Source organism: Humulus lupulus, chromosome 6, assembly GCF_963169125.1.
Source record: "Humulus lupulus chromosome 6, drHumLupu1.1, whole genome shotgun sequence".
Lineage (NCBI taxonomy): Eukaryota > Viridiplantae > Streptophyta > Magnoliopsida > Rosales > Cannabaceae > Humulus > Humulus lupulus.
In genome coordinates, this window is record NC_084798.1 from 10,547,556 (window position 1) to 10,619,644 (window position 72,089).

At 38.0% G+C, this 72,089-nt stretch overlaps 3 protein-coding genes and 2 long non-coding RNA genes across 6 annotated transcripts; 1 reads left to right on the forward strand and 4 right to left on the reverse strand.

Moving 5' to 3' along the window:
• Positions 1–12,600: 12,600 nt before the first annotated feature.
• Positions 12,601–14,696, reverse strand: LOC133783780 (uncharacterized). Of its 2 annotated transcripts, none has more exons than XR_009870955.1 (3): positions 14,431–14,696; positions 13,690–13,817; positions 12,601–12,731 (listed from the first exon to the last, which is right to left on the reverse strand). It is a non-coding gene; the product is annotated as an uncharacterized LOC133783780 (long non-coding RNA). The 2 variants fall into 2 exon arrangements; XR_009870956.1 differs by having other exon boundaries at positions 12,601–12,723; positions 14,431–14,695.
• Positions 14,697–19,886: 5,190 nt separating this feature from the next.
• Positions 19,887–21,292, reverse strand: LOC133783781 (receptor-like protein EIX2). The gene is made up of 2 exons (XM_062223412.1): positions 20,164–21,292; positions 19,887–20,063 (listed from the first exon to the last, which is right to left on the reverse strand). The coding sequence occupies exon 1, from the start codon at positions 21,287–21,289 to the stop codon at positions 20,225–20,227; it is 1,065 nt and encodes a 354-aa protein (XP_062079396.1). The 5' UTR covers positions 21,290–21,292; the 3' UTR covers positions 19,887–20,063; positions 20,164–20,224.
• Positions 21,293–21,306: 14 nt separating this feature from the next.
• LOC133784681 (receptor-like protein EIX2) lies at positions 21,307–23,020 on the reverse strand. Its single transcript, XM_062223968.1, has 2 exons — positions 21,427–23,020; positions 21,307–21,332 (listed from the first exon to the last, which is right to left on the reverse strand). The coding sequence occupies exons 1-2, from the start codon at positions 23,018–23,020 to the stop codon at positions 21,307–21,309; spliced, it is 1,620 nt and encodes a 539-aa protein (XP_062079952.1).
• A 1,581-nt stretch (positions 23,021–24,601) lies between these two features.
• On the reverse strand, positions 24,602–25,554 carry LOC133784682 (uncharacterized). Its single transcript, XM_062223971.1, has 2 exons — positions 25,516–25,554; positions 24,602–25,315 (listed from the first exon to the last, which is right to left on the reverse strand). Exons 1-2 carry the CDS (start codon positions 25,552–25,554, stop codon positions 24,602–24,604), a joined length of 753 nt encoding a protein of 250 aa, XP_062079955.1.
• Positions 25,555–28,412: 2,858 nt separating this feature from the next.
• Positions 28,413–32,183, forward strand: LOC133783782 (uncharacterized). Its single transcript, XR_009870957.1, has 3 exons — positions 28,413–28,507; positions 31,261–31,348; positions 31,885–32,183. It is a non-coding gene; the product is annotated as an uncharacterized LOC133783782 (long non-coding RNA).
• The last annotated feature ends 39,906 nt before the right edge of the window (positions 32,184–72,089 follow it).

Here is a 72,089-nt window from a genome sequence, read left to right on the forward strand (position 1 = left end):
AGGTAACAACCACGGCCCACGAGCTGTGGAAACTTTACGTCGATGGGTCGTCAAATGAAAATGGAGCGGGGGCAGGAGTTATTCTGATCACTCCTGCAGGGAGCAAATTTCACTCTGCATTAAGGTTCGGCTTTAAAGCATCTAATAATGAAGCTGAGTACGAGGCTTTACTGGCGGGACTACGAATAGCAAAGGAACTCAAGGCCAGAGCTATACATTGCTACAACGACTCTCAGCTCGTAGTTAATCAAATCTTGGGAGAGTACCAGGCTCGTGGCACAAAAATGGCAGCTTATCTGGAGAAGGCAAAGTACGCATTGGAGTTTTTTGAGTTTTATGCAATCGAACAGGTTCCCCGAGAACAAAACTCAAATGCAGATGCCTTAGCTCGGCTCGCCACTTCCACTGAAAATAAGGAGCTGAATGTTGTACCCATAGAACATTTGTCAGCACCCAGCATTACTGAGTCAGACAAGGAAGATGTGTGCATGATCGAGACAGAGCCGACCTGGATGAGCCCGATCGTTGAATACCTTGAAAATGGAATTCTTCCAAAAGATCGAAGTCAGGCTTGGAAACTAATGTATCAACTTCCTCGATACACCATCCTGGATGGAAGGCTATACAGAAGAGGGTATTCCATGCCATTGCTCAGATGCGTGACTCCCCCCGAGGCAAAGAAGATTATTAGAGAAGTTCATGAAGGGTTTTGCGGAGATCATACCGGGGGGCATAGCCTATCCAAGAAAATTATACGCCAAGGATATTTCTGGCCAACTATTAAAACGGATTCTTTCGAGTTCGTGAAAAAATGCGACAAGTGCCAGAGATTCGCCACGATACCCCGAGCTCCACCTTCCGAACTAACCATGTTGACGTCCCCATGGCCTTTTGCGGTATGGGGCATCGACCTCATAGGCTCACTCCCTACTGGCAAAGGAGGAGTAAAGTATGTTGTGGTCGCGGTTGATTATTTCACAAAATGGACAGAGGCTGAACCACTAGCGACCATAACTTCAAAGAAGATCCTAGATTTCGTGGTAAAGAACATCATATGCCGATATGGAGTGCCAAGAAAGATTGTGTCTGACAACGGAACTCAGTTTGACTGCGACTTATTTACCAACTTTTGTAACAAGAACGGTATAATCAAGAGCTTTTCGTCAGTGGCTCACCCTCAGGCGAACGGACAGGTCGAAGCCGTTAATAAAACTCTCAAGAGTTCCTTGAAGAAAAAGTTGGAAGAAGCAAAGGGACGGTGGCCTGAGGAATTACCCCAAGTCCTTTGGGGATATAGAACTACAGCTCGGACATCAACTGGACATACCCCATTTTCTCTAGCATACGGCTGCGAGGCAATGTTGCCCATTGAGGTCGAGATTCCAACGATTCGAACTCAGGTTTACGACTAAAGTACCAATCATACTCAGCTCGAAGAAACCTTAGACTTGATCGAAGAAAAAAGAGAAGAGGCTCAGCTGAAAAATGCTGCTTACCAGCAACGGACCACGAGATATTTCAATAAGAGGGTTCGAGACCGAAAGTTCGGAGTGGGAGACCTGATTTTGAGACGAGTATTCTTAGCAACCCGAGATCCAGCAGCAGGAGTACTCGGACCAAACTGGGAAGGACCATACCAGATAGAATCAGTCATCCGCCCTGGCGTATACAAACTTGCAAGATTAGATGGGAGCCTCATACCACGAGCATGGAATGGCGAACACCTTAGACCTTATTATCAATAGTATAGGAAAAGTGTTGCCTGTAACCATGATTTTCTATCCACGTTAGTTTGCTTTTGAATTTCATCAAATAAAATGTCTACTTTGTCTCGCATGTAGTTTATTTTTATTTTTGCAATCTCTCTTAATTTAATAACCTATGGTCACACTCATAGGATATTAAGGGGGCATCATTGGTATACATACCTCCAGCTTAAAAAATAAAAAATATAAAAAGTATTTGGATATAACCAAATACGCGAGCTTAGATAGATCGGACTTAACCGAGCGAGCTTAGATAGTTCGGACTCAACCGAGTTATCAAAAAACATTAAGTATTTGGATATAACCAAGTACGCGGGCTTAGATAGTTCGGACATTACCGAACTACCAAAAACGTTTGGAGTTAACCAGATGTGCAAGCATAACAGGTTTGGAACAAACCAGCCAAATTATCGATCGATGAAAAATGGGAGCCTAAACCCATCACGAAATATGTCAAGATCGAGGCTGGAACATCTTAAAGAAAAATAGTTTCGAACTCATAACCTCGGAGCTAAGATACTAAGGATGAGGAAAAGTGACTAAAAAGATAACCAAATCATTCATATTACATACCATATAAGTACTTTCGAGTTCATGGTTAAAGTAATATCCGACCTTGATAAGTAACGAGGTCGGAAGCGGATAATTCGAATAAACTATGCATGAATGCATCGAATTTCGAGCCTAAATCCAAACTATGTTTGTATGCATAAATAAACATAACCGGTTCATCAATTATAAAAATGTGCAAAATATTTCGAGCCAAGAAATGTAAAGCATGTAAAAGAATAGTTAAAGAAATTGTATCAGCCCCATGGGCATAAATTACAATAATTACAGAAGGGGACGCAGCCCCGATAACTGATCTCCCCGAGGTCAGATTCAGTGAAGAGGAGTCTCCTTGGCCTTCTCAGCATCAGTGGCACCGGACCCCTCAGGACGAATAGCATGACTATCCTCCTGAGCTTCCTCCGAAACGGTGGCCGGAGCAGCCTTTTCCTTCTCGAGCTGCTCAGCCTTCTCTTTCTCAAGCCGTTCAGCCTCTTCCTTCTCGAGCCGAGCATTCCATCGTTCAAGGAACGGCGCCTCGTCGGGACCCAAAAAGCTGGTGTCCAGCTCTTCGTTGTAAGCCCACATCCGGTACATGGCTGAGTCGACCGCCGTTTCCTTCTTTTCTTTGAACTCGGCAGTAAGGCGGGTTTCGATATCCTCCATGAGGTCGAGGGTGACGGCCTTGTCTTCCTCGAGCTTCTTATTGGTCTCCCGAAGCTGGATGTTATCTCTCTTTTGCTCCTCGAGTTCATTTTTCAGCTTCCCAAGCTCCTTGGCCATTTCCTCACGCTCCTTAACCACTGCCTCGAGCTTAATGTTCGCCGTCTTCAGGTCATCATTCGCTCTAAGGTGGAGGTCCCTCTCCTCTTGAGCAAGGGTCCTGCTCGAATGGACCTCGTTATTCAGCTCGTAATTGAGCTGGGCAGTGAAAGCAAGAGCCTGAGAAAAAGGAAGAAACCATCATTAGCCTCGGGACGGTATGAATGTAAGCAAAGGGAATATAGGATACTTACCGCGGCAGTGTGCTCGATACTCTTCTCGTACAGGACAGTGCGGTCCCGAGTGCCAGTTAAACACTGCCACTGAGGAGCCTCGAAATTGCCGTAGCTCTGGCCAATCTGGGACATTACATCCGAGATCAGCGTAGACCCGTGAGGACCGGCGGCATTATCCACCACATACGAATCCATATGGGTGGAAATGGTTAGCTTCTGAGCTCGGGAAGCAGAAGGTCTTTTGACGAGCTGGGCAGAAGGCATTTGACCCGCCACAGGAGGTTGGGATTCGACCACGGCAGCGATACCAGTCTGCGAGGCCGGCGCCACCACAGAGACGACGGCCTGCGAGGGTGGTATCGTCGTGGGGACGTTGGTCTGGCCAGTCGACGCAGCAGCAGAGCTCGAAGCCGGCGGGGGAGGAGGAGGCGTTTTCCTAGATCTCTTGGAGCTTTTCCCAGGCTGACTGGTTGTCAGTCCCCTTGCCCTGGGGCGCTTGCTCCTCTTGGCACCCGCATTGTCGATGAGGGCGTCGAGGTCGGAGTCCATATTGCCTGCACAAGTCATCACAGAGTTAGTAAAAGAAATACAAGTTACTTCAACACTATATATAGAGTGGTGAAAGAAAAAACCTAACTGGAACTTTCCCCCGAGCTTGAGCTAGGGGACCATGAAATTCCCCCGTCTTCAGAAGAGGCGGGGGGAGGGCCTTCCCTATAAGTTGGTGATAACCTCGAAAGGTCCCTATAGTCATTGGTCCCATACTGCACAGCTATCCCATTCCACATCTCGTCCGTGGTATACATAGTGTTGTATTTCCCGAGCCCACTATCAAACCTATGGACACAGTCATCTACCCAACTCCATATGTAGAAGTGGTATCTATCCTGTGGGCACGAGACTAGTCTATTGGGCCTGTGTTTTAATAAAGTGGGGGACCACATTCGCGAAGTAGGAAGGGTTTTACCTCCATCGGAGTCCGAGCTCGAGGCTTCGTCATTGGCCTCATTTCCCGACCGCGGACTTCTCGAGCGAATTGGGAGAGATGCTTTCTTTTCCCTCCTCGGAGGAAGGATGCCTGTGGGCAGAGGCACTTCCTCCCAGCGTTCGTATTTTTTACTGGACCAGTCAGAGGTTGACTGGCCCTGTCCCAACAAGCCACAAGCTCGAAGCTTGTCCTCATGTAGCAGAAATGAGAGAGACCTCCTGCCATAAGGGAGTCGGAGCAGGCTCTCTCTGTGCTCCTTCATTGTCTCGTCGGGGGTGGGACGCTGAAAGTTAGCTGAAAGGCGAGATACACTTCAACTAAACATGGATTCAAGGGCTAAAGATTCGAGCTCAAAAATAGAAAGTAACGAGAATACTTACGAATTCGCCTAAACGAACGATGTCGAGACGGGAACAGACCGTCTGTCCAGAAAAAAGCCCTCTTGAAGTCAGGGGGATGGTTCGGAAGGTCTTCAAAGATTTTTGTCTCTTTGGGATAGCTCGAAAGATAGTAGAAACCATCTCCTCCCCGAGCTCGGGAGGGATTACTCTTCAAGCAAAAGAGATATAAAATCTCTTGGGGTGAATGTCCTGTCCACCCCTGCTCGTGAAACAAGGACCTCAGGGCAGACAGCACCCTGTATGAATTAGTGTTGAGTTGGAATGGAGCCAACCCAACAAAATTGATAAAGTCCCTGAAAAAGGACTTCAGGGGCAGCAAAGCTCCTGCCTTTAGGTGTTCCTGGCTCCAGGCCGCGTATTTCACACTGGAATCGCGGCCCCCAGGAGCGAAGCAGCTCTGTTCATGCCTTGTCGGAGCTCGACACTTCAGTGTGTCCAACGAGCTAAGGCCATGAATGGTCAGGATGTCAGTTATCTGGTCGGAGGTGATAACCGAGCTCTGGTAGAATTCGGCTTCAAACATCTCCCTCCTAGGCTGCGAAGATGAAGGCTCCGCCATTAAGGAAAACTGAAGTTCCCCCGGATGGTATGCTACCGTGACTTTTAACGCGGGGTCGAGGGGAACTGGCCTAGGTCCGGGGTTCGGCTCCGGATAGATGGCTTCTCGAAGAACCCTTCTCTTCTTTTCGATGACCTCGTCTATCTGGCGACGATAGTGGGCTCGAATGTCTTCTTGCTCCCGTGCGATCTCGTATTCTTTAATCCGACGCTGGTTCCGGGCAAAGATCGATTCCGGGCTAGGAGATTTGGGCTCGTAAGGAATTGCTCGTAGTGACCCCCACCGTCTTTCCGGATTCTGTGACATCTAACGAGAAAGAAAAAATGGTGAGGGCCATGCATGCAAGGATCACGAGCTCGACAGAATGAGCTCGGAGATTTAAGGGCAAGAAACTAAGAATTTAGACGCTCGCTAAGGGGTCAGAGCGCGTGTTCCACAGGGAAGAAAAAGAACGTGGATGATTTTTTGAAAATCCCGAAGTTCAAGGGAAAGAAAGGTGGCGGTTAGCCAGGAAAGGGCTTTTTCGAGTTTCGTGTAATTGTCAAGAATAAGGGTTTTTACCCGAAAACTTGGTGTACAAGAAACATAGCCTAAAATTTTCAAAACCCAGAAAGTTGAAACCACATTCAAACGTTGAATCTGGATATAAACCAGAGACGAACTTCCAGAGTGAAAATCCAGAAAGCCTAAAAACCTATCGGTTCAAACCCTCCTATCGCATCATGCTAAGAACGTAAACTAACATACACAGCAAGCACAGTATAAAAGGAACAACAAAAATGGCGTACTTACACAGTAATGGGGAGTGCAGCGAAATCGTCGAGTGGAGAAGAGGTTGCAAGAAAGAACTCACTGACTCGTACAAACCAGGATTCTTTTGTTTCTTCGGCTTGGAAAACATGCAATGAGCATAAACTGTGGTAAGAGGTTTAGGGAGTGTTTCTTTTTTCTGGTCTGTGATGAGCAAATGTGAAGAAGACGAAGAGGGAGTCTTGTATAAATAGGTGGGAAAACTGAATTAATCAGGAGCGTTGATTGAAATCCTCAACAGATCGAATGGAGGGGAGTCGATGATAAGATAGCGCTGAAAAGCTGTCAGACGAACGATCGTGGGCATGTTCCCAAGGTACTCAAGTACCTAAAGTGAGCAATACCCATCTGGCACGTGTCCGTTTTTAAGAGTGTGACGGTATGGTTCCCGAAAAGAGTAGTTCAAAAGTTTCCTTCTCTTAGGATTCGAACAAATACTTTTGAGGGGGCAAAATGTTATACCCAGATTTCGAGCCATAGCAAATATGACCTCAAAAGCTGAGTTCGCATTAAATGGTCTCGTGAGGGTTGGGGTATGCTCTACGATTGTGAATCGGAGCCTGCAAAGTATGATACAGACCTCGATTGTACTGACCTCGAAATGAACTCGATCTCGAAAGATAGCTCTGAGAGCCCCTCATCTTCAGGAACAACTTCGGAGCAGGGGTCTCGAGCTAGATATGCTACCTCGAAAGCGATGTTAGCTCGGGAAATGTCAGTGGCTCGCACAATGACATGAAACCTTAGATGCTGAAGCCTTGGAGATACACTATGATTACTTTGAATATCTACAAGTATTGTAGATATAGGATGTAATCCTCATTTATTGATGTAAATCCCCAAGAATCGTGGGATATTGTTTAGTCAGTTGTGTGTTTCCTGATCTTTGGGAAACGTTTCCTTGTATATCTGATTATTGGCATTTAAGGCCATTTATTTTTATTCACAAAAGAGTAACTACCCAAAATATGTGGGATAGTATTCTGCATCCTTCTCTATAAATAGAGAAGTCATGCACCATTGTAAAGGACCGAATTTCTGATTCTTGAGAGAAAACTCTGGAGAATTCATGCTAAAGAATTGTTCAGAGATAATCTTGAGATTAATAACAGAGACTCGTGGACTAGGCAGATTTAACTGCTGAACCACGTAAAAACCGTGTGTCTGACTCGTTTGTTTGTTTTAGCCATTGTCTTTAATTGTTTACGTGCTCTCTTCTTTTATCTGTTGACGAAAAACGGCGTCAACAATAATTAACCATTCAAACAAGAATCATTTACTCTAATAAAAATTACAAATATAATAAAACACTAAATTCATTGTCAAACAACATATATTTCTTCTTCTTGTCATTGTACTCACCCTCGTCACTGCCTTTCCAAAGTAAGGATTGACTGCCATGAATTTCTTTCTAAAATCATCCCTGAAACATGAAAAATCACATTATAATACACCAAACATGAAAAATTATAACTAGATTTTTATTGTAGTGGACATAAATAAGTTTATTCACAATTGCTACAATTTTCATTTTGATTTAAAAAATATATCCCTTTGAGTGTCCAAAATGTATTAAAATAAATTTGAAAAGAAAATACTAAAAAAACACCCAAAAAAAATTTGGACCCTATACTGCCATATTAAATACAGAATAAGTTAATATATCAAGCATAACATGTAGACTTTAATGGGAATATGTCAAATATCAAGCATTTGAATCAATATAATAATAAAAATTTCAATGGAGGCATAAACCTTTACTTAAGATGCATGCTATCATGTGAAAAGCAAGTACTCTTTGAATATTATTATAATCCAAGTACTCTTTGTATTCCAACGTTGGAAAAAGAAATAGATCTTTGATGTGTGTATGATTACACTGGAAAAAAACTATTGTTTGGTACTGTCCTAAGCATTTTTAGACTAGGCTTCATTTCATTCTACTCTAGCTTGTATCCAAATTATTAGATTCATATTCAACAGATGTGTTCAATTTTTCTGCAGACTGATTTTAATTTTAGCGACAAGTATGATAGGCTCAAATTGATATCAAACAATAGGAGAATTTTAAAAGAGCTGTGAGTTATGAATTTTCAAAATTTGATAAAAATTGATGAGAATTTACCATAGTTTCTGGATAGCCAACTTTGAGTATCCGTTTTACCAAGTAAAAATGCCTAAAATGATTTTATTTTTGGTGTGAGTGTTTTTTACACAGCCTATTATGGTCCTAAATTTTTTTGGACCAGATTAATAAACCAAATAGATTTTATAAAGTCTCAAAATTTGTTAAAAAGATTGACCTATTCCTAGACCTTAAAGTAAGATTTTTGAAAATAAATGTCACTAAGTAAAAATAATTATTTTTGTGTAAAATTTTACAAGAAACTGCTTGATATAGCCAAGGTTAATTCTGTGAAGTTTTAGAATTTTTGGAGATGTAGTTTTCCAATTATAATTTTCAAACTAATCCAGTTATAACTTAGGACTTATAAAGTTTATACTTAGAGAAACATACGAGGACTTTTCTAAATATTTAACTAAGAAAGCTAAAAATTTATATTGGTAATGGTAAAATTTACTTTAGCACACCAAATGATTATTAAGATTAATTAGATATTAAAGGGGTAATATTTTAGTAACTCACTGTTTTATTTAAGAGAACATTTAAAAAGGTCCAATACTATGAAAAACTTGATTGATTCCCATAGTATTGCCACAGACTATGGAAAACTTGATTGATTCTAATTTGCTATCTTGAGAACTAAAGAAAGCATAAAGAGATGATAAATTGTGTAGCTGGGTTTATAGCTATATGATCTAAAATAGCATGATTAAGTAGTTTTAATATAATAACTGTAATCATAAAGATTTATATATGATCTAATGCTTTAATATAGTTGTATGTAGTTGTCTAGTGGATTAATTAGAGAAAATATTATCAACGAAAGTTAAGTATAGTTATTTTCTTCTAATTGTTTCTATATAATCTTTCTAATTTCAGAAAATTAAGGATGGGACTTGAGAAGCTATCTTGCAAGTTATGATTAAACGAGTTTCAAGTATGGTTCATAGTCTCTCTCTTTGTTTCTTCTTGGCTGGTTGTTTATCGAATACATTTTAGTGCCCCCTACTATTTAAAAGGTTCACTTTCATGAAGAATAATAATAGTAGGTTATTTTTTTAGCTTCAGTTATTTTCATGAAGAATGGTTGCCATTGGTATATTTGTTAGCTTCAGTTATTAACTTAAGATGATTGATTTGTTTCTAACGTTTTTTTATGGATCTTATGGACCCTTTAATGATCTTTTAAGCATGTAAAATGTTTTAGTTTGAGTAACAATACAGAGTTTTTGTAGGCTAAATTGCTAGTTGAATCAAATTATTTGTGAAGAAATGTCTATGGTATTGTATTCCACTTTTCTAATCAAGCTTCAGACCTTAACCGTTGCATGCCATTCCAAACAAAAAAACAAGGCAATCTAGTGTGTTTGACATATATTCTTGCTCTGTCAATTGGTGATGACACTATTTAAATATTCCCTTTAAACTTGTTTGAGAATACATTGGCTGGTGTGTGTTTGATTGACTGTACTGCGATTATTAATTATTACAGTTTATATGATTTTTGATAATGAACAACATAATTATTTGCATATTTGTTATGGTTGGTAAGGCACTGCTGTTTTGGCAGGACGTCATATATTCTCTTTCTTTCTATTTTTTTTGGGAAATAAATAGGAGTTGGTTGTTCTAAAATTTGTTTTCTTTGGAATATAATACAGTATATGCTTGTATTCTTATGTAGAGATCTTTCAGGCATGACAGAATCATGGAAGGTCTTAATGTTACTGAAGAAATGTTGAACCCTAACTCAGTGGCGAGGCAGATAAGCGACCAAATTTCGCTTGCAAAAGCATAGCAGTTACTTGATTTTCTAGTACCATGATTCTTAGTCCCACTAAAGATTTATTGGTCTAAATCTATTACTAATTTCTAGTACTTTAGTTTCATTAAGCTTTCAAGAGATTCTAGTGTTGTTTTTAATTTAATAATCAGATTCTAAAATGGTAGCCACTAACTAATTGGGTTTGGATCAAAGACAAGATTTTAGCTTGGGTTGTGGCAATTAAATCTAATCTATACATATGGAAATAATTAAAACAATATGACTAAATGAAAAATTTAATCTATACATATAATGAAAAATCTAATTTATACATATAAAATCTTACCTAACCATCTATCAATACCAAGTCAAAAAATTCAAACAACACACAATAAGTTTTCTTCCTTATATCACCGCAGCACGCAAACAAATTTTCCAGAACCTACTTCTCTAATACACACAAGTTTTCAACCTTCCGTTATCACCGCAACACACAATTTTAATTTCAGAACCTACTTCTCTATGGATGAATATTTAAGATATTCAAACTTCTCTAACATTTTAAAGATATTAATAATAAGAGTTAAAAGAACAAATTCCGTACCTCTTGCAAATTACCTTTGCAATGCTCCTTGCCAATTCGATCCCCAACCTGAAGAATATAATCAATACTTAAAAGATTAATACAAAATTAAAATTTGTCAATAGATATTAAACAAGCATGTATGATAAACTAACAAACTAAACAACATGGCAAGCAAGCTCAAACAACCAAAAATAAAAGTTGGAATATCAAATAAATGTAACAACAGTGGTTTTATCTTATATTCTTTCTTTATTAATCCTTCTTTTAAAAAAGAAACCTTGTGGTCTTCCATGTTTGTTCATATGTAACTTTGATCATTGTTATGAAAATTAACTAGATGAGTAATTTGTCCATGTTGGGACTATTTTATTAGTATTCAAGTTTTATCATTGTGGTTTTACCTGCGAGAATCCAAGTTTAATGAGGAAATTAGGCTCTGCAACATTTCATGGGAGTGTTATTACTGCTACCAATAAGCCTTAGAAAAAACTGATTAGCAGATGTATTAATAACTCGCACACCATTGAGAATCTTATGTTTTGACCCCTGTAATTTTTTATTATTTGAACTCACCCACTTCGTCAAAGTTGATATTGATACCAAAATCTTAAAATAAACTTTAGCAAAGTAGACTCAACATACATATCAGCATATTTAGTCTCACACAAGCTCGTTTTTACAGATGTGATTTCTCTTTTACTTTGCAAAAGATTTATATCCATTTTTTATTGTTTTTGAGACTAGTTTTACAATCATTATCAAAATTATGGAACTTTATAATTAACAATAACAGAGAACTTTTAGTAGAACAACCAAACACTGATATAAGCACAGGAAAAAGAAGAGTTGTATTCTCATTTATACATGGAAATGAAATGAAACATCAATGATATGAGCCATTCATGGTTCAGTGACTTCAGTATGAAACAGTATACTAAATGCAGGTTTCCTACTCTAAGCGATTTCCTACTGTATTAATTTACATGTACTTTAGCTAAACAATAAATTTATTATGTTAAAAAAAATTAAATAAGGCACTCATGAAACAATAATAAAGGCAAATTCAAACACTGCATGGATGGATTGGTATCACACACCTAAATCTAAAAAAGAAAGACTTTTCGACGTTTTAAATTAATAAGTAAATCCCCATAAAGTTGATTTGATTAATTTTGAAAAATCCATGTTTAACTGTAAAGGACACCAAATTCAAAATCAATGTACATTTTACCCAAAAATAATGACAGTATATCTCACAGTGCTTAATCAAATCATAAAATGTATATATAAACATGGTTATTTGTTAGAAGTTACAATTTTATCAATCTTTGATACAGATCTGTGAGAGTAGTGACCACATCAAATATTTCTTTTTTTGAACGAACACATCAAAGATTTCTTAAGCAACCAAGGTTTGAACTTTTACAGGATATTATTACAATGTTCAACATGCATATAAAAAAATTCTAATAACAACTAATTTTCTTACAAGATTATTAGTTTATTAAAGACAAGAAGAGCAAATAAAAATTAAGGTTACTTAAGTTGTTTCTTCATTCATATATGGTCTAATAGAATAAGTAAATATGTAGAAATTTTCATGAGATTATTATTTGATTCATATTTACTTGTAAGAGCAACATGAAAATCTGCTTTCTTTTTCAGAAAGACTGATCAGTGATTCAGTGAAGTATTGAACTTAAACAAATTATTGACCCAATAATAATAAGTAAAGAAACAGATACAAAACAAAACCCATTTTCTGAAACATTATTAATAATTAAAATTCAAAAGTAAGTTTAATTCCACACACCTTACATAAATATGTATAGATCAAATTATATGTAGCTAACAGAAGCAGACAAACTGATAGTGAAAGCACAATGAATACGAAAGAAAGAAAAAAACAAAACTATATATGTTTTATCAAATGGATAAAGAGCACCCCAGTAACAAGCTAATAAAAATTGTTTGTTGTTGAAGCACTAGTATCAAGCTTCATGAAAACAAAATGTTAAAAAATACAGTAAAGGTGCCTAAATTGTGTACCTGAGAATGAGTGAAACAGCTGGTGGGTTTGAGGTATTTCTTAGAATATAAGAGGCTCCTCCATTGATAGAGCAAAGGAGAACTTGGTACAAAGAGAGGGCTGACCTGCAAGAGCAAGCTACGGGACCTGCAAGTCTGAAGAAATGTAGATTAGAAATGCAGAAGAAATGCAGATTAGAAACAAATGTCCGATAAAACAGAGCAACAATCTACACAAAACCCACACTGCAATAACAAAAACAAAAGAATACCCATTTTGAGACTTAATTCACCTCTAAACCAAAAACTGTGAAACTAGAAAACTAAAAACATTCACATATTATTGAAGATTAGAACACTATTAATAATTGCAGAGTAGATATTCAATATATTTATATTAAATGCATTAACATATACTTCATTGAGAATTGTAAAGAACTTCAAACAAACTCAAAAGACTATAAAAGATGAAACTCCTATCGTTATATTGGCTACCTAAAAGACTATTATAAATAGACATCCTTGCATGGGTCTACTCAATCATCATTTAATCAATGGCCAGCAAAATACTTTCAATCATCATTCAATCAATGACCACTCCTTCCATTTGTCCCTTCTACTCAATTCTAAGGCCCTCACATGAAAATTGTTCAAAGCATAACCAGCAATGATTTTGCTATTACAAAAAAAAAAAAAAATGAACCTAACATCTTATACCATGTTTTCCTAAATCTCATTAGAGCATTATTACAAACATATGGTGGGCAGAGGCCAAAACTCTCTCAACTATAACGTGAATCATTTAACTTTACAACAAGCCAAGAAAAATTAATCAAAGATTAATGTACATAAGCTGCCAAATCATTAGAACAAGAGCAAAACTTATACTAAAAATACAAAAAAAAAAAAGAGACTCTAAAAGAAATGAGATAATTGACTATTAAGCTAAACTAAGCTATATTGAAATTGAGAGTAATGAAATTCTCATGGAAAATAAATCAACCAATAGAAGCTGGAAAATCATTCATAGAAGAAATTCAAAGATTCTTTCTCAGATTTGAATCTTTTTTCTAGGGCACAAAAAGAGAGAGATAAGAGAAAGATATGGATAAACCTTGATTGAGTGAAATGCTCAAGAGAATGGAGATGTTGAGGCTGAGATTAGTGTAGAACCATTGGAGCCAAAGCACTTCGTAGGGAAGAACTCCATTGTTGCTCTCTCCTTTGCTCTTTGTTTGTTTTCTGAGAATTTTGAAAACACACTTAAGTTGTTTTCTGAATTTTCTATTTTTTATAACTCAGTTTTTAAAAGTTGTTCACAGAAAACAAAGCCAAACACTACTACTTGTTCTCTGAAAACATTTTTTATTTTTTAGAACAGAAAACTATTTTTAAGTTATGAAGCCAAAGAGGCTCTATGAAACTATCAACTTTCATAACCCCAATGCAAAATATATTTTCCATCATCTAAGTTCTTATCTCTGCTTGATCAGTCCCAAATGAACAAACAAACAAACAATTCCATAAAGGGGGGAGACAGAGAACTGACATAGAAGAAACCCAGTTCAGAATAACTTAAAGTCAAAATTCATCAACTTAAAGTCTAAAACTCACTGAAAACTGCCATAATTTGACAAATGAACAAATTAATAAGAAAATAAAGCTGCCAAAATTTTCATCACCATTAATCAAAACCGAAAAAAAGATATCTAAAAATACAGAGAGAGAGAAAAAAAACCATTTAAACTATCAATCAAAATACGAAGAAATGAATCCAAAACAGAACAATAGCTTGAACAATCTCAGGTATCCATAAACAAATGAACAGAAATTCAACATAATATTAAAAAAAAACCTGTTGCCGAGACCATATGCAACAGTACCGCCGCCGAGACCCTCTGCTACAGTTGTTGGAGCCGAGAGAACCTAGGAGTCGTGCGTGCCTTCTTCTCCGCCTTCGTACGCCTACAGCAGGAACCCACATCGACGACAACACACCAGTCGACTTCACCGTTTGCAGCAGGATCCTTCGTGGTACGCGCGCCTGCCGTGGAGATCGTCGACGCCATCGCTGTCCTGCTGCCGTCGCCCCTGGTTTCAAACCCAGCAGCTGAGACCCTATTCTCTTCTTTGTGTGCTGAAAAATTTCTATGTGGATCCCTAAGTAAAAATCCCCAATTTTAAAAATATTTTAGTGTATTTATCAAATTTTAGTTAATAGTTAAAAGATTTTAGGGCTCACTTTGGGAGTCCTTGATACTTTTTTAGGACACTCAAAGTGAGTCCTTAAAAGTTATCACTCTTAAATATTTTATTCAGGTTTTTAGGATTTCCACATGTTTTTAAGACTCTTATTGCGAGTCCTAAAATGTGATTTTTAAGAACTCTCAATGAGAGTCCTGAAAACTCCAGAGACATTTTTTAGGACTTACATTTAGGTGCGTGTCCTAAAAAAGTGTCCCATAAAGTATATTTTGTAGTAGTGAATTGACCTTCTACTCAAGTTTTGTTTATGGGAGCTGTTCATTGTATGCACAATAATGACTTCACATTGTCCTTTGTTTTTCTTTATGCAGCTTGTTGTGAGATAACTAAATTCAATGTCCCCAAGCCTTGAGTGTTTGTCCTTTATTTTTCTTTATGCTTTATATCAATTGGATATTGCAATTCTCTACATTTGTCCACAAAATTTATTTTACTGCTATAGTTATTGATTTTTTTTGGAATTGTGAATGCTTTTGATGTATTTTCAAGAATGAATGTTCTTGAAACTAAGAACAATGAAATGAAAAGAGCCTTTAAGAGGGAGCATGGAATGGACATGTTCAAATATTGCTGCCAATTTTTTTATATATGTAAATATGAACTAAAAGTACAATTTTTGATGTCATGCGTAGATTTTTGTATGTGGTTAGTTTTTGTATTATGTTTTATATTAATTTTGTACTAAATAATTTATTTAGTTTGTATTTGGTTTATCTATTTTATAAAAATTAATCTTTATATTTTATTAATGTTTTTTTTTTGTAAATATTATAATAAAAAAATAGAATTGATAAAATAATTAAATTAAAAAACTAATAAAATATGAAATAAAATTATTTATTTAAAAAAATCATTTAATTTATTATTAATTTTGCTACCAAATTTAGTAGCAAAAGTATCGAATTTGTAAGTACAAAAAAGTTAATTTGCTACTAATTTTGCGATTGTTTGCTACCAAATTGTGGTAGTAACATAATTTTGCTGGATTGAAAATAAAATTAATTTTAATGACACAAATTGTTTTGCACCCAATTTAAATGCAATTAGCTATTAAATTATAGTAGCAAAAAGGCTCTGATAGTCTCATATAAAGTAGTGTTTTAGCTACTAGATTTAATATTTTTGCTAATAAGAAATTAGTAACAAATAAGAATAATTAGCAACAACATTTTTTTGGTAGAAAAAAACCTTTAGCAGCGGGATTTTAGCTACGATCCTGCTACCAAATCACAATATGCATAACATAAAATTCCAAATAGTAATGCTTTGTATATAATATTAGGATGATATAATATATAATATTAAAATATCATTCCAATATTCCCAGTTATTATTTTGTCCTAGAAAGATACTGAGCATTAGCACATAAAAGAATTTAATATAATATGCTCATCATGAACTTTAATTTGTTACTAAAGTAAAATAAAATAGAATAGCACCCACAATATAAAAATAATAAATCTATAAAGGAATAATTAAATACATCGAAGTGCTCATCCAAAAGTCTAATAAAGGAACACCATTAACACATAATTAATATTTTCCTGTGCAAAAGCTTTGCTAAAAATCATGGTGTTTTATTTTATTGAAATATTATTGTTGACTGACTTTTTGTTAGATGATTTGACCAACAAATTATAATTTTATAAGAGGACCGATTGGTAAATATTATTTAAAAATATATATATGTTTATGTTGATTTTTGTGAAAGAGTAACTAAAAATTTAAAATAATGTACATTATAATTATTGAATAATTCTTATGTACTGGTATCCCTAGCTTTTTATTACATTTTCATAGAAAAAACTAAACTAAATATAATAATTTTGATGTCAATATTTAACTATCTAATATTTGCCCCATATGACATATTTGTAAAAATCAAAACTAAATTTAATAATTTTGTAATTTAAAATTTGACAAATAATTCTGTGATTTTAATTATAAATATATAATCAACTCTACAAATATCGATTAAAGCTTTCATCAATTAATAAATATAATAATTAAATATATTAAAGTAGAAATCATGTATATGAAGACAAATGAATAAAAATATTATCAAGATTATGCTATTAGAATCAAAATATATATTTAGCCTCCTTATTCATATAAAAAAAATTAAAAAGTTTTCTATTTTAATTTCTTCTTAATATTTTTTACGATCTTTATTTTTTATATTAATTTCTTTTTAACCTATCTATGTATCCAAAGTACATAAACATATTGTTTTGAAGTTTGTATTTTATGCGTGTGAAATAATTTTTTTTGAAATCTGTTTTCAAAATTGTAAATTATTTAAAATTTTCTAATTGTGATATTTACTATATTTATAATAAATACTGTTATATAAAAAATTAAGTTAGGATTTCTTCACACGCCAAAAATAATATATATTTACATTAAAGATTAAAATAATATATGTACATATAAATAATATAAAAGAAGAAATTACAACTACTGCAATAACGATTAGAAAATATCATATATATTAAAATTTTAGGGACATGATAAACAGTAAATTGTATACATTAAATTTTGTGAGTTCTATTGTTTATAATTTATTTGATTTTTTTTGAAGTATTGTTAATGGTTTATCAATTACATTATTTTAATTACACAAAAAAATTGAATCCTCACTATATAATTTTGAAAATGAAGAGTTATCAAATGGTTTCTTTCATAATTATTTGTTTTCTTTTTAATGTAGACTTTTTTAGGGGAAGAATAAACTTCACAAAATTTAAATACATGGTAGTTACTTAAATGACATTTTAGTAAATTACTTAGCAAGACAAAGATTGTTTTTTAAAACAGTTTTTTAGGTTGACAGATGACAAAAAATAATTGAGTCATCTCACATTTTTGACAACGACACTATGATTAAAAGGAAATCCCACTAATAATATAACACGATATTTTATGTTTAACAACTTTGTAAGTCTTTCTAATGAAGAAAGATATGAGAAGTTTCTTTGTAGAAATTAGTTTAATCACTGAGTATTTTAGTATTTGATGACGAATTTTTTAGTCACTCATGGTTTGACTGTACAAGTTTTTCCCGTCAAGAAAAATAAAATAAAACGACTTGACTGTTAGAGTAGAAAGTACGCACTCAAATCAATAAAAAAATATTATCATTGATAAACTTTTTTGTGAAGTCTTATTATTAATAAAGGTTGTGATGATAACATATCTGCACTAAATATTGTTACTTTTAAGGTGAAAACACCCACAAAATAAAATAATAGGTCAATCATAAACATAATCAAAGCGCTCATCAAAAGACTTAGAAAGAAACCCCACCAAAAACAAGATTTTGAATCAAAGTAGTGCTCATTAATAGACTTGGAAAGAACCCGATCCCACTAAAAACATGACTTTAATAATTTCTTCTAAACACTGTTAATTAGTCACCGTTTAGGAAAGGCAATGGGTTGTCACAAAGGCAATACTGTATGTTTATGTACATGAAAATATGATACGTTGTGTATACTTCACAATTTTTCTTATTGGGCATTATCTTACTTGTACTCTGTGTTACAGATAAAGACAAGAAAATATGATTATATCAATGAGTCGGACGACTTTGATGAAAGAACTTTAGATATTGGATAAACATCAAAGTACCTAACCACATGTAACATAGATATACGTTCAAAATTTAGCGAAAAATGTTAAAAAATACACTTCCATTAGATGTTCTACTTTATAAATATACATATATAAATATATCTCTTCTATATAAAAAGTGTGTATATAACATGAATTTTTTGTTTTAACAGTTTTTTATTTTTTTCCGTTAATTTTAACAGAATATTCTTATATTTAACAAAATATTCTTATATGTAATTATAGATTGTAAATATAACTTAAACTTAAATAAATAATTAACTAAATAAATTAAAATATAATATTTTTGAGATATTTTACCATGATAATTATTTAAAAATAATAAAACCATATATTTTATAACTTAAATAAAATTTAATTAAACTTAAACTTAATATTATATTAAACATATAATATATAATATTTTGTTATCACTGCCAAATTAAAAAAACTAGAACAAACTTAAACTTAAACAAAAATAAATATATTAATTAATTAAAATATAATATTTTAAAGATATTTTTATGATAATTTAAATAATTAAATCATATTTATTTAAAAATAATAATGACATACATATCATTTTTTTTATCTTATAAATTTATGTGATAGTTTGTTTTTTATCAAGTGATTGGAGCTCTTTTTCATTATCAAATTTACCAAAGGATATTGTGAGATACATTAGAAACTAAAAATAGTTAATGCATGTATACTACTGTCTACGCTATGACTTTTTCTATTTTTATTTTATTTATATTATTAATATATTTTTAAATGTTATTGTATTTTATATATATGTCATGTAGTCATGTAAACATATATCAATGTCAACTATGTACTTAGATGTCATATATGTAGAGATTATTGATATAAATATTTATATATATTATAGAACTATAATTCATTCTATTAAATATATTTTTTTATAAAAAAAATGAACCAGATTTTATTAAAATTATAGATAATGTTTACAACTTTAACACTAAGCAAACGTGCATTGCACGTCACTTCTACCAGCATATATATATATAAATATATATATATACTAGATACAAGCAACGTACAATGCACGTTTACTTAGATTTATTTATAGAATTTATTAAATTTGTATTATTGTCATATAAATTTCAAATAAATAAATTATATTATATATAAAAGAATGACATAAGCATATTAAAAGAAAAATTAAACAAAAATATTGTTTATGTTTTTTTTAAATATATATAATATGTTAATCTTTTTCAATATAAATGATAATTTTTTTAATAAAAATAACATTATGTATTATATTATTATTATTATAATGATATTTTTAAATTTATATTAATATTTAAATAATATTATAATGTAGCATAATGGAAAAACTTCACACTGAGACATATTTATTATTTCAACTCTGTAAGCCACATGTTCAAGAAACTAATATAACTTTTACATTACATTATCGTGTCTATGAAACTTATAATGTAGCATAATGGAAAAACTTCACACTGATACATATTTATTATTTCAACTCTGAACGCTTCAAACCATCTTAAAGCCGCTAGCTCCACCTCATTTGATGTAAGACCAACAGCATTGCCCACGATGAACAAGTTCTTTATTAATACACTAAAACTCCAACAAAAAAATATCAAATCAGAAAAAAAATAATATATACTGAAGGAAAAATAATAAAAAGTTTACAAGGATTGCAATCGAGAATTAATACCTTATTTTCTGTTAGCTAGAAAACCTGCTGTTCACCTTCACTGCTTTGACGAAAAATGGTGTCATCCATGTAGAACCAATTTCACTTTATTTAAGAATTGGAAAAAGGCTAGTTTCCAAGAAATATTGAACAAAAAATAACCAGAAACTCCAGCGAACCCAACTCCAAATCCAGCTCCAAATCCCATTTGAAGCCATGACATGTCAAACCATTCTTTACCACCATTAACAACACTATCACCAATATTAGATGAATGATGTGAGTTACACTCGGAGCATGAGTTTGGTAGAGGATTACCACAAAGCCCAATGTTTCCGATGAATGAAGAAGCATTAAAGCTTAGCAGTTGAGTGGTCGTAGGGATTCTTCCTGAGAATTTGTTATTTGACAAATCCAGGTTGGCCAAAAAAGATAGCTTCTCGAAGCTTGTGGGAATTGTACCTGAAAGATTGTTGTTGGAGAAATCCAGTGCTTGTAGGTTGCTCAACTTACCAATCTCCCTTGGAATCGGTCCATATAAATGGTTCCTTGATAAGTTTAGTTGAACCAATTCAACCAGACTTGTCAGTTCCTCAGGTATTTGACCAGAGAGTTTATTGCTTGACAGATCGATGAGTTTCAATAACTGCAAAGTTTTCTGAAACTGGTAATATCTTCCTTTCCACATAATTGTTGCTTCAGCTATATCATCAAAATTATAGACCATCGTACCAGACCTCCTCTTGATAACATACATATGGGTAAACACCATCTTTTGAGTACTATTATCCATCATATTTGTAAACAAATTTATGCACGAAGGAATATCTCCAGACAGATCATTCATTGAAAGGTCTAAAATTTGAATGGAACGAATGTGACATAAATTTGATGGTATACTTCCATAAAATTTATTTGATTTAAGGACCAGGATGATCAAATTTGTAAGTCCTCCCCCCATCCATGTTGGTATTTCTCCTTCCAACGAATTCTCCGCCAAATCAAGAAACTGAAGATTTGCACAATTCTTCATTGACGAAGGTAAAGCTCCCGAGAAGTTGTTGTGCCTCAGACTTAAATACTGAATTTTATTCAAAAAGCCCATTGAGCTTGGGATCCCTCCAGAAAAATTGTTGTCGTTTAACATGAGAAGCTTCAAAGACTTCAAGTTCCCCCAACAGTCAGGGAGGCTTCCGAATAACAAGTTATTATAAACATTAAGAACTTCTGTTTTGTCAGACACTGCTTGACAAACAAAATCTTTGATAGTAACAAAGCGATTACCAGAGAGATATAACACTTGCACACTAGACAGATAGTGTGGGATTGGGCCATGAATTTGATTATTGCTTAGATATAGAATCATCAGTTTGGAAGCATGGTTGGAAAACCAATCAGGAATAACATCATCAATTTCGGTGTGTGAAATATCAAGAATAGAAATATTTGTTTGGTTTCGAAGCCAACTGGGAAACTGAGGACCTAAGTTGCAGGTATTCAACTTAACGGAGAGTAGGTCGAAGGGTGGAACCCAAGCGGGATCGAATTTCAATGTTAACATGTTCTGAGATAAGTAGAGTTCCTTTAGTTTGGAAAGTTTACGGAAGTGAACTTCAGAGACAAGGCCAGAGAAATCGTTATTAGAGAAATCAAAATCCTCGAGATATTGGAGCTCACCAATACTTTCAGGTATAGTGCCATTGAACTTGTTACCATTGGCAAGCAATACTCTAAGGTCTGACAACACTGAAAGATTGGTCAGTATGGGTCCTTCGAGTTGGTTGTCAAAGATGCTTAAATATTGTAGACGGGTCGGTAATGTATTTGAATCATCAGGAAAAGAACCTCTCAGGTTGTTCCCACTCAGATCCATAATATACAATGAGTTTCTAGCACAACCATTGAGGCTTTCTAAAACATCACCGAGCGTTGTGTTGAATTTGTTGTGTTCCAACTCTAGAAACTTAAGACTGCAAAGATTCCCCAACGATTTTGGAATTCCACCTTCGAATTCATTGGACGACAAATCAATTGCCTTGAGATATCTCATGTTTTCAAAAGAATTTGGCAGAATTCCTTTAATCTCACTATCAGATAGTTCAAGATTAACGAGACTGGTGCTGATATTGAGCAACGAAGGAACTGTTGTGGGGTGTACGGAACTCTTCACAATGAAAAGATCTGTGAGAGAATTAGAGGATGAATTGGAATGCGAAAGAGATGAGATATCTACTTGTGGTAATACACAATTAGACAATGCCAAAAGTGATAGAGAGGAGGCTGTTTTAAATGATTGAAACCAATTTGTGGCTCTGGTCAAATCAGTATTTCCAAGCCCAAAGTGTTGAAGAGAATTGAGATGAGAAAGCCATTCAAGACTATTACCAATCAACTGACCATAACCAGGGGCACCGTAAAGATCGAGGTACTCTAACCTCGTCAGATTCCCAAGTTGGGAAGGAATGATTCCAACAAAGAGATTATATGAAAGGTCGAGATATGTGAGTCTAGACAAAGAGCCAATGAACTCGGGAATGTTAGTAAAATTATTGTTACTAAGATCCAAGTAGCTCAAATGTTGTAACTCAACCAACGAAGAACCAATTTGACCACTCAATATTTGTTCATTAGATTCAGCACGAAGATCAAGAGCAGTAATATGATGAGTTGAGTTATCACACCTGATTCCTCTCCAAGTGCAACAATCTCCGCCGGTGCTTGCCCAGGATGATAGAACGTTGTATTCGTCGACAAGGCCTTGCTTAAAGACTACAAGGGCTTCTCTCTCCTTCTCTATGCATTGTCCATCAACACTGCTGCTCGTACTCCATACATGACACGTGGCTACGACAAACAGAAGAACAAAAACTCTGATCATTGTGATCGTGTTAAGATATTAATTGGTTTAGTGCAAATTTAACTGCCATATAAATATATATAGATATATAATTTGGGGACCACACGATTGACGACTAATTATCTTTGGACGACTCATTATTAGTCTTATTGTAAAGTAAACACCTTTAATTGTGTGGCTAATCTGTTGCGTACAAACTCTGTCCACAAAAGTAAAAGTTACTCCATATATATATATATATATTAAACATTCTCTCATCAACCATCCATGCAAACACGAGACTTTTTTCTTTAAATATGTCTAATACTTATTTATATTCTAATGAAATCATAAGGATATGGGTTTGAATATATAAATAACAATATGGGAAAACAGCTCGATAACTTCCAACTTTTAATATTAATTAATAAAAATAGCTACAAAATTTATTGAATTCATTTTTACCAACTTTCAGAGGTAAACTTACCAAACTATCCTCTTTTTATACACTTCAAAAGCTTATTTCATGGTTTCGGTGAGGATATAACTATAAGTTTGTTAAAAAAAATCTAGTATATATTCAAACATTTTAAAATGTGGCTAAGCAGTTTCTGTAAACTGGGTATGGAGTCTAATTTCCCCTAATAATATTGGCATCGATCCCACATGAATAAGTTACTAATTTTATAACTAGATATCTATTGGTTACTTTTTTTTTTTTGATCAAGGAAATTTTTCTTTCATTAATCACAAACCCATTACAAACACACAACCTCCCTCAAGGAGAAAGCACCAGCAACATTACAAGGAACATATTTTCTTCACAAAGATTCTCTCATTTTCTTTCATTTTCTTTTGAGTAAAGCAACTAACTCTATAAACTATATCTCTTCTTATCATGTCAACTATAACATTCACTCTATATGAGCATCTATTAAAAATACAAGAATTCCTATTTTGCCAAATATAATAAAGTGTTGCTGAAAACACTGCTGCCACAATCGCTGCCTTAACACCATTTCTCATATCTTCAATCCAACGGGTCCAATCATTGAACCGAAGAGGCCAAGCACAGCCAACCCAAGCTTGGATTTGGTGCCCCACCTGCTGAGAGAAATGACAAGTAAAAAATAAATGGTCATGGTTTTCTTCAGTCTAACCACAAACCGGGCAAAGGTAGCTGTCAAGATGCAAGAGCACCCTTTGCAAGTGATCCCGAGTTAGCAAATTGTCATTCACCGCTTGCCAAATTATAAAACGATGGTTTGGCACACTCATCCTATTCCACACAAAATGATGATACTTGACTTGATCTTGGTAGATAATTCTTTTATTGAACATACCAATTTTGAATGTCCCTTGACTGCCAGCATCGTCTATGTCCTTTTGAGTAAAGACATCTCTAATATGGCAAAATTTACGCCAATACCAACTTGAATCGGCCTTAAGTTGATAATGCCAGAAACATTGGACTTTTAAGTAGACAGTATTTATCCACTTTACCCACAAAGACTCTTGTTGGTGACTTATGGCCCAAATATATTTAGCAAGCATAGCCTTGTTCCATTTTGCTCCTTCACCAAAACCCAAACCCCCAAGAGCTTTTGGCAAGCAGACTTTGGACTACGAAGCCAGATGAAAGCTGCTTCTGGTACCATTGTTACCCCACAGAAACCACAAGCAAAGTTTATCAACCTCTTTTACTATACTTTGTGGGAGCAAGAAGATATTCATCCAGTAGTTCCGCAAACCCAATAGGACAGAAGTAATGAGTTGAGTCCTCCCTGCATATGAGAGATGTCTACTAGCCCAAGTGTGAAGCCTTAGCTTAATTTTTTTTAGGATCACATCACAGTCTACCGCTTTCCATTTTGTTGGCCTCATAGGAACCCCAAGGTATTTAAGAGGAAATGTTCCCTCTTCAAACTGCAAAACCTGAAGCAAACTAACCTTGTCTGTATTCGGAACACCTCCAAAGTAAACTTGTGATTTGCTTTGATTAGTCTTCAACCCAGTACTACGGCAGAAGTCCTCAAAAATCTGTTTAACACACTGAACTGAGCCTTTATTGGCTTTACAGAAGATTATTAAATTATCAGCAAAACAAAGGTTTATAATCTTGAGGCTTTTACACAAAGGATGAAACTTGAAATCATGTTGTGTAGCCCCTAGCTGAGGCAACCAGGTGAGATATTCCATAACTAGGACAAACAGTAATGGGGATATAGGGTCTCCTTGACGAAGACCCTTAACACCTGAAAACCCCCCTGTAATTTCCCATTCATCATGAGTACATAAGAAGTGCCCCGGAGACACACCATCACCCAATAAATAAACCTGGTAGGAAATCTCAGACTGATCAATAGCCTCTCCAAAAAGCACCAGCCAACCGTGTCATAGGCTTTGCTTAGGTCTATCTTCAAGGCACACCTCGGGGAAGCATTTCTCCTATTATAATTCTTGATCAAGTCTTGAAAGATTAAAATATTATGAGGTAGAGATCTCCCTTTTATAGAAGCACCTTGATTCTGACTAACCAGATCAGGTAGAACTTCCGAAAGCCTACTACATATCATTTTTTAAATGCATTTATATAAAGTATCACTACTACAAAACAGGGCTTTCCCGACACCCAACCACGACAGTCTACTCTGTTAACTGTTGTAATTGCTTAGCGGGACTCTACGCCGATAGTTAAAAACTATAGGCATAGAGACCAACACTGACATCTAATAACTGTCACCGTTGCTTTTGACTGTCGCTATTGACCCCAACGCCGACAGTTAATTCGAGACCAATGCCGACAGTTAAAATGTATCGCTATTAACCCCAACGCCAACAGTTAATAAAAGGCCAATGCCGACAGTCATAAAATGTCACCAAAATTCAAATAAAAAATATAAAATTATAATTAATGAATAATAAACTAAATTATGTAAATATATATTTATAAAATGATATATTTATTAAAAACTTTTAAAACTAGATTTTTTTGTTTTTAAAATTTTCATATTATTAACTTTTGTATTTATAATAATTTTTATATCAAAACTTAAATTTATTATTCTTTAACATATTTATAAAATTAACTATATTATTCTTTAACATATTTATAAAACTTGTATTAGTTAAAAAAGAGTTGTTTTATTAATTGAAAAAATATTGTAAAAAAATTAATGAATAGTATAATTTTAAAAATAAACTAAATTATGTAAATATATATTTATAAAAATGATGTATTTATTAAAAACTTTTAAAACTAGATTTTTTTGTTTCTAAATTTTTCATATTATTAACTTTTGTATTTATAATAATTTTTATATCAAAACTTAAATTTATTATTCTTTAACATATTTATAAAATTAACTATATTATTCTTTAACATATTTATAAAACTTGTATTAGTTAAAAAAAGAGTTGTTTTATTAATTGAAAAATATTGTAAAAAAATTAATGAATAGTATAATTTTAAAAACAAACTAAATTATGTAAATATATATTTATAAAAATGATGTATTTATTAAAAACTTTTAAAACTAGATTTTTTTGTTTCGAAATTTTTTATATTATTAACTTTTGTATTTATAATAAATTTTATATCAAAACTTAAATTTATTATTCTTTAACATATTTATAAAATTAACTATATTATTCTAACCTATTTATAAAATTTGTATTAGTTAAAAAAAGTTATTTTGTCAATTGGAAAAATATTGTAAAAATTGATACTAAATTATGTATATATATATAAAAAAATGATTTCAGGCACCAAATACAAATTTCGCGCGAAACCAAATAAAAAACCAACAAAAAAAATTTCATTTCCCTCTCTACCTTCTTCTTATTCTTCCTCTCTGTCACACAGAAACCCACTTTCAGACCCATACTCGGACGGAAACCCCAAACTCGAAACCCCAACGGAGAGACCCAAACCCAACGCTTGTCCTCTCCTCTGCAATATCCCTCTCCCTACGCCGAGCGAGCCTCCTCTGCAATCTCTCTCCATACAACTCTCCTCTCCTCTGCAATCCAACTGAAACCAGGCGAACCAGATGCAAACCACGAGCTGATCTCCTAAAGCGGAGCCGAGCCCAGATGCCTCTTCCCTCCCTAAAGTCTTGCCCAGATGCCTCTTCTTCCCTAAAGCCGAGCCGAGATGATCTCCTAGCTTGAACCCAAACCGACGTTCAACTTAACTCCATTCTTGAACCCAAACCCAACGCCGAGGCCATTCACATCTGGTACGTATATATATTGTTTATATATATATATTATGAGTCTCTGTATTTTATGAGCCTGTTCAATCTGTATTTTATGCTTGATCTTCTTCAATTTTTCCGATCCACTGAATCCAACATTGAAAGGGTTAGCTAGCTCAAAACTTTAATCACTTTATAAAGTTAAGTTCTTTTGGGGGTTTTGTAGTGAAGGGTCACTACTACATGTGGAAGAAACTAAATGAAATTCTGAGATTTGGGTTTGGAAATTATGAAATTGTTTAAATTTTAGTCGATTTTCATGATAATTAAAGCTTGAATCTTTGGAAATAAAACTAGAAAATAGTATACTCAAATGGGTTATGAACCATGTTGAAAATGAAAAGAATTTCTGACTCTTTTGATGTTGGGCAGGTGATTTTCGACTTCTGATTTTTGGCACTTTTTGCAGTTTCAGGTTTATTGGCTGGTTCCCTCTTGTGTTTTCTCAATGTAATTTCTCTTCTCTACAAAATTATTGAAATACCATAGCCATTGTTCAATTCATTTTAGTTATATTTAAGTATAAGTTATAGTGATGAACGTAAGTGTACTTGGTACTATATATAGTACATGAATACTCAGACTAGATTCAATCTTTGCAGGGTTGCATTTATATTGTTGATGCATGTAAATTTTATTGGAGAAGTTGTGATAAAGGGATTCACACTGGACAAATGGTTATGCGGCTAGTTGAAGCAGTTGGTAACTTTTCAACAGTTCTTTCCTTATTCTCTCAGTGTGTATGCAATTATGTACTAAAACACACACACACACAAGCACGTAGAGGAATCTGGATATACTAAGATTACCTTGCGAGGGGCCACTAAAGAGGAGTGTATTACCATTATGCGAAAAATGGATACATGTAACAAGTCCGAGTGGTTGTTAAATGGTAATGTTTTAGTTTTCATCAAAAGATAATTTAACAGTTTTTGAGTTTTGAAGCTTGGAAAAATACTGGATATATGTAAGGTCTAATTTAGAATAATGATTTTTTATGTTGTATTATCATATGGGATCTTGCTCTTCCTATTAGATTAGGCTCACTTTTTGGTTCATAGTAATATATAAATTATATGCCACGTTTTGTGAAATGTATCTTCTTTCTGGTTTGTGCTATATAATTAAAGGAAATGCAGTATTATAAAATTAACAAGCAAAATTCAAGCAAACTAGTTGCAGCAAATGACACGATACTAATCAATATACCTCGTTATATCATACTTTTTTTGGTCTTCTTGCTGATTGAACATAAGGCCTGTACCTCGCGGTAGGTATCATCTTTCTGAGGTAGTCGAGTAGGTAACAAATGCATGCCATCTTTAAATATGAACAAGGCTGCAGTAACGTTGTACCCAAAATAAAATATTTTTCATTTTGTTCCAGTCTCTAGTAGCACTCGGCTGTTATGTGGTCTTGGCTCAGGTTACTTTTATGGGCTCTGAAAGTTCCTTGTGATTGTTTAGCATACTTCATTTTTTAACAACTGGAAATTTGGTTGAAAAATATGACCTTATTCTAACCTCTTTACCTGGGCACTGGTTTGAAACTAGTTTCATCGAGCAATGAAAAAATGTATGAAATTGTCTCTGAAACATTGTTCATTTCTTGTTCATATTTAGGTGGTTAGATACACAATGGTGGCATATGTAATTGAATATGAAATTATGAAATTGAATATGCTTTTGATGTTTCTTTGGAAATAATGTTTAGGGTTCAATCTGTGGTAATATGATATTATTGTTGTAGTTGGCATATGTAATGTTTGATAAAATTACTGTGTGAATAAATGGTATGTAATTTGAATAATTGCTTGATAGTTTGGTTGTGATACATGGACGAAGACACTTGGTAAAGATTATCAAACTCATTTACCTACTTTATAGTTATCAAGATGATTTATAATTACATATGGATATGCTTTATGGATCATTAGAGAGTTGTGTTATGTACTGTTGATGCTCAATTTTTATTTGTCTAACTAAAAACCCATGTTTGTGAATTAATCAATTTATCTCAGTTGCTGATTTTGATCACAACTTTCCATGTTTCTCACTACTGGAAGCATGTTCTATTTTGGATATACAATGTCTTTTCTATAATTGTTATTGCAATATCATTTTTTTCTTTCAATAATACGTTTGGTTGATTTTAGATGCTTAAGTTTTCTGATGGATTTGTTTAGAATTGCTTAAACTCAATTATATTTAGCAATGCAACTTTTCTCTAAGTTTACTACCATCTTGAAGGATCTCAATTGTTTTGTAACATTGCTTTTGGCTTTATGTTTAGAATTTCTTAGACTCAATTGCTGAATATTTCTATTTTCTTTGTAAAATCAATCAAGCTTTGTAAATTTCCATCTTATTGCTCCACTGGGTTGGATTCCTGAATATTTTGCAAGTGAGATATTCTATGATCAGAAAAGTTGTAAAAGTGCATATGTGCATATGTGGAAGAGATTGCTTACTTGAATTTTAGCAGAACCATCATCATTAGCATAATTCTCATTACTTTCTTTCATTTTCTCACCAACCTGTAGAGTAGGAACATTCTATATTGATGAAAAAAATGAACTTTTAATAAAAGAATCTTGATTATTGTCTAGCTTCACATTGCTGTAAATGCATCTCAATCAATGCTGATTAATCTTCTTGAGTAATAATTTCTGTGCTTGCAATATGTGACTGAGAGAGTTGGTCTCTTTGGCTACTTTATGTAAACTATACACCTATTGCTTTAGAACAATTACGAGGAGCATTACATTGGCTCTTAAATTTCAATATGTCAAATTATATATACATACACACATACATATATATATATATTTATATAAGATAAGCTTATGCACTTTTACTATTTGTCCTTTTATTAGTCATAGAATTAGAACAACATGCATGAATGGTGCAATTATTTGGCATTCCAAATAAAAAAAAGACCAGTAAATCAATATATGTGACAGAATATTTACAAGTAATTATTCTGCGAACCTTCTTTTACTCTATAAGCTACCAAGCTAAGTAAGATAATATATTTATATAATAGCAACAAAACAATAATAATAATGGTAATAATATATACATATATAATAAAGCTATGCTTGATTTTGCTTCCTTGACAATGAAGAGGAAAAACTATAGATAGGGGAGAGGAGGACAAAATTAAGCAGAAAGAAACGCAAGAAGCAATGCTATCAAAACTTGTTCACTTCTCGTAGCACATTTTGTCCATGTCTCCCCCATCTTAGTTGATATGGTTTAAGTGCATGGTGTGTATATTGTTCTTTCACAACAGTCCCATCTCATGTAAAGCTTATTCAATTATTCATATACAGTCAAACAGAATCACTATGCTGCTGATTTAGTATTATTATTTTAGAAAGTAAATGTTGACAGGGATTTAAGCATAAACTTATTACTCTTTTATTTATTTTATTTCATGTTTTTGAAAGGCTCTTTGGGATAAAACTCTTGAGCTCAGATTTTTGCTTCAAAAAACAATCTAAAGTTCAAATAGATCATTTCAGGTATGTTTTAATGGTTAAAACTTATTAATTTGAATTCTAATTGTTTAAAAATTTCTAAGGTATATTCTTTTTAAAATTATACAAGTGTATGTTAGAGGAGTTTGAATATCTTAAATATTCATCCATAGTGAAGTAGATTCTGGGATTATAATTGTGTGTTGCGGTGATAATGGAATGTTGAGAACTTGCATGTCTTAGTGAAGTAGGTTCTGTGACATATGTACTGTTGTGGGTGGCTTTGATTATAGAAGCCTACCCAAGTGTACGCTTGGTTTTTTTTTTTTTTTTATAATTTATATCGATCATTTTTTGTTGCTCTGATTTGTTGTGTTTAGTTCTTTGTTGTTTCAGATTTGTATTTGAGCTAATTTAAATTGTGTTGCTTATCCAAGCTAATTGTTGAATGTATTTTTGTTACTGCTTTAGTTTGATCTTTTGGGGAGTTTTTTTTATGTGTGGAAAAATGTTAAAGATGTTAAGTGGGATCTTGTTTGCAGGTTTTCTTCTTTGGAACCAAACAAGGCAGCGTTTGATTGGGAATAAAAATTCTGATAACTGGCCACTACAGCGAGATCCCAAATTAAGGTGTGATTTTATGGTTTGTACAATTTGTGAATTACTCAAATCTACCTCTATATTTGCTCGATTTTTGCAAATTACTCAGGGGATACTTGTAACTGCTGGTCTTATTTTTTTAATCAATTCTGTTTTTGTGGTATCTAAAATTGTCTTTGAAACATTTGTTTAAATAAGGGAAATGGAATTGTTTAAAAGTATAGTTGGTTAAAACAAGAAGGAAAACTATCGTTGTAACAAATTATAAGCTACCAATAATGTTAGGGGATAACTTTTTTTAGACAGAATTGTTGTTATTTCAATAAATAACTAACTTGAACAAACTCACATTATTACAATTCATATGTATATACTTATGTAATTCAATGTACCAATATTTGTAATAATTACCCTTTGTTTGGATCTTGAAGTTTAAGAGGGAGACCATTTATGAATTGGTTTTGAGTTGAACTTCACTTCCAATTTTGATTGCTATTTATATTTTATATGCCTTGTATTATTTTTATAAATGATGGAACACTAAATAGTGTTTTTATACCTCTCAGCCACACCCTCGCGAAGTCACCACATCTTTCCCTCACTCACGGCCTTACCTCAATCCTGGCATGTGCTTCGCCATTGGCATGCTCGTTCGTGTTTAGCACACGTAAGCTCCTTTCTATTTCCCTTTTGTTGAGTCTGAACATGATGTTGTTTTAAAATATATTTTACTATTTATGAGCTGTTAATAATCCGAAGAAAAAAAATAGGTGTTAATAATTGATTCTTGGACTTGTATATGAATCTACTGTAGCTTTCTCACTTTTCTGAATATTGCAAGGCCTCACAATCCTGGCTTCTATACTTAATTGTTAATTGTTATAGACCTATGTACTTCAAAGTTTTAATATTTTTCTTGAGAAACTATTGTGCTTTGTATTGAATAAGAATCAATACAAATCTATAAATATGTTTGAGATTGTTGAATACGTGGCTGAGATTTTGTGTTATTGTATACTTTATGTTATATGCATTCTTTCTTTGTTTAATTAATATATAATTTGTGTTTGAGGGGCTTGGTATTTACGAGGATGCCCAACAGAGACTTTGAAAATTGGACTGGAAAATAAAATTCAAACTTTGAATCTTTAGGGATTATGTTTTATGGGGTATAGAACTATATCTAGTGAAGTGATTGATTTCGATATGTGTTTGATTATGGTTCTTTGATTGAAAAAATGTGTTGAATAACCCATGTATTCTTGAAGCATTTTTGGAGTGATTAGGAGATACAAATTCCATTGCTAATGTCAAGTGGTTGGTCATCTGTTTCAAGTCTGAAACAAACTAGTTAGTTGCGGCTTACAAACATTGTTAGTTTAGAATTTTAAGAGAGATTGTAATTATTTTATTTTAAGCATTTTATATTCTGATTATTTCAGTATTTTATATATGTTATTTCAAAGCATTTTATATATGCTCTATTTCTATAAATAATTTAAGGAATATTGACTACTCTTTCCCAAAGCAATGGCAAGTACATGTATGACTATGCAACTATTTCATTTCTTGCTCAAGTGTTCAAGGTACTTCTCTTAATTTAAAGAACTAAGACTTTTAAATTGAGACTGACAGGTATGTATTCCTTAGTTTAAAGAACTAAGACTAACTACTTAATTCATGAGGCTATCCAGTTTGACAAGAAAAATACAACTTTTATATAAATTATTTTTGTGATTGAAAACCACATTCATCATTTTTATTTTTTCTGCAACTTCAAGTTCTTTGTTTATTTTAGTTTTAATTTGACTTTAATGGTGTTTATTTTGTATTGTAGGCTAAAACTCTACTTGGATATTTAAGGGAACCAAGACAATTATATAAGAGAACCAAGGCAACAAGAAATTCGTCTTCAAGTTGTTGGGTATTATTTTCTTTCTTGCTTGTAAGAATTATGTACATTGAGGATTTGATGTATTATTTACATTGAGAATAATGATTTTTTTATTGAGAATTATAATGAATTTTTATTGAGAATTATTTGGTCTCATAGGGATTTGATGTATTATTTATATTTCAATTAAATGAATAAATGTTGTATGTATATGAATTTTTATTATGATAAATATAATTTTTTTTACAAGTTATGGTAATAATAATTAATTGAGTAATTTTATTATTTAAATTTATATCAAACTTCAATTGTTAAAAATATAATTAAAATTTTAAAAAATATATATCGAAAAATTATTATATATATAAATTTAATGTTACGGCGACACGTATTAACTGTCGGCGTTGCCAGCAACGGCGACAAGTATTAACTGTTGGCATTGCCAGCAACAGCGACACGTATTAACTATTGGCGTTGCCAGCAACGGCGACACGTATTAACTGTCGGCGTTGCCAGTAATGGCGACATCTATTAACTGTTGGCGTAGCTAGCAACGACGACACCTATTAACTATCGGCATAGCTAGCAACGACGACACCTATTAACTGTCGACCTAGCTACCCCTACGCCGGCATAGGCAAATACGACAGTTAGTCGACTGTCGTCATTGCTCAACAGCGACAGTTAAAAACTGTCAGGAAAACCCATTTTTGTAGTAGTGTATTACAGCAAGCTATAGGTCTGTAGTCAACCGCATTGTTAGGCATATCAGTTTTAGGAACCAAAGCTAGGACTGTTTCATTAAGCTCAGCAGGGATCTTCCTAGTGTTAAAAAATTTAAGAAATGCCTCAGAGATTTCATCACCTATGTCCTACCACATAGCCTTGTAAAAATCAGAGCCATAGCCATCAGGCCCTGGACTTTTAGTACCCAGAATGCTGAACAAAGCTTTTTTGACATCAAATTTGCGAAACTTCCTAATAAGCCTCAGTTGCATCTCAATATCTAGACAAGGACCAAGATCTATGCATTGAGAATTAATATTACTTACTGCTAAACTAGTGCTTCCCATATATCCTCTGACATGGTCTAGGAAATGGTGAACAACTTCATTGTAATCATCAATTATAACCCCCTGCTCATTCTGAAATGAGACAATTCTATTCTCCTCTCTCCTTTTCTTAATGCAAGCATGAAAGTATGGGTTGTTGTCATCACCCTTCTGCACCCAAGTTACTTTGCTTCATTGAATCAAAAAGCAAAATACATTGCATGGTGTTGCTGATATCTGGCTACTGCAAAATTTTCAGCTTCCTGAACTGAGATATTCGTTGGGAAAGCTTGAGCTCTATTTAGTCCCAATTGATATTCTCCTTTAGCTTGATGATATCCCTTCTCTACATCCCCAATTTCATCCCTGTTGAATTCTTTCAAAACATGCTTAAGCCGGAGCAGCTTTTTAATCACTCCCTGTAATCCCCTCACTGCCATGGGTTTGTTCCAGTTACTCCTAACAACCTCCTTGAACCTTCTGTGAGCAATCCAAAGAGTAAAAAATATAAATGGTTTAGTGCCCAAATCTCCATGTTTGTGTGTTGTAATAAGGCAGTAACAATGATCAGAGTTAACATCCCATTGACATTCAACAATAGTGTTAGGCAATGCATCCACCCAATTTTCATTAATAAAAGCATGATCAATCTTCAAGTACACCCTTTCACCTCCATCCTACTTATTAGACCAAGTATACTTGGAGCCAAAACTCTTAAGACCAGCCATCTGAATTTGAGCAATCCAGGCAGTGGAGTCATAAATCTCAGCAGCACTTATTGTCTTCCCACCAGCTCTATCATCAAAGTGAAAAACAGCATTGAAATCTCCAACAATCAACCAAGGTTTTTCAGGTAAAGGTGTAGAAGAAAGACCCTTCCATAACTCCAATCTCTCTTCCATGGTATTAAGGCCATAGACAAAAGTGACCAAAAAAACTGTTGGCACACCTGTAATGTTAACCAAACAGTGAATAAACTGCTGGTATTCCATCATGATTTTAACTTTGATAAAAGACTTCTGCCAAATAACTAAAATTCTTCCTTCTGTGACAGTACTGCTATAACAATCCCAGCCAAGAAACAACTTAGCCATCATATCATCAACTTTATCCTTTTTCAATTTATTCTCTAGTAAGGCACCAATACCAACTTTATTGATCTTCAAGAGACTCAGGATAGCATATTGCTTATCTCTCTTATTCATACCCCTTACATTCCAACTAATTATATTGGAGCAGTCCTTCAACCTCTGAGTGAGTTAATTCCTTTTTTCTCTCTTTTCCCCTGTTCCTGAAGAACTTGGAAAGAATTATGTCTTTTTTCTATATCAGTCATCACTAATTTCCCTGTGCTTTTTGAGTTCCCAACTCTCTTAGGAATCTCCCAATTTTCTTTGTTATCATGCTCAGGAGTTAAGAGCTTTCCCTGTGTATTTCCCTTACCTTCATTACCCTTTGAGTCTCTACCCTTGCCACATCTTGTTTCTCTCCAGATTCTTTAGTTACCATAGGATCCCCAGCTGAATCGCCTGATAGTGCAGCAGTCGCCTGAATCTCAGTATCAGTATTCGCTACAATAGTATTCTTTTCAATCACATTCTTCTTTGCCTAGATTTTTGGACCATTTTTCTTGCATTCTGCCATGTTATGGCCAAATCCCTTGTAATTACTAGATTACTAGATTACTTAATTACTAGATTTGTTAGGTTACTATTCCAAGTTTGATTTATATTACCAATATGTTTAAATTATGCCTATTAATGCATAACCATGCCAAGTTTTATTTATGCTACTAAAATGTTTTAATTATGTCTACTAATTACTTCTATTCTAGTGAAAGCATGAGGATTGATCTTTTAATACACTTAAATAATATATATTTTTTTTGGGTAAATCAACTCAATCTTGTATTATGCACAAAACTAATTACAAACACCAATCAATTAATTACATTTGTAACTTTCCCACCCTATTTAAATCAGCATTACTTTATCTTCTTTGCCTTCATACAGGAAATCCTTTTACAGACATCTATTTTGATTTTCAAAGAAACATTACAAGCCATTGGTACCCTTAGATTCCAATATGCCATGAGAGAAAGAGAGAAGAAAGATGGGAAAATGAGATAGAAGAGAGAGGCTAAGATAGGGAGAAATGAGAAGAGGTGGCTGGCATTATTAGGTTAGAAATGACAAAATCTGGTTAGAAATGAAATGGGCTTCGACCCATATATGTTTTTAATATAAATGCATTTGTGTCAGCGGGGCACTGACGCAAATGAAAAGGTTTGTGATAGTGTCCAACTGACGCAAATGCTCCCCTTAATAGCGTCATCGAGCCACAGACGTAAACAATCCCCAATAACGACAATTGTGTTACAACTGACGAATATCATTTCATTTGTGACAATGTCCAACTGCCACAAATGCTAAATCTCGGTCAACCGCGTCAGTCAACTGCATTGACGGACGCGTTTGACTGACACAAAAGTGATATTTTGCTGTAGTGTCAAAACCAGTAAAACACACATTCTATTTTACCCAAACTTGTTTAACAGTGGAATGTCTCTTTTCAGGTCTTTTAAATTTCTCAAAGTATTTGAAATTAAACATGTTTTGCAAGGTAAAGCATTTGAGACATATATGACCTTTAATACCACAAAAATGACAGATAGGTATAAATTTTTTTTTACCCTTTTATGGGCCTCGAAATTTTTACCTGAAGGTATCATTTTTGTTTGTCCAAGAGACCTTTTTGTAGCATCAGATACCTACAAAACACCATCAGAACAAACCAGTAGACATTTTCCCAGCTTTAACAAACTAATTTTTCTCATTCGTTTGAGATCCAGTGTATCCCAAACCAGCATGACTCCTCTGACCATTGTTTTGAATATCCTAAAAAAATGAATAACCTAGATTTAACATTTTTAAATTTCTTTTTATGCTTTCAAGTTTTTTTTTTCAATCAATTATTTTGTTCTTTTTCAATCACAAGACTCGGCTCAAAATTTCTGTTACTAATTTCAAGCTCATTATTTTTTTCAATTAAATTTTTGATAGTCTTGGTCATTGATCAAATTTCACAACATACATCCAAACATTTACCATACAGTTCCTTGTACGTTTCAGCCAAGGAATCTTCATCCAATTTTGATTCATCATAATCAGACTCTGCTTCAACAGAAAGCTCCTTTTTCAGATCACTATTGTTTACTTCCTTACTTCCTTGCAAAAAGATTGGCATACTAGAAAAAGTAGAAGTTAAAGCAACATTTGACAATTCATTATCGCTACTATCTGAATCATCATCACACCAAGTCACATTCAAACCCTTTTTATTCTTTTTCAGAGTATTAGCACATTCAGATTGAATATGTCCCAAACCCTCACATTCCCAATATTGAATACCTTTTTTATTGCTAGAAACAAGTTGTAATGACTATTTTACCCCAAAAAATGGCTGCTGATGACGTGGAAAGGATTTCTCACACGTGGTAGAAGTGTTGTTCGACTATCGACCAGAAGCATATCACTTCGTTAGGCTTAATTTTTAGATACGGCCAGTCTAGTTGTATAGTTTGTTTTATTTACTTATAAAGTTGTAGTCTTATAATAATGGCATGGAATATTTCCTTATTATGACCTTGATTCACGATTATTAAGGAAAGATATGGCCCATTGGCCCATATAACCCTCCTTGAGCCTATAAATATGCGTGAAATAGCTCAAGGAAGGGACTTTTGATCCCAGAATCTTCTTGCTAAGATAGAGGGAAAGAGAACTATCGTGCAATTATCCATCGTTTCATTGTATTTCTTCCAAAGTTTGTGCAACTCAAGAACCTGAGTTCTTTGATCACGTCTTTGAGATTCAATATTAATAATAGCACTAAGTGGACGTAGGTCATTGCCATTCTTTGGGGCCGAACCACTATAAATCCTTGGTGTTTTCTTCTTTTCCATTGGATTAAATTCTCAATTGTCGTTTTATCTTTTGTCGTACATTTGGCTCCGTGTCGTTGGCCAAATCGAGGGTCAACATTCTGGTGCTTTCATTGAGAGTTTGACGAAAAACTGTGAGAAAATCTAATGGCGAAAACATCCAAGAAGACTGGACAGGCTGCTGGTGCTGCACCATCCCAACCTCCTCCCCCAAATGAGGCCGAGAATGAACCTTATTTGGATTTTTATGAGGAAGAGTAGGATTCCGAAACACTGAGAGCACCACTGGGAGTGTTGCAGGATGAGTTGGCTAATCTAAGGGTCAATCAGGAGAATGCTGCGGAGACAATGGTGCTGCAACAAAGAGAAATAGAACGCCAGCACCAGGAGCTAAGTGAGAGGTAGGCGGAAATGGATCATCGACAGAGGGATGCCATGGCCGCCCTTGAAGCAGCAATTCAACTGGCTAGGAGTCAGGTTGTGCCAACCTCCCAGATAGATCAGCCACCTCAAAGAGGTTCCAATCGTACACCCCACAGAGGCCAACCAGCTGGTCGAGATACGCCAGAAGGAAGGAGAGCCCTTAAAGGAATATGTCCAACGCTTCATGTGAGAAGCAGCTGGAGCCAAGACAGAGGCAATGAAGGTAAGATGATGGCTCTAACTGCTGGGGTTAGGCACCATTCACCCCTCTGAAGTAGCCTAAGAAAGAATGGGGTAAGAAGTACCCAAGAGTTTTTGGATCGGGCTGATCGATATATCAAGCTCGAAGACGCGATTACCAACGAAGGGAAATCACCAACTAAAGACAAGGGGCCCAAGGAAGAACCCACCAAAGCCGCCAATGGGTCGAAAAAGCCCAATGGCAACGACTAGGGCAACGACAATGGTAATGGTAGGAACGGTGGAAAATGGGCGAACAATGAACCCTCAGCTTCTGAGAGTAAATGCCCCAAAGGCAATCAATATGAGCCGAGATTCACCAACTACACGTCCCTTGTCGAAAGCCGAGCTGAAGTCTATCAGGCGACCAGCTCAAGTGTGCCTTACAAACGACCCACAACTATAAGGAAAGATATCTCCAAGAGAGATACGACAAAATTCTGTCATTTTCACAACGACTACAGGCATGACACCAATGAATGTAACCAGTTGAAAGACGAGATTGAATTCCTGATCAGGCAGGGACATTTAAGAAGATATGTGCGAGCTGCAGGAGGGTCTCAGCGAGAGGCTCAAGGTGGCAACGAGCAGGCGCCTGCACGCCAACAATGGCCACCTCTACAACCAACTCTTGTGGCAGGCACTTTACTCACCATCTGCGGAGGCCCACATTTTGCAGGAGACAGTGGGAAGGCAAGGGAATGATATGCTCGAACCCTACACCGCGACCAGGACATCGAGATGATGAGTGTGGAGGATCGAGCACCAAAAAAGGCTCGAACAGAGGAGGAGTTGATAACCTTCTCTGAAGACGATGCCCAGCATGTGTGATTCCGACACTCTTATCCGCTGGTCGTAGACGTACAAATTTCCAACATGATGGTGAAGAGGGTGTTGGTCGACATAGGAAGTTCAGTCAACATCCTGTACAATTATTCGCTAGAAAGAATGAAGCTCTTTGTCAAGGACCTGGAGCCATGCAACCAAATCATTTATGGTTTTTCTGGTGAAGGGCTCGCCCCAACAAGGTCGATTAGGCTTCCAGTTACAGCAGGTACTGCACCTGCTAATAGGACATTACTCACTGCTTTCATAGTAGTCAATTGTCCTTCAGCATACAATGGTGTAATTGGGAGACCAATCCTGGTCGACCTACGAGCGGTCACTTCAATATGACACCTCGCCATGAAATTCCTGACAGACGCAGGGGTAGGATGCGTATTGGGAAATCATCGGGAAGCAAGGGAGTGCTACAACGCCTCGATCACCAAGGCAAAGAAGGTTGTATCGAGAGATGTTCTCGGAAAAGAGTTGCAAGTGGCAATTGATGCTCAGGCCCACTCAGATGATAATGTCACCAAATAGGGCGTTGCCCAAAATACGGAACTGCCTTCAGGAGAAACTATCCTATCATCACGAATAGTACGAGGAGTATTGATCAAAGTCGAGGGCATGGAGCAAGAAGGAGATCTGATAAAGCTAGAGATCAAAGATTTTTGACATTATACTAAGCATGGACTGGATGACGCAACCATCGACTGTTGACCCAAGCAAGTGACGTTCGAAACCCCTGAGGGCCAGAAACTATGCTTTATGGGAAAGGTTTCCGGACTACGGATACCACTTATCTCATCTCTCAAAGCTCACAGGATGATAGAGAAAGGATGTCACACATTCTTAATAAGCGTCATGAATGTGGTATAGGAAACGCCATTAAAGGTTGGAGACGTCCGCATTATAAAGGAATTTCCAGAGATATTTCCTGACGACTTACCAAAGTTACCCTCTACTCGGGAAATTGACTTCACAATCGAACTAGTATCGGGAACCGAGCCTATCTCAAAGGCACCATACCGGATAGCACCTATCGAACTCAAGGAGTTGAAGACATAGTTACAAGAGCTCTTAGACTTGGGATTCATCAGACCGATCCATTCGCCATGGGGGGCACCGGTTCTATTTGTGAAGTAGAAGGATGGAAGCATCCATATGTGTATTGATTACCGTGAGCTGAACAAGGTGACAATGAAGAACAAGTACCCGCTACCCCGGATCGACGACTTATTTGATCAACTCTGAGGAGCGACTGTATTTTCCAAGATTGATCTACGACCTGGTTATCATCAGCTCAAGGTAAGGGAAGAAGACATACCAAAGATGGCTTTTAGGACTCGATACCGACATTACGAGTTTCTAGTTATGTCTTTTGGTCATACCATCGCTCCAGCCGCATTTATGGACTTAATGAACCGTTTCTTCAAGGATTACATGGAGAAATTCATTGTGGTGTTCATTGACGATATATTGGTGTACTCCAAGGATGAAGTCAAGCATGAGGAACACTTAAGATTGACCATGTTGTGACTAAAGGAGCATCAACTTTATGCCAAGTTCAAAAAATGCGAATTTTGGCTATCACAAGTAGCGTTCGTCAGCCACATAGTATCCAAAGATGGAGTTGTTGTAGACCCAACTAAAGTAGAGGCTGTGAAGGATTGCCCAAGACATAAGAATGCGTCAGAGGTTAGAAGTTTTCTCGGGCTAGCAGGCTATTATCAGAGATTTGTAGAAGGCTTTTCTAAGATAGCCACTCCGCTTACCAACTTGACCCGGAAACAACAAAATTTCAACTGGATGGATAAATGTCAAGAAAGCTTCCAGTTGGTCAAAGATAAATTGTGTTCAGCACCGGTACTTTGTATACAAACACCCATCAACAAGTTTTTAGTATACTATGATGCTGATGAAAAATGACAAGGTGATAGCCTACGCCCGAAGACAACTGTAGGAATACGAGCAACGCTATCCAACACACGATATTGAGTTGGCAGCGGTGGTCTTTGCACTAAAAATCTTGCGCCACTATCTTTATGGAGAATGGTGTGAGATTTATACGAACCACAAGAGCTTAAAATATTTCGTCACGCAAAAGAAGCTCAATATGAGGCATCGCATGTGATTGGAACTAGAAAGGCGAATGTAGTTGCAAATGCATTAAGTCGGAAGAGTTACGAAAATCTGGCAGCATTATCCGTAATTGAAAAGCCGCTACAGCAAGAGCTGATTAACGGCGGGATAGAAATAGTCATGGGTCAACTGGCTAACTTATCCATCTAGTCAAGTTTACTAGATGATATACAGATCAATCAAGGGCATGATGACACACTATTATCGCATATGGTTGCAATCAAAGAAGGCAAGACTATGGATTTCTCTATATCAGGTCATGGGTTCTTGAAATATAAGGGTCGGGTATGCGTGCAGAATGAACATGTGATTAAGATGAAGATATTAGAAGAGGCACACACTACCCTATACTTAGTTCACCTGGGGTCTACCAAGATAACTCGCGACCTTAAAGCACTATATTGGTGGTCGGGAATGAAGATATACATAGCAGAATATGTGTCCAAATGCCTAACGTGCCAGCATGTAAAAGAAGAACATCAGTGACCCGCAGGCTTATTACAACCTCTTAGTATACTGGAATGGAAGTGGGAAAACATAGCCATGGACTTGTTACATGTTTACCAAGAACAAGTAAGAAACACAACTCGAATTGGGTTGTGGTAGATAGACTCACAAAGTCAGCTCACTTCCCGCCTGTCAAGACTACGTACACTGTAGACCAGTACACGGACATCTATGTTCGAGAAATTGTACGACTGCATGGAATCCCTAAGACCATAGTATTCGATAGAGGTTCGGCATTCACATCGAGATTTTAGGGAAGCTTTCAGCAAGCCATGGGTACAAAGCTAAGTCTCAATATGACATTTCATCCTTAGATCGACGGACAGTCCGAGCGTACCATACAAATTTTAGAAGACATATGTTACGCACTTGCGTACTAGACTTCGGAGGATCGTGGAGTAAGTATTTGCCACTTATAGAGTTCTCCTACAATAATAGCTACCAGGAAACTATCGATATGACACCCTATGAGATACTTTATGGGAGGAAATGTTGGTCATCATTACATTGGGACGAGGTAGGAGAAAGACAACTTCTTAGACCCGAAGCTATTAGAGAGGCTTAAGACGCAGTGAAACTGATTAGAAAGCGTATGATCGCTGCTCAGAGTCGACAAAAGAGTTATGCGGATGCCAAGCGACGAGATGTGGAATTCAAGGTCGGAGATCAAGCCTTCTGAAGAATATCTCCTATGAAAGGAGTGTATTGGTTTGGGAAGAAGGGCAAACTTAGTCCCCAATTTATAGGTCCTTTTGAGATATTGGACAAGGTGGGACCAATAACGTATAGATTAGCCTTACCATAAGCTCTAGTAGACAAACACAATGTGTTTCACATCTCAATGTTGCAGAGATATATTTCAGACTCATCCCATGTTCTCAAGTATGATACGTTAGTACTCCAGAAAGACCTAAGTTATGAGGAATGTCCGGTTAGCATCCTAGAGAAGGGGGTGAAGGAATTACGGTCTAAGAGTATTCTAATAGTCAAGGTCTTATGGAGTAGTAGTACAGAACGGGAGGCAATGTGGGAATTGGATGAAGACATCCGGGAACGGTATCAAGAATTGTTTGGTAAGTAAATTTCGGGGACAAAACTCTTTTAAGTAGGGGAGAATTGTAGCATCTCATAATTTTACTTAGTTAGATAGTAGTAGCTTGTGCTGTAGTATTTTAGTTTTCGTGGTTATTGGTTCAAGCTGGGAATTATTTGGAAACTCATAGAGATAGTTATGGATTTTGTAAGTTTAACCTATAGTTTAGAAATATTAATTTTATCATAAGGTTTGATTATTGAAGTTGGTCCTAGAAATATTATTTATTATAACCTAAGGTTTAAATAGAATAGTTAAGAATGTGACATTTGTCACATGTATGTTTATTAAGGATTCAAGGATTTTAGATGAATAAATTAATCAAGGATAAACCTAGGAAGTCTAGAACCTTCCCCCAGCTATTACGATCTCGTATTACTCAGTCAAGGTGGTTTTAAACAACTTTAAGTGTGCTGAAAGTGTGAAAAAACGTGTTTAAAATATCAGCGTAAGCTGGTATATTGCAACTGTAGGGGCCGATATATTGCCTATGTTGATACAGAAAACACGTCAACTTTGCACGAACGAAACCACGAAGTCTCGGGAATATGGGGCAGGTGATATATCGCTTATATGGGGCTATATATCGGCTCCCTCAACCATTTTTGAAACTCCATGGAATACGAGCTAGAAACAACCCTCAACAACCTAGACTTGCTCTTGAATGATTTTGACCGAGTTCTGGGCATCTGTTGAGCATAAAGTTCCATTTTTATTCATTTTAATGGGAGTTAGTTTCACTCCTTGAACTCTATAAATAGGACCCTTCATTAAGCCATTTTCATATTCTTTTAAACACATCTCAGAGCCTCCAAGCTGCTAAATTCATTATAGAGAGAAACACTAGGGTTTTGGGGTTAAAAGCTTTCAAATCTAAGCTTTTATAAACACTTGGGAAGTAAGCTAGAGTGTGATTTTGGTATTAAGGTGTTGATCAAAGTTCTAAGCTATCTAAGGTACTCTTTATCCTCGGGTTCAGTTCTTCTTATTCTTTTCTTTTTCTTCAAATCCTAACTTGTTATAATGGTTTTTGGTTAGGTGTTTGATTTTCCTTGAAACTTAAGGTTTTCAGTAAGTTCTTATCTTGATGGTTTAGATCTTCTTTTCTTTAGGAAACTTATGGTTTTACTATTTGTTTTTAGGAGTTTCCAATCTCGCACTTGTCTCCAATAAGCTAGATTTTATGTGCTACGTTTATATACTATGTGTTTTGTGTATGTATGTATGCATGCATGTATGTATGTATGTATGTATGTATGTTGTTTTTATGTCTCTTAGTCGCTTGGGAAATATGGTTGCTTAGATAGCAAATAAGCAAATTCCAAGATTTTTATCATTATCGTAGACTATTATTGTGTTTAAACCTACCTCTAAGTAGTAGCAAGAGGACTGTAGATGGTTTCTATCACCTACTACGGTAAGGAGTTAATGGGCATTAATATTGTAGTTCATTTTTATGTTTTTATGTTTTTATGTCTTATGTCTTACATTTTATGTTTTGCTTTAGTAGTTTTTCTTTACTGGGCATTAGGCTCCTCCCCTTTTTATTTAGATTGTGCAAGTAAATGAACATGGAAAGGCAGGACAGATCCTAGGAGGCTTTGGCATGTGCGTTGGGAAAGGACTAAAGAAATGGACCAATGGAATTGATCGAGGATGACGTTGACATTTCAGTCTTTTATTTATGTATTTATGATTTCCACATTTAGTATTTGAACATTTAAAAATAAAGGTTTCATTTTCTTTATGATTTTATGTAATAACAATTGGATCTCGTATTTTGGATTTTCTATAATAAAGTCTATTATTTTATGTATATATCCAAAAGATAGTAGTATGTCTTAGTAGTTTTTAAAGGTCTGGGATCTTTAGTTAGTCGGGTCTTCACACTTATGATTCTCATCATCTCACGAATTGCTCCAAGATCTATTCAAACATCTACAAAATTTTACTAGGCTGCTACAATTGCAAAAGAACAAGAACTTGGACACTTTGTATAGAGGTATCTTCACATTATCCTTTGATTTCCTACTATTTTTTTTCAGTGAAATATTGAGTGCTTATTTCTTTGTTTCAAGGATTTAGTGGTTGGAGAAAGAAGGGATTTAGTGGCTGAAGAAAGAAGGTGTGAGGGGAGCCTTGGACAATTAGGGTGAGAGATCTTACAACCTTATGTGTACTGCAATTCTGTTCAAGTTGTTCACTGATTGGTTTTCTACTGTGTAAATGTAATTATTGATGTCTTTCTCTATGTTGCTCAGCTATCCCCATACATTGCATTCTATTTATGAGTTTGGCTTCTTTTTTTAGTTACTGTCTACAAATGCTTATAGCAGCCATAAACATTCTTAATGTTATATGCATATATATGTTACACCCAGATATCGAGATCAGAAATTATGACCTCGACAGCTGGACTCGTCAAGTATGAGCTAGAGATATGTAAAACACATGTTTAAGGTCCAGTTGTAAAGCCTCCAAAGCAAGACGACAATCTCAAAGACATGTATCCTCGAGATTCTTTCCAGGCTCGAAAGGGCATAGCATCGGGATACGTCTGTTACCGAGTGCCTTCAGATCGAATAGTCTAAGCTTAAAGAGTGCAGGCTTGAGATATGATGGCCTCGATGGAATTTATCTGCACCAAGCAGGTCTTGGAATAAGACGGCTAGTTCGTAACCTGTCCATAAACCTTGACTGAGACGATGCTGGTTGCTGACTTCGGAGATTTGATGAGTCATCTGATGTAACGCATTCTGTACGTTTAAAGATATTTATTGTTGTAACATCCCAACTTTAAAGGGATATTAACAAGTTTGTTATCCATTTCTAGGTCTTCAGTGGACGTTTCCTTATATATAGGAGTTACAACATTTAATATAATTATTTCAATTAATATGCAGAAGTATCTTCCCGAAATATGTGGGATGAACTCTGAAAACTCTCTATAACTAGGGAGTTCATGAACACTTGTAAGGGGACGGATCTTTTGATATCTTGAGAGAAAACTTTGGGTAATTCATCTCTAAAGGATTTCCAGAAAACACCAAGTCTTAATAACATAGACTCGTGGACTAGGCAGATTTAACGGTTGAACCACGTAAAACTCTTGTTGTTCCACCATATTATTCATTCGCACCATAGCTCATATTGTTTAATTGCTCTACATTTTAAGTTTGGTGCTTTCATTGAGAGCATTAAGCAGTACGAAACTGAGTCTAGTCATTCGAAGAAGCCTCCCTGATCAGGTATGGCCGCTAATGATCCCAATATTCCTGAGGAAGAAGTCAGCTATCCGCGACGCCCTGGGAAACAATCGATGATGAATCCGGACCCAGATGAGAGAATTGAGTCCTCTGACTCTCAAGGACCTCCTGTACCACCGGCCCCCAAGGATGATGAGGATATGTACTATAATCCTGAGTGATATGTCCCCATCGTGGAACTCGAAAACTGACAGTTGAGAAAGCAGTTGGCGGAGGCCAAGAAGCGTAACGAGGAATTAGCTAGATTGGCTGCGGAGGCGCATGCGGCTCAGCCCCAACTTTTGTCTGAGGTCCGAGTCCCACCTGCGCAGGATGTTCATGTTCCTCCCCGCAGGCCTCGTGGGTGACCTCGCAAAAACGTCGCCACAAGAAGAATGGAGCAACCTCCGCCACCGGAAGAACAACCTGCTCCCACGAAACCCCAAAGAAACACTCGGGCTAAAGCTCCTGTTAACTCGACTGTTGAGTTACCAGCTGAAACTGGGAATAACCGAATCCCCGCAGCAGCTCATACTCAGAATCCTGGGAACGCGCAGAACGTTTCCGAGCCAGCACAGGCAAACTCAGGACCTTCTAGACCCCGAACTGGGTGGCAGCCACCGTCATCCATACTGCACCCTCCATCGCCGATAAGATATCCCTCACTGCCTCAGAGAAACACACAACCGACTCAGGGTGATAGGGAAAGGCGGGATGGAGGGAAGCAGGGGAATGGAGAAACTTCTAGAGAACGGAGAGGCGCCCAGCCTACGACATTATAGAGACGAGACAACCTGAAAGGAATCCATCTCGAAACAACCATGCAACGAGCCTCGCTAGCGAAGACTCAAGGGACACCAGATCAGTGAGTATGTGTGATCAAGGACGACGAAATACTGGGAACCAAATGGACCACCCTGACTTACTGGAACACCTGAATCAAAATCGGGGCAGTGGTAACCCCTCGAATCCAGATCTGAGAGATCGCCTAAATGGGCGCAAGGATCCCATGTAAAGGCACGAGCCTAGAATCGTGATCAACGATAGCCAATTTCAGGTGAGACCCCCCGTGGATCCAATCCAGGAGAGGATTGATCAACTAGAAAGAGCATTTAGGCTCTTACAGAATGAGCGAGGTCAGGATCAGGACGATGAGTCTGATAAGGAGCTTGAACCATTTGCTCCCCACATTTCCAGCACTCCATTTCCTCAGGGGTTTCAGATTCCTCATGTCCCTCCTTTTGAAGGGAAATCCGACCCATACATTCACTTAAGTACATTTAACACTATTATGAGAGCAAGTAATGTGGGTTACGAGCTCAGATGCATGCTATTTCTAGCTTCGCTTACAGGACCAGCAAAAAACTGGTTCAAAAAATATAAGAGGCATTCAATTACTTCTTGGGATCAGTTGTCTAGAGATTTCAAGAAACAATTTAGGGCCATGATCGGAATAAGGCCTGAGGCGTCCGCCTTGACCAATGTCCGAAAACAACCGAATGAAAAACTGAAAAGTTACCTTACAAGGTTCAATCTGGAAGTTGCCCGAGCTCGTGATGTAGACGACAACGGTCATTTAATGGCCGTCCGAGCTTGGGTATTTCCGGGAAGTCCCCTCTGGGAAGATATGCAGAGGAAGCCTGTGAGGTCCATAACCGAGTTTAATCGACGAGCTTAGAGGTTTGTCAATGTAGAAGAGGCGAGGTCAACGATGAATATGACCTCTCATCCCATAACTACAATGACAAACGTAAACTCTGCCTCGACCTCGGTGGACCCATCAGCCTCGAAACCCCCTGCAGAAAACCCTTCCAAAAGAAAGATGAATGAAGGAAGTAACCCCGTGGCGGAAGGGGGAAAGAAGAAGAAAGGGGAAAGGTTTTTCTCCGTGTACAAGGTGTACACCGACCTCAACGAGTCTTGGGAGAATATTTACCTAGCTAATGAAAACCAAGTCCCTTTTAGACGTCCAGACCCCATGAGAAACCAAAATTCCAAGAGAGACTCCAGTAAATACTGCCGATATCACAGAGATACTGGACACACTACTGATGAGTGCAGGCAACTGAAGGACAATATTGAAGGTCTAATCTCAAGAGGATACTTTAGGCAGTATGTCAGAAACCAGAACAATAATTAGGCTTTTACCAGCTAGAGGACAGTTGCACTACCGCTTGCCCAAAATAGCAATTCCCGAGCTAGGGAAGACGAGAGACCCCCTCCGATTGATGGAGAAGATGTTGTAACCATCTCGGGCGGGCCTCATCTCATAGGATCGGGCAAGAACGCATAAAAGCGATACGTGAATGAGCTAAAAAATGGCGAGGGGTCCCCTTATGAACCCGAACCTAGAGCTCTGAAGTACCAAAAGGTTAAATCTTAACCTATAACCTTTACTGAGGATAATGCGTCCCATGTCCAATTTCCTCACAACGACCCACTAGTCATCACTCTTCAGCTCGCGAACAAGAGGGTTCGCTGAGTTCTTATTGATAATCGGAGCTCAGTGAACATTCTCTATAAGGCCACCTTAGAATAGATGGGACTCGCGCTTCGTGACCTAAAGGTCTGTGCAACGACGTTGTTCAGTTTTTCATGAGAAGGGATTGCCTGTATGGGGTCCATCGAACTCCCTGTGACCTTGGGAGACTTCCCAATCTCAACAACCAAGATGATGGAATTCGTAATAGTGGACTTGCCATTGACCTACAACGTGCTGCTCGAGAGACCCGCCCTAGTAGGGCTGGGGGAAGTTTCGTCTGTGAGGCATTTGACCATCAAGTTCCCGACTTCTAGTGGCATCGGGACACTGAAGGGAAACCAGCTAGCTAGAAGGGAATGCTATAGCATTTCCATTAGAGGAAAGAAGCAGACGAACGCACAAATGCTCGTCATTATTCAGGATAAGGATGGGACAGTCTTCTAGATGAAGAAATCGATCCAAGAATAGAGGAAAGAGTTGAACTCGAACCATTAGAAGAGCTCGAAGAGGTCAGGCTCAAAGAAGCGGACCCCCCCGAAAATAGTAAAGGTAGGGAAAAACCTCCCCGAAGAAATGAAATGGCAATTAATTTGCTTTTTGAAGAAGAACCAGGATGTCTTCGCATGGTCACATTCAGACATGATAGGGATAAGTCCGAATGTGGTGAGCCACACATTGAATATTGACAAAAGCTTCCTTCCGAAGCAGCAAAAGTGAAGCCTACTAGATGACGACAGGATGAAGGCCCTTAAAGAGGAAGTTGACAGGTTGTAAACAAACCGATTCATTAGGGATGCTTTTTACCCCGATTGGGTAGCCAACTCGGTACTGGTCCCGAAGCCTAACAGGACATGGTGGACTTGTATTGATTACTTGGACCTCAATAAGGCATGTCCTAAGGATTGCTTCCCTTTACCTCGGATCGACCAACTCGTGGATGCCACGGCAGGGCATGGACCTATGTCGTTCATGGATGCCTATTCTGGATATAACCAGATTGCCATGCATGCCCTTGACCAATAGCATACGAGTTTTGTAACAGACAAAGGGCTGTATTGCTATAACGTCATGCCATTCGGGCTCAAGAATGCTGGAGCCACTTACCAGCGACTCGTAAACATGATGTTCTCTGAACAGATAGGTAATAACATGGAAGTTTATGTTGACGATATGTTAGTTAAATCTCAACTTAACAATAACCATGTGGATGACCTCGAAGAATGCTTCGCCGTGTTACGGAGATATAACATGAAACTCAACCCTCAGAAGTGCTCTTTTGGAGTATCTTCGAGAAAATTCCTGGGCTTCATTGTAAATGCCCGGGGAATAGAAGAAAATCCAAAAAAAATCCAGGCTCTGATTGATTTTCCCTCACCTCGACAGCATAAGGATGTCCAAAGTTTAACTGGCAGGATGGCGACGCTAAGTAGATTTATCTCGAAATCTACAGACCGTTGTCTTCCATTTTTCAACCTTTTGAGAGGAGGCAAGAAATTAGAATGGATGAAAGAATGTGAGTTGGCTTTTCAGGAGCTCAAGAAGCACCTCGCAGAACCCCCAATCTTGTCAAAACCCCTCACAGGAGAAGTTCTATACCTATACCTTGCTACGACTGAGCACGCCATTAGCGCAATACTCATGCGAGAAGAACAAAAAGTGCAAAGGCTTGTGTATTATGTCAGTAAAAGGTTACTGGGGGCAGAATCGAGATACCCCTTGATGGAGAAGTTAGCTCTCAGCCTAATCCACTCATCTTGAAAGCTCCGACCTTATTTCCAGGCGCACCCCATTCATGTACTGACTGATCAACCACTAAGACAAGTCTTGTGCAAGCCAGAAGCCTCAGGTCGACTGCTCAAGTGGGCCATTGAACTCAGATAGTTTGAGATCACTTATCATCCGAGGACGACCATAAGAGGACAATCCTTGGCAGACTTCATAGTGGAATGCGCTGGTGTGGCCAACGATGAAGTTATAACCCTGGCCCGCGAGCTGTGGAAACTTTATGTTGACAGGTCTTCCAATGAGAATGGATTGGGAGCAGGTGTAATTTTGATCACCCTAGTAGGAAATCAATTTCACTCTGCCTTGAGATTTGACTTCGACGCATCGAATAACGAAGCCGAATACGAGGTCGTACTGGCAGGACTCCGTATAGCCAAGGAACTCAAAGCCAAAGCGATACATTGCTATAGTGACTCCCAGTTGGTGGTTAATCAAATTTTAGGAGAGTACCAGGCTCGTGGTACCGAGAATGGCTGCATATTTAGAAAAGGAAAAATCAGCATTGGAGCATTTCGAGTTCTATGCGATAGAACAGGTCCCATGAGAACAGAACTCGAACGCAGACGCCTTAGCCAGGCTTGCTACCTCTACCAAGGCTGACGAACTGAATGTTGTGCCAATTGAACATCTCACGATGCCCAGTATTATCGAGCCTGAGTAAGAAGATGTTTGCATGATCAATTATGAGCCAACCTAGATGACTCTGATAGTTGAATACCTTGAGACCGCCATTCTCCCAGAAGAACGGACCAAGGCTCGAAAAATGATGTATCAGATCCTCAGGTATACCATTATAGATGGAAAACTGTATAGAAGAGGATATTCCATGCCGCTGCTCCGATGTGTGACCCCACCCGAGGCTAAGAAAATCCTAGAGGAAATTCATGAAGGATTATGTGGAGACCATACTGGGGGGCATAGTCTATCCAAGAAAATCATACGCCAGGGATACTTCTGGCCTACCATCAAAACATATTCGTTCGACTATGTCAAGAAGTGTGATAAGTGCCAACGGTTTGCCACAATTCCTCGAGCTCCACCCTCTAAGCTAACTATGATGACCTCCCCGTGGCCATTTGCGGTTTGGGGAATTGACCTCATAGGCTCATTGCCGACTGGCAAAGGCAGAGTGAAATACACAGTAGTCACCGTAGATTACTTCACAAAGTGGACCGAAGCCGAACCTTTGGCGACAATCACCTCGAAGAAAGTCCTTGACTTCGTAGTGAAGAACATCATATGCCGATATGGGATGCCAAGGAATATTGTGTCCGATAACGGTACTCAATTCGACAACGATCTGTTTACTAACTTTTGCGAAAAAAATGGGATAATAAAGAGCTTCTCATCTGTGGCCCATCCCTAAGAGAATGGCCGGGTCAAAGCTGTAAATAAAACCCTAAAGAGTTCGTTAAAGAAAAAATTGGAAGAAGCTAAAGGAAAATGGTCCAAAGAGTTGCCCCAAGTTCTATGGGCATATGGAACCACGACCCATACATCAACAGAACATACCCCATTTTCTCTGGCGTATGGATGCGAGGCTATGTTGCCAATCGATGTCAAAATTCCCTCAATTTGAGCCCTCTCTTATGACCAAACCTCCAACCAATCCTAGCTCGAAGAAAGTGTGGACTTGATCGAAGAAAGAAGTGATGAAGCTCAGCTAAAAAATGCTGCATACCAAAAGCGAGCTACCTGGTACTTCAACAAAAGAGTTCGAGATAGAAAATTCAGCGTAGGAGATTTGGTGTTGAGGCGTGTATTCTTGGCAACACGGGATCCAGCAGTTGGCGTGCTTGGGCCAAATTGGGAAGGCCCTTATCAGATAGAATCAGTCATCTGACTCGGCGTGTACAAGTTGGCAAGATTGAATGGAAGTTTGATACCACGAGCATGGCATGGAGAACACCTACGACCTTACTATCAATAGTGTAGGAATGATGTCGCCTATAAACATGCTTGTTTGTCTGTACTATTTTCCTATTATTCGAATAAAGTTTGATTTCGTTTTAATATGCTGTATTTTTTACATTCTCTCTTAATTGAATAACATATGGTCACACTCATAGGATATTAAGGGGGCATTAGTGGTACATATACCATCAGCTTGAAAAAATAAAATAGCATAAACGAAAAATATACAAGTGTTTGGATATAACCAAATGTGTTGGAGATAAACCAAATTATCAAAAACATACAAGTATTTGGATATAACCAAATGCGCAAGATAAGATAGTTTGGATATAACCAAATTATCAAAGGATAAAGATGTTTGGATGTAACCAAATATGCGAACTAGATGAATAAAATAAGTGTATGGATTACAAACCAAGCACGACCTTAATAGGTTAGGAACAAACCAGCTAAAACTAATCGACGGTAAGTTGGAACATAAACCCACTTCGCGTTAAGTCGAGATCGAGGCTGGAGTATCTTGCAAAATGATAGTTTCGACCTCATAACCTCGGGGAGCTACCCGAGGACGAGAAAAAGTAACTAAAAAAGTAAGATATAACTAAACCATTTGCATTACACACCATACAAGTACTTTCGGGTGCATGGTAAAAGTAATCTCCGACCTTGATAAACAACGAGGTCGGATACAGATATTTCGAGCAAACTGTGCATAAATGCATTGAACCTCGAGCTTAAATCCACCATATGTTTGTATGAATAAACAGGCATATATGACACTTTAATATAAAATGTGCGAAATATTTCAACCAAAGAAATGTAAAGCAAATATATTAAAATAAAGTCAAGATTGGTATTTCATATATCATAAGCTCTTTCACGAGCTATAGAATTGTCTTGGCCCTGGGGGCATAAAAAAATAAAAAATCAAACATAAAGACTATTACAAGAAATTCAAAGGGACGCAGCCCTGAGGCAAGATTTAAGAAGGAGCATCCTCCTTGGCCTTCTCAGCATCTTCCTTGGCCTTCTCAGCATCAGCATCATCCATGGCTCCCTCTGCCTCATCCCTAGTAGCCTCCTCCTCATCAAGCTGACCTTGCCATTTAGCCACAAGCTTTGCTTCGAGAGGGCCTAAGAAGTTGGTGTCGAGGTCGACATTGTTGGCCCAGATTCTATACATGGCCAGGTCGACTGCCCGATCCTTCTTCTACTTAAACTCTTCAAGAAGACAAGCCTTTTCACCCTCCATGATCTCAAAAGTGGCAGCCTTCTCTTCTTCAAGCTTGGCATTGATCTTCTCAAGATCCGCGGCTCGAGCATTCACCTTCTCAAGCTCCGCGAGCCAGGCATTCAGCTTTTCAAGCTCGGTTATCTTGGCCTTTAGCTGCTCAGCTCCTACCTCCACCTTTTCCTTTGTGTCCTTGAGCTCGTCACTCATCTTGAGTTGGAGATCCTTCGCCTCCTGAGCAAAAGACATACTCGAGTGGACCTCGTTGTTCAACTTATAATTAAGCTGAGCAGAGACAGCAAGCGTTTGGCATACAAAGAAATCAAATTAGCATATGGAACAAGTATAAATATAGCCAGTAGTGAGAGAAGAAAGGTTACCGCAGCAGTGAGTTCGATGCTCTTCTCATAAAGAGTGTTGCAATCTTGAGCATTGTTCAAGAACTGCCAGTGAGGGGCGTCGAAGCTGCCAAAACTCTGGCCCACTCGAGACAGAACGTTCGAGCCTAGCGTAGCCTAGTGGGGTCTAGCTGCATTGTCGATCACATTCTCATCGATGTGAGTAGAAATCGAAAGTAGCTGTGTTCTTGAGGCTGAGGGTTTCTTCTGAGGTGAGCCAAGCGTGGGATTGACCTGGATTGCAGGAGGCAAGGTCGAAGAGGACATCTCGGCCTGATCAGGTGGATTCAAAACTGGGCTCGGAGCAACCGGAGCCGGGGCAGGAGGCGTTTTCTCGGTCCTCTTAGCAGGCCAGTTTGTTTTCCGCGACCCCCTCGGGCGCTTACTCCTTTAAGCTCCGCCGCTGACCAATATGTTCTCAAGGTCGGAGTCCATCTCACCTACACATTCACATCGCATTATGAGATATCCCAAAAAAAAATAAGTTAGCATGATGCAGACAGACAAGGAATGAAAAGACAAGTGGAGAGAAACCTAACTGGAACTCTCCCCCGTGCTCGACGACCATGTAATTCCCCCATCTTCAGAAGAGGCGGGGGGAGTGCCTTCCTTATAGGTGGAAGTCAACCTCCAAAGGTCCCTATAGTCATTAGTCCCATATTGAACGGCTATTTCATCCCATACCTTGTTCAGGCTATACATGGTGTCATATTTCCCGAGCCAGCTTTCGAACCTATGTACCCTCTCATCTACCTACATAGAAATGGTTCCTATCATCATCACATAATATTAATCTATCGGGTTTATGCTTTAGTAGTGAGGGGGACCACAAATCCGAGCTAAGGATGACTGTACCTCTCTCATCCGAGCCTGAGCTCAAGGCCTCATCGTTGGCCTCATTCCCCGATTGCGGACTCCCGCGACGCCGAGTTGGAGATGGAGGCCTCACATTTCTCCTCGAAGGAAGGTTGCAGGTTGGGAGAGGTGCGAGCTCCCACTGGTCATACTTCTTATTGGACCAGTCAAATGTAGACTGATCCTTCTCCAAGAGGCCACATGCTCAAAGCTTGTCTTCATGCAGGAGATAGGAGATGGACCTCCTGCCATAAGGGAGTTGAAGCAGAGCCTCCTTGTGCTCTCTCATCTCCTTGGTGGGAGTAGGGCGGTGGTAGTTTGCTGGAAGATTAAACACATTTTAACTAAACACGAGCCTAAGAAAAATTCTAGCACAAAAAAGAAAGAAGTTGAGATACTTACGAATTTGTCTGAACAAATAGTATCTAGATGGAGCTAGGCCATCTGTCCAGAAGAAGGCCTTCTTGAAATCAGAAGGATGGTTGGGAAGATCCTCGAACATCTTCTTCTCCTTGGGATAGCTCGAGAGGTAGTAGAAGCCATCTCCTCCCCGAGCTTGGGAGGGATTGCTTTTTAGACAAAAGAGGTACAAGATCTCTTTTGGCGAAGATCCTTCCCACGTTAGATCGTGGAAAAGCAACCTCAGGGCAGACAAAACCCTGTACTAGTTGGTGTTGAGCTGGAAAGGGGCAAGCCCAACGAAGTCCGTGAAGTCTTTGAAAAAATACTTGAAGGGCAGTACAACTCATGCCGTCATGTGTTCCTGGCTCCAAGCTACGTATCTTAGCTTGTTGTCAGGATTTCCATCTCCCGGAGTGCGGCAACTTCGCATGGGAAGTCAGAGCTCAACACCTCAGCGAGCTTGACAGTCCTATGCCGTGAAAGGCCAGAATGCCAGTTATTTGTCCTAACAATGTAACCGAGCTCCAATAGTGCTCAGCCTCGAAGAATTCCCTCCTCGACTATGAGGTAGAAGGTTCCCCCATCAGCGAGAATTGAAGATCTCTCGGCTTGAATGGGATTGTCACTTTGAGGGTAGGGTCGAGAGGAATCAGTCTAGGCTCGGTGTCCGAATTTGGGTAGAGGGCAACCCTTAGTTTTCTCCTTTTCCCTTCTTCGACCATGCCTATCTGAAATCGAAAGTGATCTCGAATGTCCTCTTGCTCACACCTCAGTTCGTGCTCCCGAATCAAGCGCTGGTTCCGAGTGAAAGGGGATTCCGGGCGCAGAGTTGCGGGTGAATAAGGAGTCGCAAGCTTTGACCCCCACCACTTTCCCGAGTTCTGTGACATCTAGCAAGAAAGCAAAAGCGTGAGGGCCAAGCGAACATGAAATAATGAGATAAATAGAATACCTAAGCTCGAATGATCGAGGCTACAAGGCAAGCTCAATCCAAAGGATGAGGCCAATCTCAGATCGTGTATTCCTCCGAAAGGAAAGAAAGTGGAGATGTTATTGGAAGTCCCGATATATCAGGGAAAAAAGGTGGCATTATTCAAAAAGTGATATTTATGGGAATCGTGCATTCTTTAAAAAAAACCCTGATTTTGTACCCAATATCTTGGTGTGGAGATATGTCCTTCAAAATTCAAAAACCCAAAGAGAGAACCATATTTGGGTTTATTGCGCATAAACTGGGTTTGGAACCAATAATGCTAGAACCTAAATCTATTGGTTATCAGCCAAAACGTTCTAGTGTGTTAAACTAATGAATGGACCAACAATATCCTAGTGCTAAACTAGTGCCCAAGGTGCAACAGAAGCATAAACGTGCATGAAAAGTTATAGTATGAATGCGGATATAAGGGGTTAAGAACAGACACTTACACAGTGAAGCTGGCGGGTACTGAGAAATCGAATACCGAAGGAGTGGTTACAAAGACGATCTCACGGAGTCGAACAAGCCAACGTTGTTTTGTTTTCTTGGTTTGGAGAACATGCAAGAACCAGGGCAAATCAAGTTCTGGTTTTTCTTCTTTTTCCTCTGAAAACACAAGCGTAGGTGAAGTGGGGAAGACGATGGGGACGTATATATAGGCCCCTGGGAATGTCAAAGGCCAAGTTGATCTGAGCCGTTGGCCAGATTTCGTATCTGATCCGACGGTCAGGGACAAATGATTCGATGGTACCACAAAGGATGGCAGGCGGATAGGCGTGGGCAGGTTTCCAAGGTACTCAAGTACTCTGAGTGATCAATACCCAGCTGACGCGTGTCCACACTCTAGTATGTTTGATGGTACGGTTCCCAATGGAAGTAGTTCAAAAGTTTCCTTCTCATAGGATTCGAACCAATACTTTTGAGGGGGAAAAATGTTACACCCAGATTTTGAGATCAGAAATTATGATCTCGAAAGCTGGACTTGTCAAGTATGAGCTCGAGATATATAAAACACATGTTTAAGGTCCAGTTGTAAAACCTCCGAAGCAAGACGGAAATCTCGAAGACATGTATCCTCGAGAATCTTTCTAGGCTCGAAAGGGCATAGCATCGGGAGACGTCTGTTACTGAGTGCCTTCAGATTGAATAGTCCGAGCTTAAAGAGTGCAGGCTCGAGATATGACGGTCTCGATGGAATTTATCTGCTCCGAGCAGGTCTTGGAATAAGACAGCCAGTTCGTAACCTGTCTGTAAACCTTGACTGACACGATGCGGGTTGCTTACCTCAGAGATTTGATAAGTCATCGGATGTAACACATTCTGTACGTTTAAAGATATTTATTGTTGTAACATCCCAACATTAAAGGGATATTAACAAGTCTGTTATCCATTTCTGGGTCTTCAGGGGACATTTCCTTGTATATAGGAGTTACAACATTTAGTATAATTATTTCAATTAATATGCAGAAGTATCTTCCCGAAATATGTGGGAATGAACTCTGAAAACTCTCTATAAATAAGGAGGTCATGAACACTTGTAAGGGGACAGATCTTTTGATACCTTGAGAGAAAACTCTGGGTAATTCATCTCTAAAGGATTTCTAGAAAACTCCAAGTCTTAATAACATAGACTCGTGGACTAGGCAGATTTAACTGCTAAACCACGCAAAACTCTTGTTGTTCCACCATATTTTTCATTCGTACCATAGCTCATATTGTTTAATTGCTCTACGTTTTAAGCTGCAAAAAACGACGTCAAAAATATATATATCCTTGATTTGAATGACGTTTTTAAAATTTGGAACGATATTTGGACAAAATGATAACTTGCACTAACGTAAGATATCATATATGTATGACTCTATGTTTAGATATCTACATAAAGTAGAATAGTTTCTAAATATGATATGTTAGGATTTATTGTTGTTACACCCAGATTTCGAGACCTGAGGCTGTGACCTCGAAAGCTAGATTCGTCAGGTGTGAGCTCGCAATAGCTAAAATACATGTTCATAATCTAGACGCCAAACCCTCAAAGCAGGTGGCAACCTCGAAGATAGGTAGCCTCAAAGTCCTTATCAGCTCGAAAGATGGAACATCGGAGTATATCCATTGTCGGGTAGCCTCGAATCAAGTGGCCCGAGGTGTGAGCCCGAAATAAAGCGGCCTCGGTGATATTTACCCACTCCGAGCTGGTCTTGGGGAGAGTAATACAGCTCGTAATTTACTCAGAGACCTAGACTGGCATGATGCTGATTGCTGACCTCGAACGGCTTAGTGAGTCACCTGAGGATACGCGGTCCATGCATTCAAGAGATATTTATTGTTGTAACTTCCCTACAAGAAAAGGGATATTAACTAGTCGGTTATACGCCCCTGGTCTTCAGGGGACATTTCCTTGTATATGGGAGTTACAAAAGTAATTGAATTTATTAATTTACAGAATAACTTCCCGAAACATGTGGGATTGGATTATGAGATCTCCTCTATAAATAGAGATGACATGTACCTTTGTAAAGGACCGAAATTGGGTGATCTTGAGAGAATCTCTGGAGAATTCATCCATGAAGAATTTCCAGAAATTTCGTAAGTCCTAAAAAAAAGACTCGTGGACTAGGCAGAGTTAACTGCTGAACCACGTAAAAAACTCTCATTGTTTTACTGTATTATTCTTCTTTGCCATAGTTTTTACTGTTTACGTGCTCTACATTTTAAGTTGACGAAAAATGGCGTCAATAGTTTGGTGCTTTCATTGAGAGCCTTAAGCGGTACAATACCTGAACAGCTATGGCTGCGAATGATCAAAATATTCCTGAAGAAAACTATCCACGACGCCCTGGGAAGTAGCCAATGGTAAATCCAGAAACTGAAGAGAGAAGCGAGTCCTCCGATTCTCGGGGACCTCTAGCACCTCCGACCCCAAGGGATGATGAGGACATGTACTATAATCCTGAACGGTACATCCCCTTTGTGGAACTTGAAAACTGACAGCTGAGAAAACAGTTGGCTGCGGCCAATAAGCGGAACAAGGAATTGGATAGGTTATCCGCGGAGGCCCAGGCGGCTCAGCCCCCACCTTCGCGTGAGAACCAAGCCCCACCTCCGAGGGACATGCATGTTCCTCCCTCGAGACCCCGAAGAAGTACTCGGGCTAGGGCTCCAGTTAATTCAACTACGGAGGTACCAGCGAAAACTGGGAATAACCGAGCCCTTGCAGAGGCTCCGACTCAGATTCCTGGTAACATGCCGAATGTTATCGAGCCAACACGGGCGAACTCAAGACCGTCCAGACCCCGAAATGGGTGGAAGCCGCCGTCACCCATACGATTCTTTCCATAGCCTATAATATACCCTTCACCGCCATGCAGGAACGCTCAACCAGTTCGAGATGATGAGGAAAGGCGAGCAGGAATGAAACAGGGAAATAGAGAAGCCTTCAGGCAGCGGAGAGGTGCCCAGCCTACAAGAAGTCCAATGTCTCGGTCTCGCACTGCAGAGATGAGGCAGCATGAAAGAGATCCATCTCGGAATAATCATGCAACAAGCCATGCCAGTGATGACTCAGGAGACACTAGATCAGTCAACATGTATGATCAAGGTCGAAGAAAATACCGGAAACCATAGGAACCGCTCCGACCTGCGGGAACATCTGAATCAGAATCAGGGTAGTGGTAATCCATCGAACCCAGACTTGAGGGACGCTTAAATGGGCGCAAAGATCCCCTGCGAAGGTACGAGCCTGGAATTGTGATCAATTATAGCCAATTTCAGGCAAGACCCCCTGCAGACCCGGTTCAGGAAAGAATTGATCAATTGGAAAAGGCCTTTAGGCTCTTACAAAATGAGCGAGGTCGGAGTCGGGATGAGGAGCTCGAACCATTCGCTCCCCATATTTCCAACACTCTGTTTCCTCAAGGGTTTCGGATTCCTCATGTCCCGCCTTTTGAAGGGAAGTCCGACCCGTACAACCATCTGAGTACATTTAATACCATAATGAGATAAAGTAATGTGGGTTACGAGCTCAGATGCATGTTATTTCCAGCATCGCTTACAGGATCAGTAAAAAGCTGGTTCGCGAAATATAAAAGACATTCAATCACTTCTTGGGATCAACCATCAAAGGATTTTAAGAAACAGTTCAAAGCCATGATCGGGGTAAGACCCGAGGCATCAACTCTGACCAACGTTCGGCAACAGCCAGGCGAAACGTTGAAAAGCTACCTTACGAGGTTTAATCTGGAGGTTGCCTGAGCTTGAAATATGGATGACAGCGGTCATCTAATGGCTGTCAAAGCTGGGGTAATGCCGGGAAGTCCTCTCTGGGATGATATGCAGAGAAAATCTATGAGGTCCTTAACTGAGTTTAATAAGCAAGCTCAGAGGTTTGTCAATGTAGAGGAGGCGAGGTCAACACTGAATATGACTTCTCAGCCCGTAACTACAACGATAAACGTAAACTCTGCCTCGACCTCGACAGACCCACCAGCTTCAAAGCCCCCTACGGAAAACCCTTCCAAAAGGAAGAAGAACGAAGGAAGTAACCCCGAGGCAAAAGGGGGAAAGAAGAAGAAGGGGGAAAGGTATTTCTCTGTGTACAAAGTGTATACCGAGCTCAACGAGTCTCGGGAGAATATATACCTGGCTAATGAAAACCAAGTCCCTTTCAAGCGTCCAGACCCCATGAGAAATTAGAAGTCCAAGAGGGACTCCAACAAGTATTGTCGATTTCATAGAGAAACTGGGCACACTACTGATGAATGCAGGCAGTTGAAGGACAAGATCGAAGGACTGATCTCGAGAGGATATTTCAGACAGTATGTCAAAAACCAGAGTAACAATCAGGCTTCTAGTAGCCAGAGGGCAGCTGCGTCACAACCTGCTCAAAACAATAATTCCCGAGCATGAGAAGAAGATAGGCCCCCTCCAATTGATGGAGAAGACGTGATAACCATCTCGGGCGGGCCTCATCTCGCAGGGATGGGAAGGAATGCCCAAAAGCGATATGTGAACGAGCTAAAAACTGGGGACATGCCTCCTTATGAACCCGAACCTAGAGCTCCAAAATGCCAAAAGATTGAATCTCAGCCGATAACCTTTACTGAGGATGATGCGTCCCATGTTCAATTTCCCCACAATGACCCACTGGTCATCACTCTCCAGCTCGCGAATAAGAGAGTTCACCGAGTTCTCATAGACAATGGGAGCTCAGTGAACATTCTCTATAAGGCCACCTTAGAAAAGATGGGACTCGCGCTTCGAGACCTAAAAGCCTGTGCAACGACTTTGTACGGTTTTTCAGGAGAGGGGATTGCTTGTATGGGGTCCATCAAACTCCCGGTAACCTTGGGAGACTACCCAGTCTCAGTAACCAAGATGATGGAGTTTGTAGTAGTGGACCTGCCATTGGCCTACAACGTGCTGCTCGGGAGACCCGCCCTAGTAGGGCTGGGGGCAGTCTTGTCTGTAAGGCTTTTGTCCATCAAGTTCCCGACTTCTAGTGGCATCAGGACGCTGAAGGGAGACCAGTTAGCCAGAAGGGAATGCTATAGCATTTCCATAAGAGGAAAGAAGCAGGCGAGCGAACAAGCACTCGTCGTTATTCAGACTAAGGATGGGAAGGTCTTGGAGATAGATGAAGAGATCGATCCAAGAGTGGAGGAAAAAGCTAATCTCGAACCATTGGAAGAGCTCGAAGAAATCAAGCTTGAAGAGTCAGATCCCTCGAAAACACAAAGATGTCCAGAGTTTGACCGGCAAAATGGCGGCACTAAGTAGGTTTATCTCGAAATCTACAGACCGTTGTCTTCCGTTTTTCAACCTGTTGAGGGGAGGCAAAAAATTTGAATGGACAGAGGAGTGCGAGTTGGCTTTTCAGGAACTCAAGAAACACTTTGCAGAACCCGATATACTGTCAAAACCTATTATGGGAGAAGTTCTGTACTTATATCTTGCCACTACCGAGCACGCCATAAGTGCAGTGCTAGTATGAGAGGAAGAAAAGGTGCAGAGGCCCGTATATTACGTCAGTAAAAGGTTGTTGGGGGTAGAATCGAGATATCCCTTGATGGAAAAGCTAGCTCTCAGCTAAATTCACTCATCTCAGAAACTTCGACCCTACTTTCAAGCGAACCCCATCCATGTTTAAACTGATCAACCACTAAGACAAGTCTTGTCTAAGCCAGACGCTTCAGGTCGACTTCTTCAATGGGCAGTTGAACTCAGGCAATTCGAGATCACCTATCATCCAAGGACGACCATTAGGGCGCAAGCCTTGGAAAACTTCATAGTGGAATGTACTGGTATGACCAACGATGAAGTTATAACCCCGACCCACGAGCTGTGGAAACTTTACGTTGATGGGTCATCTAATGAAAATGGATCGGGGGCAGGAGTAATTTTGATCACTCCTGCAGGAAGCATATTTCATTCTGCCTTGAGATTTGACTTCAACGCATCAAATAACGAGGCCGGGTATGAGGCTTTACTGGCGGGACTTCGCATAGCCAAGGAGCTCAATGCTAAAGCAATACATTGCTACAACGACTCCCAGCTAGTGGTTAACCAAAATTTTGGAGAATATCAGGCTCGTGGTACAAGAATGGCAGCTTACTTAGAAAAGGAAAAATCAGCATTGTAACACTTCGAGTTCTATGCGATTGAACAGGTCCCCCGAGAACAAAACTCAAATGCGGACGCCTTAGCCCGGCTCGCTACCTCTACCGAGGATGACGAGCTAAATGTGTCGTACCAATTGAACATTTCTCGGCACCTAGTATTAGCGAGCCAAAACAGGAAGACATGTGTATGATCGATTCCGAGCCTACCTAGATGACTCCGATAATTGAATATCTCAAGACCGGCGTCCTTCCGAAAGATCGGAACCAGACTCAAAAGTTGATGTATCAAATCCCCCGTTATACCATTATGGATGGAAAGCTGTATAGAAGAGGATATTCCATGCCATTACTTCGGTGTGTGACTCCACCCGAAGCCAAGAAAATCATCGAAGAAATTCACGAAGGGTTCTGTGGAGACCATACTGGGGGGCATAGCCTGTCCAAGAAAATCATACGCCAATGTTATTTCTGGCCTACCATCAAGTCAGATTATTTTGATTACGTAAAGAAGTGTGATAAGTGCCAATGATTCGTCACAATTCCTCGAACTCCACCGTCCGAGCTAACTATGATGACCTCCCCATGGCCATTTGCGGTATGGGGAATCGACCTCATAGGCTCTCTCCCGACTGGCAAGGGCGGAGTGAAGTACGCGGTAGTCATCGTAGATTACTTCACGAAGTGGACAAAAGCTGAACCTTTGGCGACCATAACCTCCAAAAATGTCCTCGACTTTGTGGTGAAAAACATCATATGTCGATATGGGATGCCGAGGAAGATTGTGTCCGATAACGGAACCCAATTCGACAGCGATCTGTTTACCAACTTTTGTGAAAAAAAAAATGGAATAATAAAGAGCTTTTCATCAGTGGCCCATCCTCAGGCAAATGGGAAGGTCGAGGCTGTGAACAAAACTCTAAAAAGTTCATTGAAGAAAAAGTTGGAAGAAGCTAAAGGAAGATGGCCCGAAGAATTTCCCCAAGTCTTATGGGGTTATAAGACTACGGCCCGTACATCGACAAGACATACCCCGTTCTCTTTGGCGTACAGTTGCGAGGCTATGTTTCCAGTTGAGGTCGAAGCTCCAACAATTTGAGCCCTCGCTTACGATCAAGCCTTTAACCACTCTCAGCTCGAAGAAACTCTTGACCTGATCGAAGAAAGAAGGAACGAAGCTCAGCTAAAAAATGTTGCATACCAACAGCGAGCTACCCAGTACTTCAACAAAAGAGTTCGGGATAAAAAATTCGGGGTGGGAGATTTAGTGCTGAGGCATGTATTCTTGGCAACATGGGATCCAGCAGCTGGCGTGCTCGGGCCAAATTGGGAAGGACCCTACCAGATAAAATCAGTCATCCGACCTGGTGTTTACAAGTTGGCGGGATTGGATGGAAGTCTAGTGTCGCGAGCATGGAATGGCGAACACCTACGACCTTACTATCAATAGTATAGGAATGATGTTGCCTGTAACCATGCTTGTTTATCTGTACTGTTTTTTCTATTTTTGGATTTTGTCAAATAAAGGTTGATTTTGTTTAATATTCTATATTTTTTGCAATCTCTCTTAATTTAATAACCTATGGTCACATTCATAGGATATTAACGGGCATTAGTGGTATATATATACCATTTGCTTGAAAAATAAAATAACATATACGAAATACATACAAGTGTTTGGATATAACCAAACGCGCGAGGTAAGATAGTTTGGATGTAACCAAGCTATCAAACATAAAAAAGCGTACAAGTGTTTGGACATAACCAAATACGGGAGCTAAGACAGTTTGGATATAACCAAGCTAGCAAAAAGATAAAGTGTTTGGATGTAACCAAATATGCAAACTAGATTAAAATGTAAGTGTATGGATTACAAACCTAACACAACCTTAATAGGTTTGGAACAAACCAGCTAAAACTAATCGGCAGTAACTTGGAGCATAACCCACTTCGGATAAGCCGAGATCGAAGCTGGAGTATCTTGCAAAACAATAGTTTCGACCTCATAACCTCGGAGAGATAACCGAGGACGAGAAAAAGTAACTAAGAAGTAAGATATAACTAAACCATTTGCAGTACACACCATACAAGTACTTTCAGGTGCATGGTTAAAGTAATATCCGACCTTGACAAATAACGAGATCAGAAGCGGATAATTCGAGCAAACTGTGCATGAATGCATTGAACCTCGAGCTTAAATTCAAACTATGTTTGTATTATTAAACAAGCATATATGACTCTTTAATATAAAATGTACAAAATATTTCAAACTGAGAAATGTAAAGCATATATATTAAAAGGAAGTCAAAAATAAAGAAAAATTGTACCATCCTTACAGGCATAAATAAAAAAAAAACAATTACAAAAATAAAGGGACGCAGCCCCGAGGTAAGATTTATGAAGGACCAGTCTCCTTAGCCTTCTCAGCATCAGCAACACTAGATTCGCTAGGACAAATAGCATGACCACCCTTCTGAGCCTCCCGAGCAGCCTCCTCCGCTTCAAGCCGAGCATGCCATTTGGCCACAAATCCTGCCTCGAAAGAGCCTAGGAAGCTGGTGTCGGGGTCGACGTTGCTGGCCCAGATCCTATACATGGCTAGATCAACCATTTTGTCCTTCTTCTCTTTAAACTCGGTAAGGAGACGAGCCTTTCCATTCTTGATTATATCAAAAGTGGAGGCCTTTTCCTCCTCAAGTTTGGCATTGGCCTTCTCCAGCTCCGCAAGCCGAGCATTCACCTTTTCAAGCTCAGATGTCTTAGCCTCGACCTCTGTCTTCGCAGCCTTGAGCTCATCAGCCATCTTAAGTTGAAGAGTCTTCCACTCTTGGGCTAAAGACATGCTCGAGTGCACCTCATTGGTCAGTTTATAATTGAGCTGAGCTGAGACAACAAGAGCCTGACACACAAAGAGATTGAATTAGAACATATGCTAAGGCACATAAACAATTAAAAGTAAGTTGTGAAAAGTTAGTGCAACAGTAAGCTCAATACTCTATCATAAAGAGTATTGCAGTCCCGAGCTTTATTCAAAAACTCCCAATGCTCAGCGTCGAAACCACCAAGGCTCTGACCCACCCGAGATAGGATATCCGAGCCCAGAATAGCTCCGTGGGCCCCAGAAGCATTTTCAATCACGAACTCATCAACATGAGTACGGATCGACAACATGTGTGACTTGGAAGTTGAGGGCTTCTTCGGGGGTGGGCCGAGTGCTGGGTGGACTGTGACTGAGGGAAGCACGGAAGAAGGGGCCGAGATGGATGCTTCGACTTAGGTAGTTGGGTCCTCGGCTGTGCTCGCAGTAGTCAGAGCTGGTGGATGAGTATTCTCAATGCGCTTGAGGACTTTGGAGGGTTGATCCGACCTCTGCGAGCCTCTCGAGCGCTTACTTTTTTGAGCCCCCTCGCCACTAGCGAGCACGGCATCAAGAAGTACCCTCCCTATAGGTGGAAGTCAATCTCGAAAGGTCCCTATAGTCATTAGTTCCATACTGAATGGCTACTCCATCCCACACCTCGTTCAGGCTATACATGGTGTCGTATTTCCCAAGCCAGCTATCAAACCTATGTACCTTATCATCTACCCAAGACCATACATAGAAATGGTTCCTATCATCCTTACATAATACTAACCTATCAGGTTTATGTTTTAGCAGTGAGGGAAACCACATATTCGAGCTAAGGATGACTGTACCTTGCTCATCGGAGCCCGAGCTCAAGGCCTCATCGTTGGCCTCATTCCCCGATTGTGGACTCCTATGGCGGGCTAGACATGGGGGCCTAACATCCCTTCTCAGGGGGAGGTTGTCGATTGGCAGAGGAACGAGCTCCCATCGGGCGTATTTCTTATTGGACCAGTCCGATGTAGATTGATCTTCCCCTAAGAGCCCACATGCCTGGAGCTTGTCTTCGTGCAGGAGATAGGAGAGGGATCTCCTGCCGTAAGGGAGCTGGAGCAGAGTCTCTCTATGCTCCTTCATCTCATCAGTGGGAGCAGGGCGATGATAGTTGGCTGGAAAATCAAACGCATTTCAACTAAGTACGGGCCTAAAAACAAAGTTCGAGCATAGAAAAGAAGGAGGTTGAGATACTTACGAATCTGTCTGAACGTGTAGTATCGAGACGAGGCTAGGCCATCTGTCCAGAAGAAGGCCTTCTTGAAGTCAGGAGGATGATTGGAAAGATCCTCGAACATCTTCTTCTCCTTGGGATAGCTCGAGAGATAGTAGAAGACATCTCCTCCCTGAGCTCGGGAGGGATTACTTTTCAAACAAAAGAGATATAAGATCTCTTAAGGCGAAGGCCCTTCCCACTTCAGCTCGTGGTAAAGCGAACTTAGGGCAGATAGAACCATATAAGAATTGGTATTGAGTTGGAAGGAAGCCAACCCAACATAGTCCAAGAAGCCTTTAAAGAAGGACTTCAAGGGAAGGACAGCTCCCGCCTTCTTGTGCTCCTGGCTCCAAGCTACATACCTCAGCATGCTGTCAGGGTTTCCATCCCCCGAAGCTCGGCACCTAAGAGAGCCCGACAGCCCTAAGCCGTGAAGGGCCAGAATATCAGATATCTGTCCTAGCGATGTGATCGAACTCCAGTAGTGTTCGGCCTCGAAGAATTCCCTCCTCGGCTGCGAAGTGGAGAGTTCCCCCATCAGTGAGAATCGAAGATCTCCCGGCTTGTACGCGACTGTCACTTTCAGCCTGGGATCAAGGGGGATCGGTCTAGGCTCAGAGTCAAAATCTGGATAAAGAGCCTCTCGGAGGATTTTTCTCTTCTTCTCTATGACCTCGACGATTTGACGTCGGTAGTGAGCTCGGATTTCTTCTTGTTCACGAGCTAGCTCGTGTTCGCGAATCAGACGCTGGTTCTGGGTAAACAACGACTCCGGGCTCGGAGTTTTTGGCGAATACGGGAAGGCAAGCAAAGACCCCCACCGTCTTTCCAGATTTTGTACCCGATATCTTGGTATACAAGATATGTCCTCCAAAATTTGGGAAACCCAGAAAAAAAAAGACCATATTTGGATCTTTTTACGCATAAACTGGGTATTGAACCGATAATGTTGGAACCTAAATGTAATATCTAACAGCCGACGCATCCCATTAAACTAGTGAATGGACCAACAAAATTCTATTGCCCAAGCTGCAACAGAAGCATAAACACACATGGAAAAAATAATGCAATGAAGCCATGAACAGAAAACTTACACAATGCGATTGGCAGAAACAGAGAAATGGACGATTGTATAAGCGGCTGCAAGTGCGATCTCATAGAGTCAAAAATTCCAGCATGGCCTTGTCTTCTCGGCTTCGAGAACATGCAAGAAATGGGCAAGGAGGGTTCTGGTTTTCCTTTCTTCCTTTTTTCTCTAAAGTGAACGTGAGTTAAGGAAGAAAACGACGGGGTCCAATTTTTAAGCACATGAGAATGCGAAAGGCTAGATTAATCTGGGCCATTGGCCAGATTCCATATCAAATCCGACGGCCAGGGATAAGTGACATGATGGTACTGTAAAGGTGGCAGGCGAACGATCGTGGGCAGGTTTCCAAGGTACTCAAGATCATTGAGTGAGCAATACCCAACTGACGTGTGTCCATACTCGAGTATGTGTGACGGTACGATTCCCGAAGAAAGTAGTTCAAAAGTTTCCTTCTCATAGGATTCGAACTAATACTTTTGAGGGGACAAAATGTTACACCCAGATTTCGAGACCTGAGGCTATGACCTCGAAAGCTGGATTCGTTAGGTGTGAGCTCGCAATAGCTAAAATACATGTTCATAATCTAGACGCCAAACCCTCGAAGCAGGTGGCAACCTCGAAGATAGGTAGCCTCGAAGTCCTTATAAGCTCGAAAGACGGAACATCGGAGTATATCCATTGTCGGGTAGCCTCGGATCAAGTGGCCCGAGCATGGCATGGGTGTGAGCCCGAAATAAGGTGGCCTCGGTGATATTTACCCACTCCGAGCTGGTCTTGGGGAGAGTAATATAGCTCGTAATTTACTCAGAGACCTAGACTAGCATGATGCTGATTGCTGTCCTCGAACGGCTTAGTGAGTTACCTGAGGAGATGCGGTCCATGCATTCAAGAGATATTTATTGTTGTAACTTCCCTACAATAAAGGGATATTAACTAGTCGGTTATACGCCCCCTGGTCTTCAGGGAACGTTTCCTTGTATATGGGAGTGACAAACTTTAAAGTAATTAAATTTATTAATTTACAGAATATCTTCGCGAAACGTGTGGGATTGGATTCTAAGATCTCCTCTATAAATAGAGATGTCATGTGCCTTTGTAAATGACCAAAATTGGGTGATCTTGAGAGAATCTCTGAAGAATTCATCCCTGAAGAATTTCCAGAAATTTCTTAAGTCCTAATAAAAAAGACTCGTGGACTAGGCAAAGTTAACTGCTGAACCACGTAAAAAACTCTCACTGTTTTACTGTATTATTCTTCTTTGCCATAGTTTTTACTGTTTACGTGCTCTACATTTTAAGTTGACGAAAAACGGCGTCAACAGTTGTAGAACTTTTTCATTCATATATATATATATAAAAAGATAGCCACTGGTCATTATAATTATGAGTTCCGTGCTATACTTCTTTGAAAAGTTATATAATTCTATGATCAATAATGAAACTGACAATTACCAACACGTGATAAGAAAACTTCATCTAGAAACCAATTTGGCACGAGCTTGTAAAATTGTAAATAAGTAGTGAAAACCAAGTTCTTTCCACTTCCTCTTCTTAGCTCTAATGGCATGTTTCTTCTCTTATTAGTAGAATATTATTTTGCCCTTCTAAATATACTTACTGTCAGTTTTAGGCCCTTTCGAGTAACTTTGATCTTGTAGATTACTAGTTGAGAATTTATGAAAGTTAAATATTACTTGGCTCATTGTGGCAGTGTTCTAAATATATTTGTATTGTTGGATTGAGTTGAGATGGCTAACGACTAATTGACCTTCTACTCAAGTTTTGTTTATGCGAGCTGCTCATTGTATGCACAATAATGACTTCACATTGTCCTTTGTTTTTCTTTATGCAGCTTGTTGTGAGATAATGAAATTCAATGTCCCCAAGCCTTGAGTGTTTGTCCTTTTTTTTTCTTTATGCTTTATATCAATTGGATATTGCAATTCTCTACATTTGTCCACAAAATTTATTTTACTGCTATAGTTATTGATTTTTTTTAGAATTGTGAATGCTTTTGATGTATTTTCAAGAATGAATGTTCTTGAAACTAAAAACAATGAAATGAAAAGAGCCTTTAAGAGGGAGCATGAAATGGACGTGTTCAAATATTGCTGCCAATTTTTTTATATATGTAAATATGAACTAAAAGTACAATTTTTGATGTCATGTGTAGATTTTTGTATGTGGTTAGTTTTTGTATTATGTTTTATATTGATTTTGTACTAAATAATTTATTTAGTTTGTATTTGGTTTATCTATTTTATAAAAATTAATTTTGATATTTTATTAATGTTTGTTTTTTTTGTAAATATTATAATAAAAAAATAGAATTGATAAAATAATTAAATTAAAAAACTAATAAAATATGAAATAAAATTATTTATTTAAAAAAATCATTCAATTTATTATTAATTTTGCTGCCAAATTTAGTAGCAAAAGTATCGAATTTTTAAGTACAAAACAGTTAATTTGCTACTAATTTTGCGATTGTTTGCTACTAAATTGTGGTAGTAAAATAATTTTGCTGGATTGAAAATAAAATTAATTTTAATGACATAAATTCTTTTGCTACCAATTTAAATGCAATTAGCTATCAAATTATAGTAGCAAAAAGGCTCTGGTAGTCTCATATAAAGTAGTGTTTTAGCTACTAGATTTAATATTTTTGCTAATAAGAAATTAGTAGCAAATAAGAATAATTAGCGACAACATTTTTTGGTAAAAAAAAACATTTAGCGACGAGATTTTAGCTACCAACCTGCTACCAAATCACAATATGCACAACATAAAATTCCAAATAGTAATGCTTTGTATATAATATTAGGATGATATAATATATAATATTAAAATATCATTCCAATATTCCCAGTTATTATTTTGTCGTAGAAAGATACTGAGCATTAGCACATAAAAGAATTTAATATAATATGTTCATCATGAACTTTAATTTGTTACTAAAGTAAAATAAAATAGAATAGCACCCACAATATAAAAATAATAAATCTATAAAGGAATAATTAAATATATCGAAGTGCTCATCCAAAAGTCTAATAAAGGAACACCATTAACACATAATTAATACTTTCCTGTGCAAAAGCTTTGCTAAAAATCATGGTGTTTTATTTTATTGAAATATTATTGTTGACTGACTTTTTGTTAGATGATTTGACCAACAAATTATAATTTTATAAGAGGACCGATTGGTAAATATTATTTAAAAATATATATATGTTTATGTTGATTTTTGTGAAAGAGTAACTAAAAATTTAAAATAATGTACATTATAATTATTGAATAATTCTTATGTAGTGGTATCCCTAGCTTTTTATTACATTTTCATAGAAAAAACTAAACTAAATATAATAATTTTGATGTCAATATTTAACTATCTAATATTTGCCCCATATGACATATTTGTAAAAATCAAAACTAAATTTAATAATTTTGTAATTTAAAATTTGACAAATAATTCTGTGATTTTAATTATAAATATATAATCAACTCTACAAATATCGATTAAAGCTTTCATCAATTAATAAATATAATAA

Excerpts from the sequence above, each read along its gene's own strand:
- LOC133784681 (XM_062223968.1), bottom strand. The coding sequence starts at position 23,020 with ATGATCAGAGTTTTTGTTCTTCTGTTTGTCGTAGCCACGTGTCATGTA. Across the intron at positions 21,333-21,426 it reads GCAAGTGTTATATCTCTCTG|CCTCCCTGACTGTTGGGGGA; the intron begins GTAATCGCTTTG and ends GTTATTCGGAAG.
- LOC133784682 (XM_062223971.1), bottom strand. The coding sequence starts at position 25,554 with ATGATATGTAGTAGGCTTTCGGAAGTTCTACCTGATCTG. Across the intron at positions 25,316-25,515 it reads CGGAAGTTCTACCTGATCTG|GTTTATTTATTGGGTGATGG; the intron begins GTTAGTCAGAAT and ends ATTTCCTACCAG.
- LOC133783781 (XM_062223412.1), bottom strand. The coding sequence starts at position 21,289 with ATGTTAAACGACAACAATTTTTCTGGAGGGATCCCAAGCTCAATGGGC.